Source organism: Mesoplodon mirus (assembly GCF_964341445.2).
Source record: "Mesoplodon mirus genome assembly, chromosome: 7".
Lineage (NCBI taxonomy): Eukaryota > Metazoa > Chordata > Mammalia > Artiodactyla > Ziphiidae > Mesoplodon > Mesoplodon mirus.
Window position 1 is genome coordinate 61,044,871 of NC_138983.1, and position 70,077 is coordinate 61,114,947.

Genomic DNA, 70,077 nt, shown 5'->3' on the forward strand with positions numbered 1-70,077 from the left:
GGGCAACAAAACTCAAGCCAGACCCAATTGGGCCACGTGTTAAGCCACTGGCCTGGCCCAGATGGCCGGGGCATCGAGTGTCAGCCACTGCCATTGGCTGGTCCCTCATTGACGGGTTGTCATTGACGGCAAAAACTTGGCCAATGGCAATCAATCAGGGCTCCCCCACTGCCCCCCGCACTGCCTTAAATACCAGCAGAGCAAACAGCCTCAGACAAAGCTGCACCGTATATCAATTACCAAGAGGCTGTGTGCTCCTCTGGGCGGAGGGAGCCAGAGCGAGCGGCCAGGGCTGCAGCCCCAGCTGATAAGGGCCCGTATTGTTCAGGGACAGCTGGCGGCTCGATAAGGGCCTGCTCGTCCGAGATAATGGCAGTGGGCAGGCGCCTCGCGGCAGTTTAGAATTTCTTGGGTCTCCAAGAAAGGTTCTATTAAGCCCACTGACCCCAATTGAATATTAATTAGCTAATTAACGGATTTATTGTTCCACACCATTTCTGGAGAGGCCATTTTTTTCGAGTGCCATTATTTTTGTAAATGATTTTTTCACATTGTGCATAATTGAATCTTTGCAGCTGCCAGCATCTTCTGCATGATTTGGCAAAAAAAAGGAAGCAGAAGCACTTAGGGTCCCCCCCACCCCCCTCCCGCCTCTCTCTCTCTGAACAAATGTTTTCAGCCCCTCCTGCTAATGCTGCAGCGAGGGGGAAGGGGAGGGGCCTCTGGTTCTGTTTCACAGGTTTGTTTTTTAAGCCGAACTGCAACGTCCGCACTCCTTTCCTCCCTTTTATAGGCAGCTGAGGGCCGAGGCACTCTGCGCGGTCCCGCACCAGGCCTTTGTCTAGCTATCTTCAGACTGGCCAGACTTCGCTTTTTGCAGCCCAGACTCCTTAAGCATTGTGCTTTATATTAGGGGTAGGTAGAGGGGACAAGATCCAAGCTTGTCCCACCCAGAACTCCCAGCAGGGAGGCCAGCTCTGAGGAGCACAGCAGCACCCCTTGTGGGCTCTCCCTCGGCTCCCACCTGCCCTTCCCGGCTGCAGCCCAGCCCTTCCCTAGCCGGAGCCTACCTGGGTCTGGTTGCTCTGAGGGAACAGAAGCCCATCCCAGCATCTCTCTGCTGTTCTTTAATAAGCCTGCTCCAAATTCCACACCAGGGCTGTCTGACTCCCTGGAGCCGGCATCTGCCCATAAGTTGACCCAGGCGGTCCCACAGGCAAATGGTTGATTGAATCAAACCCATTCCTCAGCAGAGGGTCTGGAATGGGGGGCGGGGTATGTGTGCTGTAGTGGGGCTTACATGGAGGGCTCAGCAATATCGTCAGGCAGCACTGCGGAGCCCTGTTGGACATCTCAGCCCGCTTCAGAACCATTAATGAAGCCGGGGGCAGACAGAGGCTCCAGGAATATTAGTCAGGGTCCCCCCGTGGGTGGGCCTAAGGAAGGCTTATACCCAGGACCCCTGGCCACCAGGGGCTGCAGAGTTTTATTGGGATTTTTTATTAAGCCACCTCTTCCTGCCCTCGTCCCTGTCCCTATCCTGCTGCTTGTGTTCAGAAAGAGGAATTCTGAGGGCTTTCTGAGCAGAGAGATGAGTCAGGAAGAAGGTCTTGCATATGCCTGTGCAGACACTGGCTGGGATCATGCCATCTGCCCATTTCCTTTCCTCTGGGCTGGAATAAAGTCACAGCAGACAGCCTGACAGATGTCATGGGCATCCCCACCAAGTGCAAAAGTTGTGGAAGGGACCCCAGAAGTCTGTCTAAGAACTGGAGGTGGCTCTTAGAGTTGGGGAGGGGGGTCATTCAGTCTCTGTTTGAAGACCTCCAGGGAAGGGAAGCTTTAATAATAAGAGTCATGCTTGGGCTTCCCTGGTGGCACAGTGGTTGAGGGTTCGCCTGCTGATGCAGGGGACACGGGTTCGTGCCCTGGTCCGGAAAGATCCCACATGCCACGAAGCGGCTGGGCCCGTGAGCCATGGCCTCTGAGCCTGCGTGTCCGGAGCTTGTACTCCGCAACAGGAGAGTCCACAGCAGTGAGAGGCCCGTGTACCGCAAAAAAAAAAAAAAAAAAAGAGTCATCCTGTATGGAGTCTGCATGCTCCTCCCTCTAACACCCCACCCCGAATCTCCCTGTCCGCATGACAACCATTCAGCTAATAACAGCAATAATCATAATCGTATCTAACGTTAATTGAGGAACTACTATGTGCCACACACAGTACTAGGGACCTATTATGCACCACCTCATTTAGTCTGCCTAATATCCCTGTGATGTAAGTGAGATTTTGAGGCACAGACATGCGACGAAACCTAGGCAAGGTTACTGATGAAAGTAACAGCACCAGACACCAAACCCCACTTTGCCAGACATCACTTTTGACAACTCTACCCTCCAGACAGGAACACCATGGCCTGGAGGCTGTTCTTCTGTGGTTAACAAGCTCAGTTGCTGGGAATTCCCGGGCGGTCCAGTGGTTAGGACTCTGTGCTTCCACCGCAGGGGCTCAGGTTCGATACCTGGTCGGGGAACTGAGATCCTGCAAGCCGTTTGGTGCGGCAAACAAACAAACAAAAAACCCCACAAAAACAAAACAAACAAACAAGCTCAGTTGCTGCAGATGCTCCTCATCTAGCAAGGTTTCCCTTCTCCCTGCCTTCCTGGACCTCCTTTCCGATGTCCAAAGCACAGAGGTGGTCTGGCCGGGAGAGAGCAGTGTGAACCCATCACCTTCCACATTTTAGACACTATACTGTGTTAATGCAGCCTAGCTGGCAATAAGTCCTTAGCAAGGGGTCCCACTCCTCCCAACACCTCCTGTCCTCCAAGGTTCAGATTCATTGTTTTGAAAAGGAGCCAAAAAGAATAAAGACACCAGAAATAGGGTGGGCCCCAAGTAGGTACTTCCAGCAGCTTAATGAAGCCATCAAGGACATAGGGGTTTCTATTCCTCCATTCTGCCTTCCTGAGTGTCAGCTTCATTCTAAGGCTGGGTTCCTTTGCGGTCATAAGATGCTTCCAGTGGCAAACAGAGTTTCCTCAAGACAACTTGTATACCTACTCACTCTGGGCCAATAATAGGGGCCATGTGTACTCTTTTGATTTAGACTGATCATCTGTGGGATGGAGGTTGGGAGTCAACCAAATGTCCACCCTATAGGGTGTCTCAGGGAGCTGCTCCCTTGTTCCTGTGGGAGAGAAAAAGATGTTCAAGCTTTGGCTCTAGTTCAGTCTCTCAACCAGACATACACTGCTTCTTCCCGGATTTACCTAAGAGAAATTCACCACTGCATCAAAGCTGATTCTCACCAGAGGAATGCATCTTCCTCCTAATAACCTGATTTTTATTTCTCTCCAATAATTATGACCTGGAATTATTGTACTAAGGAAGTGTTTGACTCATTTCTAATCCTGCTTTCACAGGCTCCTCCATTCACAGAAAATCCTCCCCCCTGAGTCATTTGGGATATTGGCACCATTCTCAATTCCTTTCTCTGTAAGCCCCAAATGTCTTCCGTGGTAACAGGGGGTTGTACTGAGGAGGTGGCCACAGTCCATCTCAACTCATAAAAAATTGTTTACCCAATATGAACACCGTTCCTTTGGCTATTTTATTCTCTGTGCTTGCAGAAGCCCTAGGAGCAGAACATGGGTAAAAGTCCTTGGGAGGAGATATGGGAGGCTGGGTTTTCTGAAAAGGGGAAAAAGCAGACCTGAGAGGCTATGGCAGGTAGAGCATTTCACCTCTGCATCCCCAGGAGGGTTCTAGTATATGGTTTTTGAATGGGTATAAAAATAAAAAATCCCAGCAGGGGCCCATGAGGAACAAGTTATGCAAAACTCATTTCTCACCTGAGCAATTGAAAGTGCAGGTGTCCCCAACCCCTGGTGTCTGCTCCCTCTGATTCACCCTTTATATCACCCCAGAGTGATCTTTCAAAGAGTACAAATCTGATCATGTCCTTGCTCCATTTACAAAGCTGTGACATTTCCCTGTTGCTTCAAGGATAAAGGCCCATCCCCCCTGCCTGGCATGAGGGCCCCTGCAAGCAGCCTGGCCACTCTCCCCTGGGGCCTCTGTGTTCTGTGTTGCAGGCACACAGAGCTCCTGGACACCCTCCACCCAAGCCCACTCTCTCCCACTTCTGGGCCTTTACCGACTGCCTGCCATGCTCATCCTCCCTTGTCTGATGGTTCAAGTGTCCTTTCCTCAGAAACTCTCCTGTTTCCCAGGCTGAGTTAGTCACCTTCTCTCCCTTCTTTCTGAAGCTCTATCAGGACACCGATAACCCTGAGTTATGACTCTTTCACTGGCTGGCTCCTGACTCCCCTCCCTTCTGTGAGAGTTTCTGAGGGCAGGGACTTTGCTCCATTTCTTTTGTATCTCTCTTGCCTTATCCTATATTAGATGCTCAACATGCATTGGATAGCTAGAAACGTGGATGGAAGGAGGAATGGAAAGAGGGAAGGATGGATGGAGGAGTTAAACCAACCTCACTCTTTTCTGCCTATGTCCCTAGACAGCTATCAGGGATGATTTGCGATGTCTGTACTTCAGATAAATTCTTTCACAACCTCATCCGTGCCTGAGATGGAAAATTGTGTGACATGGTACTACTCAGCTCTTTAAAGAACTGGCCCCAAAGAGCACCAAATAATGGTAGCCTGATAGGAGGTGCCTAGTGACCAGCCACAGAACTCTGTCCTAGGCCATGTCTTGCCCAATTTTTAGCCAAGAGAGTGATCACCTCTGCAGTTAGCATTATTACCCCTCGGAAGAGGCAGTGTTTAAAAATATCACCCCACAGTGCTGAACTCGGCCACCTGTTGGACACTTCTGGTCTATCAGACCTCAGAGTCCTCCCCAGTTAAGGGCACCCCCTGACCCGAATCATGTGCCTTGTTCCCCAAGCCAGAGACCATCCAGTATCTCTGTGAACTGTAGCTCTCTGCTTCTAGCCTACTTCCCTATGTGCCATGTGTCCTGCTCAGGAACCTACTATAGCTCTCTATTGCCTTGTACATAAAGGCTTAAACTCTTCTTAATTTCTTGTCTCCCATGTCAACTCCAAACACATTCTACCTCCCCATGTCCCGTCTTCTGTCTCAACCAGTCAACTTCTCCTGTACCTGTAAGGGCTTCCCTCATATTTCTAGCTATTCTTTCTGTAAGAAGCAACTCTGTATCCACCTCCCCTCAGATATTTTTTACCACACCTCCTCTTCAGAGTTCTCACAACATGATACCCATTCATTCATCCTCACTGTGGATGGCTTATATTGATGATGTATGCCCGAGGAACCACAGAGCAGGTGTCCTGCCCCAGGATACAGAAGAGCTGACTTCTATTCCCTCCTCTGCACCACTGGGCCACATTACAATGTCTTTTATGTCCTCACCTGTAAAATGGGCATATGAACCTGTGCTCTCCCAGGGAGGCTGTGAGACAAATACAGCAATGGAGGGGACATGGATTTAATAAGCAGAGACATTTCCATTATGGGGAGTTGTCATTTGCGCTGTTGGGTGGATAAGTTCCCAGAGGTAGAGGCCTGTGACCTCAGGAATGTAGATAGTCCACAGGGAACAAGGGGCTCTTGATATCCTGCCTCTAAAGTCTCTTCAGGCCTAAGGGCATTATTTTGCTGGACAAAGGGGCTACTGATGAGCAGTGGGGGTAGGTAGAAATGTGAGCATTCCTTTAGGGAATAAAGGCAACCAGAAGTGTAATGGGGATCTGCTCATCACTCAGGTGGGGTCAGGAGCCCGGAATTTACATGTACTGTGGGACTCTGGGATCTGTGCCCCTTCCTCTGTGTGGAGCTTTTATCCTTGCCTGTTTTCCTGCAGAACTCAGAAGGTGAAGCTTGAAGGTGTACAGGACTGGTAGAGGATAGGGGGTTAGGAATACGATGCTTCACTCTACAGAGCGCTGCTGGTGGTGAAGGTCACAAGAGACAAAGCCAGTGGTGGAAGGTAGAGTCTGACCCCTGCTTGGCCTGAGGCAGGGCTTGCACTGTGGAGGCTTGGGGGTCCCCAGCAGCACAGGCCATGCCACTTTTCTTCTTATATTCCCACTCTAACAGGTTATGGGCTAAACATTGGTGGACATCTACTGCTGGTGAGGCTGGGAAGAGAGCATGCAGTAACAGCCTACCACCACATGTCCTTTGACAGGGGACTCAAGGGCTCCCAGAATGTGGGAGGGGAGGGACCTCTAGGATTACGTAGCAAATCCCTCAGTGAACACAGGAGAGCAGAGCCAGATGGAGTTGGGAGCCCAAGTTAGAGGCCCTAAATTAAGGAAACAACGTTAGGGCACCCCCATATGATTTAAAATAAATATAATATCTAAAGTGCAAAAGAAAATTGTATTTTTGAAATGAAACAAACTTACACATAGGACGAAAATTAAGATTGCCCCTTGGGAATTCCCTGGCGGTCCAGTGGTTAGGACTCTGTGTTTCGACTGCAGGGGGCCCGGGTTTAATCCCTGGTTGGGGAACTAATCCTGCAAGCCACGTGGCATGGCCAAAAAAAACCAAGACTGCCTTTTTTTTTTTTGCGGTACGCAGGCCTCTCACTGCTGTGGCCTCTCCCGTTGTGGAGCACAGGCTCCGGATGCGCAGGCTCAGCGGCCATGGCTCACGGGCCCAGCCGCTCCGTGGCATGTGGGATCTTCCCGGACCGGGGCACGAACCCGTGTCCCCTGCATCGGCAGGCGGACTCTCAACCACTGCGCCACCAGGGAAGCCCAGATTGCCCTTTTTTAGTTTGGTTTTTCCACCTTGCAGGTCCCAGACAGGAGGCAGAGGGGAAGAAGACAAGTCAAAATGAAGGGCACTGTTGGCATCATTTCCTGGAGTTAGAGGGGCCTAAACAGGGGCCTCCCTTAGAATCCAGCTACTTCTGGAGGCAGTGAGCTCCTGTCTTCCAGGCGAAGCCCCCATCGTAATACTTGGAGGTGCTTTCCACCACTCCTTCTACTCTGCGGCTGACTGAGGACCAAAGGGGTCGGCCTCAAACAGTTCAGGACCATGGAGAGCCCCAGGGAGCTCCACAGCCCTAATCCCATTCTCCCTTCTACAGGACCTGTTCAAGCCTTGCCTTTAAGCAGGGAAATTCTGAAGCTCCGGAGGGGATGATGGCCACAGTTCAGCACTGGTTTTCCCTTTACCCCTCCACCTCAACACTCTCTCTTCATCCAACCCTACCAGTTCGGGCCCATCCTGCCCAGTCTCCTCCAAGCTCAGCCTTCCTGAACTCACTGGGGCATCTGCCTGGAGGGAGAGGATCCTCTGATGATGTTTCCACTGCGTCCCTGCCCAACAGCCGGAAGGCTTCTGTAAAAAGCCACTGCCTGAGGCTGGGTGGGAGGACGAGGCACAGGATCCCTCTGCAGATGGAAAGTGGTGGTAATTAGCCTTAACAGGCAGGGAAGAGCAGCCCGCTTCATTACAGGGAAATGGGATTTTTAAATCCCATTTTAAGGGCCTCGCGTCAGCTCTAAAATGGCCTGTGGTGGGGCCTCAGAGCGGTTAGTAATTAGCTCTCTTGTTTCTAATGAAAGCAGAGGGGCGGGAGGAGGGGTCACTGAATGAACACAGGGATTAGCTTCCAAACAGGCCCTAAATAAGAAGACAGGTGCAGGGGAGGGCGTGAAGGCCAGGCCAGCTGGGCCCCAGGCTGAGGGGCACCCAGCCTGTGGGAACTTGGAGAAGGGGGTCCAGGGTCTCCTGAGCCTCACGGAGCCAGTGTCCACCCCAGCCCTACTTTATGCCAAGTCCCCCATAGTTCTTCACTGTGAGACGGTATGGGGGGGATGGTCGCCTGGCGTCTCCAGCCTAGAAGCAAGGGGCTCTGGTGTTGGCTGGATTCTGGAAATCCATGGCCCTGCATGAAAGGCCAGGATGAAGCAGGAGGGGTGTCCACAGGAGCCAGACAAAACAACCCTTCCTCCGGGGGGCACCTGAGGGGGTGCACGGTTGGCAGCAGCAGGAGTCCCCAGCCTCAGCTCTGTGATGCACAGCTAAGAGAAACCCACCTGCCTTGGCCCCTCTCTGGGCCAGGACAGTCCATGAGGAACCCTGAGGCTGAGCCTCAACCTGGACCTCTTCCCCCTCAGAACAGACCAGCCAGGCAGAGGGTAGTGAGGTCTGGAGAAGAGGAAAAGGAGGATTGGTCATGCTGGTCCCATTGTCCTGTGGCCCTCTGTGCATTGCCAATTCCTGCTTTTACAGCAAATCTTTTTCCCTGGAAAACTGGTCATGCAGAGTCTGCAGAGAAACCTACTTTCTTGATGCCTCCTCTGTGGAGGGCAGTAATTCCAGGTGTTCAGAACAAGCAGGTTAGAATTCCCCAGAAGCCATGGATCCAGCCGACATGGCCCAAGTTAGTGGTATTATGGGGCAGGGAGACCTGCGATGGCAGCCAAGAACCCAAGCCCAGTTTCTTGGTATTTTAAGGAAAACTATTTCTTGTTAACCTGGAAAACAAAGGGAGAGAAGCAGTGAGCAGGCATCAGGGCTGAGTGATGCTTTCTCTCCTCCATGCACTGTGTGCCCAAGTAGGATCCTTGGCTGGAATGCAGGTCTCAGGATGCAGGAGACAGAGCCCTGGGCCAGGCTGAGGGCCAGGAGGTCAGACTTCCAGACCAGGCTGGCTACAGTGTGCCCTAGCCGTTGCTTCCTCTCTGGTCCTCAATTTCCCCAAAGTGAGCCCTTTGATTAAGATGGTCCATAAGAATGGGACAGAGGGCTTCCCTGGTGGCGCAGTGGTTGTGAGTCTGCCTGCCGATGCAGGGGACACGGGTTCGTGCCCCAGTCCGGGAGGATCCCACATGCCGTGGAGCGGCTGGGCCCGTGAGCCATGGCCGTTGGGCCTGTGCGTCCGGAGCCTGTGCTCCACAATGGGAGAGGCCACAACAGTGAGAGGCCCGCGTACCGCAAAAAAAAAAAAAAAAAAAAAAAAAAAAAAAAAGAATGGGCCAGTAAAGGTCATTCCTTCCCACTCTGTCTAAAGTAGGCCTCCCTCTAGCTACTCAGAACTATATTTAGCTTGTTATTGATCTATTTGTTTATCATCTCTCTCCCCCACTAGGCTGGCTGTAAACTACACACAGAGAAGGACCCTGTCTGCCTTCTCCACTGGCATTTCCATTCCTCTGCGCCCAGCACCATGCCTGGCATGTAGCAGACACGTGATTCACGTCTGCTCACTGGCTGGCAGGCTGGTTCCCTGACTGAATGAATGATGATGCACTGCGGACTGCCTTCCTGAGAAACCTCCAGCTCAGGGATTGGATGACTGAGAAACCTCCAGCTCAGGGATTGGATGACTGAGAAACCTCCAGCTCAGGGATTGGATGACTGAGAAACCTCCAGCTCAGGGATTGGATGACTGAAAAACCTCCAGCTCAGGGATTGGATGACTGAGAAACCTCCAGCCCGGGGACTGGATGAGCTGCCTGGAGTCCCACCACTGCTCCACCCTGCACTGCCTCTGACTCCATCATCTGGAATTGCTCATCCCACGCAGCACCCAGCATAGGCCAGGACCAGTGACAGGCTCAGTTAGGATGTGCAATATGGGACAGAAGTGCCCAAGGGCCCTCCTTACCCAAGAAACAAGTTCTCAGTTGGGGGATGGTTTGTAGTGAGACACAGGGGTAGGGCAGCAGGTCCAGGGGCTCTGTCATGGGTAAAAGCTACTGTGCACTCCTAGATCCTTCCACTGCACAGGGCTGCCTCTAGGTGTCCATTTCACATGAGAATTACCTGTATGGAATCTGGAGTTAGAACAGGTCTGAATTCAGATCGAGGTTCTATTGCTTACTAGAATGGCTCTTTGAGCCTCAGTTTCTTCAACGGTGAAATGGGGATGATGATAATAATAGTACCCATAGCAATGGGGGTGATAAAAATAGCACCTCCCTAACAGAGTTACAGAGTGGCTCAAGTGGGTTAGGCGTGTTTTTACTTATGAAAGCCCACTGAGTCTGTCCCACACTGGTCCCAGGGTGCAGTGCCCTTTCCATAAAGCACACACCGATGCCCAGGAACAGCCTGCGGGGTGCAGTTAGAGGCTGCTGTGGGGAGCCCAGGCCTCCTATGGGAGTGTCCCAGGCCTCAGAACAAGTGGAGCTAGACCTGGATGTATATAGTGAATGTTCCAGCAGTGACTACATGCTCTGGGGTTTACCATGAGCCGGTCACAGTTGTGAGTATGTGCTGTCCACGTGGCGACTCAGCTAATGTTCAAGGCAGCCCTGAGAAGTAGGTACCATCAACACGCCCCTTGTAAGGATGAGAAAACTCCTCATCTGTAAGATGGGAGCTAAGTAAGCTGCCCAAGGCTGTACAGCTGCCAAACAGAGGAGCTATGATCAGAACCCATGTAATCTGGCTCCTAAGCCACATGCCACGACCATGTCACACTGTCCTTTGCCACCACGGTCGCCCTCACCCCACACCTTCCCTGCAGTTAGAAGATTCTTCCCAGACTCTTTGCCCACTCTCTCTCCCTTCTCTCCTGCCCTGTGTCTCATCTCTCCCACGTCCCCTTTCTCCTCCCTTTCCTCCCTCTCTCCTTTCCTCCCTCCCTGCCCCCCCTCTCATTCCCTCCCTCACCTGTCCCTGTCTCTGCGTTCCTCTGTCTCAGGTAAGTGGTCCCTGATCTGTGCTGGAAGATGGGGAGGGAGGCGGGAGAAGGGGAGCCTGGGTCATTTGGGGGAAGCCTTTGGCCCCCTGTGGGGAGAGCCCCCGTGGTCCCCAAGTGCAGCAGGAGACCAGGGAGAACGAGAGGTGTGGCCTGGGAACTGCCTCAGTCCCTTTAGCACCTCAGACTCTGGAAGACAACAGTGTACCTGCCGTCCAGAACTCTGGCCACCACAGGGCTTCCCACTGCTCACAGAGCAGACCCAGGAGGTGTGAGTCTGTAGGTCAAGCTGAGGGAAGAGCCCCTGGCCCAGCTCTCCTCTGGAACCTGGTTGTGCCTGCAAAGAAGGCAGGGGAATGCGGGGATGCAGACCCCCAACCTGGGGGCCACAGGCAGCCAAAGGGCGCCTGAGCCCCCAAGGGACTCACGCTTTCCCTGCAAAGGCCATAATCTCTGCCAAACCCAGTGCCAGTGGGATAGACTTGGGACTGGCCTGCTTGTCTTGGGCTCCGAGCATGAGTTCAGAGAATCGGGGTCTAGGCAGCACCTACCGGAAGCCTTGGGTAGGTGTGCAGCCTGGGGTCTGGAGAGAGGGAGAAACCAGTGTTTTGGGGAACCCAGCCGCACAGAGGGTTTCCATCAGTTCTCAGAAAGACGGATGCTGCCCCAGAATAAAAACCATTTTGTAGGGTCCAGAATATTTGAATCCAGGTCTTTTCCCCCCACTGGAAATAGGTTTTAAAAGCTAATTTCTCTCCCTCCTTTCTGAGGCCTGGCCCAGCTTCTCCCTCTTCCTGCTACAGCAGTTTCATAGTAAAGTGCCTCTCACCTCTGCCCTGCACCGCTGAAGAATGCCCTGAGCAGCAACGGCATTCCCCTTCCTAGGTGCAGCCCTGAGCCCCTAGAGAGGGCCAGGAGGGTCTAACCCAGGTAGAAGGAGCCCCAGCAAGGGACGTCCCCTGATCCAAGAAGGGGGTACAGGTGGTGAAAGGGAGAAACCACATGGTGGAAAGAAGTTTGATGTGAAACTTATTATGTGAGCACTGGACCCAGCCCCGAGGGGAGAGTTGGTGAGTGTGGCCTCACTGGAGCCTTGGGGCTCAACACGGCAGCAGAAACAGAGAGGTGTCGCTAGGTTGCGGGCAGACCCACTGGTTGGAGGGCCTATTGCTGGGTGACGGAAAATGGCCCCAACAGGAGGGAGCTCAGGAACAATCTACTCTGGAGGTACCAAGAGTCTGAAGAGATCTGGACACCCTTCAACCTCGTGCCTGGGGGTAGGAGGTTGCTACCTTTGCTGGGATAAAGCAGTATGAGAGTCTTCCCCAGGGGCCAGGAGCAGAGATGAGGTTTGCTCATGAGGTACTGATGAACCAGCACTCTTTTCTGGATTTTAGCTGTGTGTGCGCGTGTCTGGGTATGTGTTTGGTTCATCTGATCATTTTTTCATGATAAACCAATCTTTTTTTTTTTTTTTTTTTTTTTTTTTTTCAGTACGCAGGCCTCTCACTGCTGTGGCCTCTCCCGTTGCGGAGCACAGGCTCCGGAAGCACAGGCTCAGCGGCCATGGCTCATGGGCCCAGCCGCTCTGCGGCATGTGGGATCCTCCCGGACCGGGGCACGAACCCACGTCCCCTGCATCGGCAGGCGGACTCTCAACCACTGCGCCACCAGGGAAGCCCAACCAATCTTGATCAAGTATTTTTCTGGACCAACTTACCTTCGTATCAGCTCATCTTTATTCATTCATTTTTAGCTAATTATAGTTTGGGAGGTAACATATCGCTAAATATTGACTTGCAGACTGACAGAATTCTCTCACTGGAATTCTCACCAAGAGTGATGCACAGTCACAGCTACAAAGCATCTTTCCTTAACCTGCCCCCACCTGGTGGCAGCATCCGCAGATGGGTGGTGCTGGGGATCACTCAGTGCCAGAGTTAGTCTGGCCTTGCCTACCTCTGACAGCTTTAAGGGCGAGAGCAGTTATCTCCATGTAGACATGAGATTTCCCAGGCAGGAATTTCACGTGGTTTCCACCTGTGGCTCCTACATGTCTCATGATGTGGGGCATGGTTTCTGGGACCAGGCCCAGGAGAAGAGGACCCATATGAGATGCCATGACGGGCCCTGCAGCAGTGTCAAGGTTAGAATCAAACTTCTTTCCAAACACAGACTATGTGGTCCAGCTTCAGACCAAGGAGCGGGGGCATAAGCAGGTGTCATGTTCCATGGGTCCCAGGCCCCTTGTTAGAGTATCTCTGAGACCAGGGCACTAAGGAAAGCAGGTGGGGAGATGGGGTCCCAGGGGCTGGCTGGGGATGGAGGGGCTTTGTGCATAGCTAGTGCAAGGCTTTCCACATCCCCACTACCCACAAGCCCCAGGCTGAGGCTTGAGCTGCTACAGCCTCTAATGGTTCACATTCAGTGCTCCCTGGCTTCCTCATCTTCAATCCTCTGTGGTGAGCTACGGCCTCAAGGAGAACCAGGTCAGGACCATTCATGCCCTACACTTACACAAGTTTCTCATACACAGTGGCTGGGGAGGTGGGGGAGGTCAGGCTTTTCCTGGGTTTCCTCTGGGGGTTGCAAATCCTCTCCAAGTGCATAATCCCTGGCCCCCAGTAGCCATTCCAGCCCCAGCTTGGTTGCCCTGCTACAGAGAGAGATCAGTCTCCTCTCTGGCTGTCTCCCCCACCCCCCACCACTGGCTCTACACCTGCCGAGGCAACGCCTGTGTGGCCTCTTCCTGGGGGCAGCTGTAGACTGCTATGGGTCTTCCTGTACAAAGGGTTTCCTACTCAGGACCTCATGATATCCAGGATGGTGACCCCAGCTCATGTAAGCACAGGACTTCACAGTGTAGATCTCAGCCTTGTGGCTGTCCCAGGAAACAGATCATCCCCATTTCCTGGATGAGGATGGTCAGGCAGCAGTCCGTGGAGCCATGATGCTGAACTTGGAATGTTCCATGCCACGTTAGGCTGAGGAAGCACCCTGTCAAGGTATGGGGCAAGCAGAGTGGGGCTGGGGTCATCTTAGAAGGCCAGCTCTGCTCTTGGGGGCTTTCAAAGCCCGGCTGCCTGACTTTGAGTCGATCTCATTGTGAGTGAATTAATTGTTGTGCAACCTACAGTGTGAGACAAGTTAATTACATAATTACTGCGAAATGACACATTATTTCATGGCTGCAATATGGTAACTCTGTTGGAAACAATTGTAATTGCCCAGAAACTGCATTCGAGTGGCTCCGTTATCTCTCGATAACCATGTAATTAACTTGTTACAACTTTATCTGCAGCAGACTCCCAAGTTAGGACTTGGGTCCTTGGGGTGGGCACAGCCATCCTAGACATAAGGGCCCAGGGAGGGTCTGGCATTGAGGGCTCTGCTACAGTCCAGGGAAATAATGTTCATGTTGAGTGAGAAAAAAATCCCTCATTACAGACTCCAGCCTCAAGCTCATGTGCTCAAACCCATTCACAATCTCACATGGTCACACACAGACGACAGCTCCCTGGTCTCACCAGACCCACTCAAATATACCCACCAGACTCACGCAAATATACCCACTGAAGCCTCTCTTTTCTCTCACGTACACGGGTGCGGCTCCTTCATAGAAGGTGGTAAGCCCCAAAGTAGAGAACTCCTACCCCAAGATCCTTGGCCCTAAAGATCCCTTCCCACGGACTGGGCCACTGGCCACAAAATCATATCTTGGAGATGTAGCCTCCTCCAAGCGCCCGTAAGAGCTCAGCCATCCTCCCGCTTCACTCAAGTGGAGGAGCAGGCCTGGGGGCAGGTGACGTGAGATGGCAGCACATCCCCGCTTTGCCCAGGCAGCCAGTTCCCTGCCCAGGAGCAGGCAGAGGCCGAGGCTGTAGGCTGACTCCATCTGGGCTCTGGTCTGTGGCCAGGATAAAAACCATCCCTGGGGAAGGAGGAGTGAGTGGCCTGATGGTCAGGGGAGCCTGTCCATATAGCCTTCTCTGTTCAGGCTTTGGACCCTAGGAGGCTCTCCTTTTTTTTTTTTTTTTTTTTGCGGTACACGGGCCTCTCACTGCTGTGGCCTCTCCCGTTGCGGAGCACAGGCTCCGGACGCACAGGCTCAGCGGCCACGGCTCACGGGCCCACCCGCTCCACGGCATGTGGGATCCTCCCGGACCGGGGCATGAACCCGCGTCCCCTGCATCGGCAGGTGGACTCCCAACCACTGCGCCACCAGGGAAGCCCAGGAGCCTCTCTTTTTAATACTGTTCAGTGATACCTTTTCAGTTCCAGGCTATGTGCTCGGCACTATGGCTTCAGCCATGACCAAGACAGCATCCCTGCTGCCCTGGGTGAGCCTAGCCCAGCCGCTGGATGTCTGGCTGCCTTCCAGTCTGAGTACCTGCCGGCTTTCTGTCTGTCCCTACCTACCTCTGCCTACACATCCATCTACTTGTGTGTCCACCTCTCCTGCTTGCCAGTACACGTATGTGTCTGACTGTGTGTCCGTTGACTTGTCTGACTCTGCAGTCGTCACAAATGGTCCCATGTCTGCTGGAGGGAACCAGCCTGTCCCAGGCCTCCCCATGGCGTTCATCCTCACCTTGATGTGCTCTGTTTGTTTTCCTGGCTTTCCCCCTTCTCCTCAAGGGCACGGACCATGTCCAGTCCATGATTCATCCTTGTGTCTGGTACTTGCAGCGCGGGGCTGAGACAGACAGATTTGCCGACTGAATGAACGAAAACCTCCCGCCTCCGTGGGCTGAGTTACAGGGAAACAGAATTGTTCTCACTCCTCCAGGGGAGAAGAAAGGCAGGCCCCAGGTTGCGCCCAGGCTGTAAGGAAGAGACAGCAAATGCTGTCCGTCCCCATGAAGGTTAAGAGGGGTTTAAGAATGGTGCTCCCATGGCAGGGAGCTCAGGATTTGGGGTCCTACCATGGAGGTAGACCAGAGCTGGGTCCCTGTCTGGGCAGTCTGGGGGGGTTTCAATGGTGGATGTAACACAGGAGTCCAGGGAAGGGAGGTTTTCATCTTGGGGGCCAGGGTATATGCTCTGCCAGGGGAGGGGGAGGACAGCCTAGCCCCACCTTCTGGCTGAGGGGGTGCTTGGGGTTGTCCCCTCCCCTCCAGCTTGTTCCCGCTAAAGCCCACCTGGAGCCGCCCTGCCGGCAACGGCATACACTAGAGCCCCGTGTCCTGCTCCAGGGCCCCCTCCCCACCAAGGACCAAGGGGAGGGTCTGGTTTTACTCCCAAGCCAAGGGGAGGGGCCCCAGGTCTGTGTCAGTCATGTGATCAATGCAGAATAACCTCCCCGGAAACATTCATAAGTTTAATCCACGCCAGTAATAAAATCGCATTACATTTCTCATAAAATAAATGTTCCCATTTATATACAGAAGACAGACTGTACAGGCCCAGCCTGGCCCCAGGAGGGGTCACACACAGACGGGCGGCGGTGGAGGAAGGGCCATTCCTCCCATCGAGGACAGAGGAGTTGTAATCGGCAGGAGAGCGGCTGGCCAGCCAGGCGGGTGGGCAGGCGGGCAGACGGACGGACGGGCCGGGAGGCCAGGTGCCGGGCGTCACTGAACCTGGGGTTCAAAGGTGCCATTGAGTTGCCCCTCCTCATAGTCCATCTGACACAATATCATGTTGTTCTTCAGGAAGAATTTGTCTCCCACACAAAATCTGGAAAATCCAAGCAGGAGAGAGAGGCCATGGAGGGGTCCCAGTGGATGGCGGAGGCTCCAGACAGGACCCCACCTGGCCCAGGAAGTGGACATGCGGGAAGTGAGGTCCCGGGGAGTCTGCTCCTCGAGCTTTCCAGGGGGATCCCTGAAAGTCCCATGCACACCCCGTCAATCCAGAGGGGATCCCTGAAAGTCTCTCGGCCAGGCCCTGCAGCCTGGGGTGTAAGACAGGCAGATAAGCCCGGGTCACAGCCCTTCCACATAGTCAGAGCTCCTGTGGAGGTGGGAGCAGGGCTGGGGTTGGAGGGGAGGTGTAGAAATAATGTACCTCAGTGCCAGAGCGGGAGAAAGAGAGGAGGAACAAAGAAATAGGAAAAGACCAACCGAGGAGAGGGAAGGAGAGGCAGAGATGGAGCACGAGGAAGGGATAAAATGGCTGACTTTTCCAACCAGCTTAAGGAAATGGCTCAGTGAAGGGCACTCTTCCTCTAAACAGAATCTGGGTTTCCGGGAACATCCTTCCAGGAGGAGGTGACCCTGTCCCACCATCTTCCCTCTAACCCAAAGAAGGCCCTGCTTTACCTCTCTGCCCCTCCCAGTCCTCCTCAAGCACTGGAGGACTCAGCCCTTCCCCCAAAGGCGTGCCCAGGGTGTCTGAGGGCTGTAGTGGGACCCCGGGGTCACAGGCTCAGTCCCAGCAGATCCCACTTCAACCACCAGGTGGCGCTGCAACTTCACCGAGCCCTCCCGGCAGCAGGTCTGGGCAGAGCCCCAGCCAAACCAGCATTCCCTGCAGGTCCCTCTGGACCTCACCCTCTGGGAACACTTGTATGAACTCCTTCCTCACCTGGAGGCTCCTGAGAAAAGGGCCTGCCTTCTGGGGCCCGGCCCCCAGCCAGGGTTGAAGGGCTCTGGCTCCTTAGGTCCCTAGGGTCTCCCATGGGGCTCGGGGCACAAAGTAGGGGCCAAAAGACCAGAAACAAGGCTGGGCTGGAACCAGAATCACAGAAGTGAGTGACGGTTCCCCAAGGGGATTTCACCCTCCAGGTCTGGGAACCCTTTTTCGCTGGAATGTCCATGCGTGCTCCTGCATGTAGCGCACACACACACGGCACAGGACATGCATACAGAACCCTTGTGCACACACATTTAAAACATGCATGCACAGGCATGCTCATTTATTATGCACACACAGACTCACCCCCCGCCACCCCGTACATGGACATTTAAAAATACATGCATGGGACTCCTCTGGTGGCGCAGTGGTTAAGAATCCACCTGCCAATGCAGGGGACACGGGTTCGAGCCCTGGTCCGGGAAGATCCCATATGCCGCGGAGCAACTAAGCCTGTGTGCCACAAGTAATGAGTCTACACTCTAGAGCCCGCAAGCCACAACTACTGGGCCCACATGCCACAACCACTGAAGCCCGTGTGCCTAGAGCCAGTGCTCTGCAACGGAGAGAAGCTAGCACAATGAGAAGCCCGCGCGCCGCAATGAAGAGCCCCACTTGCCACAACTAGAGAAAGGCTGTGTGCAGCAATGAAGACCCAATGCAGCAAAAATAAATAAATAAATATATTTAAAAAAATAAAAATACATGCATGGACACTACACACACTGCACACAGCTCATGCATGGCCCCGTCCATTACATTTGCACAGAGCTGTACTCCACAAACATGTACACGTGGTATTGGAGGGCACACATTTGGCTACAGGGCTCAGGTGTACATAAAACACAGGCATGAACATACATGCTCACAACATGCACACACAGAACCCGCATTTGCATGCATGCCTCCATGGCACTCCTGGTCTGTGGCAGTAGGTGTCAGCTGGGGTCTGCTGAGTGTGTTGGGTCTGTTACAGGCCAGCACTCACCTCTGGTTGCAGAGCTGGCAGGCGAAGCAATCGAGGTGATATACATTGTCTCGGGCCCGCATCACCATCTCGAAGGCTGGAATCAGCTTGCTGCAGGCGGCGCAGTTTCCTGTGGTGCCGAAGAGCCTGCAGAGGGAAGGGTGCAGAGGTTTCAGGCACCTGTTGGGGTGGTGTGGGGGGCAGGGGAGTTGCTTCCACCCAGGGCCCCACCTGCCCTCCCCCTGGTTCAGCAGGTGGGCCTGGGCAAGAGGGAAGGAGCACAGATGACAGTGTCTAGATTCTGCTAAGAGAGAAGGCTTCAGGGAAATTGGCGCATTCACACCTGGGGACCCAGGTGTTGGCTGACGCTGCCCGTCCCCCCGCTTCACTGACAATGCCTCCTCCCAGGCTTCCACTGGGGTCCCTCAAGCACCTGAGGTCACCAGAAGAACACTGGGCTGGGCCCTGAGCAAGGACTCCAGACTCACACAAGCCTGAATTTAGAGACATCCTGTTGATCATGGGCTGTGTGTCCTCAGGCAAGTTACCGAGTCTCTCTGAGCCTCATTTATTTCAACGGTAAAATGGGGACCATAATACATTCTTCACAAGCTCGTTGTGAAAACTGTAACCTCTCAGTCACAGCTCCTTTAGTAAATGCCTATGTAGCGTTTGCTATGTGCCAGGCACTGTTCTAAGGGCTCTCCAAAGACCAACTCATTTAATCTTGACAACAACCCTATGGGATGGTCTTTTTCTGCTACCAGCTCATGGTGTGACTTGCCTAACTCCCTTTTCTTGAACCTCAGTTTATCCTTCTTTAAAATGGGAAGGCTGGACTAGATGATCCTGTTCAAAGGTGCTTCTAAAACAGGACTGATGCCAAAAGGAAGTTCCAAGGCCATCTGGCACAACGCCTCTTTGGGGCAGGTACCCCTCCTCTTAGCTGCTGGTTGCAAAGCTCTAAGGACAGGGAACTCACTCCTTCCCCCATGTAGGCCAATCCTTGGCTGAATGTTCCAGGGGTCTGAGCCAGCCAGGCCTCTGCTCTGCAGACTGGCAGAGCAAGCCCCAAGTGAGGCAAGGGGGCTGAGAGGCGGGCGGGAGGCCCTCTAATCCCTGATTTGTCCAGCTCAAGCTCGGGTGCCTGCAGATGAGCTTGGCTCCATTATTCATCAGGCTGAGCTGCCTGGTGGCTCAGATTAAGGCAGACAAAGGCCGGGCCAACAGCATCTGCTTGCCAAGAGGGGCCTTTCTGGCCACCAGTCCAGTGAGAAGTGACTGCAGAGAGGCAGGCTCTGGACAGCCATTCTCTGGGGCTGAGCAGCTCAAGGAAGCCCCATACCCACACCCACCCTGCCCCACTGGCCCACCAGGCCTCGAAGTCATTCCTGAGCCTCTGCCAGAGTCCAGGAGAATACCTTCAGGCTCCAGTAGCTGGCAGGGCCCAGGATGCTTGTGGGCGCATCAGCTCTGTAGATGAGCCCATCCTGTACTGTGGTCGTCCCTCTCCAGGTCCTGTGGACTTGTCAAATGGTCTGCCACCTCCCCTCAACCTGGTAGGTTCAGCCCCCAGGTGATGTCTTAAACCTCCAGACTTGGAGACCCCTTCCAGGCTGTCAAGGGGTGAGTCCCCAGAAGCATCCTTAACCCCTCCTCCTGGCCTCAGCATCTCTCCTCCAGCCCCAGTCAGGAGCACTGAGTCACACATCCTGGTTTATAGCACCACTTAAAAAAAAAAATACTCCTGCAAAGGCAGAAGTTAAAAGAGAAGGTGCAGGCAGGTAAATCTTAGGCTCTTCGGGGAAATAGGGGAGACTCTGCTGATAACCCCGCCTTCCCCCCGCAGACATGCCCAGTCCTGAGCAGAGGGAGCCCCAAGAAGCCTGGCCATGACCTACTAATTAATGCGATGGGCCTTCCTTCCCCGCAAGGCCCTGCCGCCACCCAGCAGCCTGCATGGGAGCCAAATGCAGATGCTGGGTGTCAGCCAAGGCCCCTGCTTTGTGGCCTCCTTCCAGCCTTGCTGATGTCATAGATGGCCTAAGGGAGGGTTAACTGGGGAGGAGGAGCCCCGGGGAATAGGATCCAGGTTGTGGAGGAGGGTGGGTTAGAGCTCTGAGGAATGCCAGGAGGGGAAGCGATAGTCTTTTCACCATTCACAGAGGGGTAACCTGAGGTGGGGGAAGAGGTTCAGGACTAGTTCAAACCCAGGTCTTTAAGTTCCAGCATCAGCAGCTCTTCTTCTAGGGTCTGGCTACCTACCAGGCTCCCCAGGCATGGGGGTGTTTAATCCCAGGGCCCACCTGGAAGATGGGGAGCTGGTCCCTGGGGAGATTGAGAAGGAGACCGTCAGGCCAGAGGGGCCCAGGGAAGTCAGAGCTTCCCCACCCGCTCCTGGAAGCCCCTCCAGGGCGTCCCTTCCCAGATTTCAGGGACGGGGTGGGTCAAAAGCACCTGGCAAAGGCAGGGCCAGAGCCAGACTGGTACCCTCGGGAAGCTTCTCTTGAGTGCCCAATGGTAACAGATGTGCCCGCCCAGGACCCGTGCTGGGCACTGAGTCCAAGGGGCAGGGCAGGGGTGGGGATGAGTGCAGGCAGGATGCTGGGGCTAGAGCAGGGCAGAGCGGTGCCAGCCTTGGAGGATGGGACTTTCTGAGCAGAAGGGCTTGGGGGGCAGATGGGGTGGGAGGCCGCCCACCTCAGGTAGTCGCGCCGGCACAGGATGAGGTTGGCCTTGGTGTAGAGCGTGGAGCCCACCTCGCCCAGGCGGCAGTCACAGCAGGCGCACTTGAGGCAGTCCTCGTGCCAGTACTTGTCCAGTGCCTTCAGCAGGTAGCGGTCCTTGATCTTGCGGTTGCAGCCTGCGCAGCCCTTCTGCTTCCCTTTGGGCTGGACGGAGAGCATCGGCATACCTGCGGATGGACAGACAGATGGACACGGTGGGCCCTGCGGCTCCCACCTCAGGGTACATCCCTCTGCTTCTCTCTGCTGCCCCCTTCCAGGAGCCCTCCCTGTCTCCCCAGCAGCTACCTCCCCTGGGCCTGGGTCCCGCCCTCTGTGGGCTGCATGGCACAGCCTCCTCCCCTGCCCCGTGAAGGTCCTCCAGAAGCTGCGGGAGCCCCGCGTCTGCTCTGCTGCAGCTGCTCTACACAGCTAGTCCTCACGCCCGCTTCCCTGAGTTGTTCCTCTCCATCCAGCCACTGCCCCCTGTGCCGTGTGATCCACGGTAGGCCTGGGGCCTCCTTATGCAGACACCATCCATTGGCTCTTTCGGCCGTCCTGAGAATGGAATCTCAGGCTTGGGGTCCACTAGAACTCCCAGATCTTTTTGCCACCTCAAGGCTTCCTCACACTGCTGTGTGCTTGACCATTTTAACCTAACACGTCAGGCTACAGACTCTTGATTGTGGAGGCGTCAAGAAGAAAGTGAGGGCTTCCCTGGTGGCGCAGTGGTTAAGAATCCGCCTGCCAATGCAGGGGACATGGGTTCGTGCCCTGGTCCGGGAAGATCCCACATGCCGTGGAGCAACTGAGCCCATGCGCCACAACTGCTGAGCCCGCGAGCCTAGAGCCGGTGCTCCGCAACAAGAGAAGCCACCACAATGAGAAGCCCGCGCACCGCAACGAAGAGTAGCCCCCGCTCCCGGCAACTAGAGAAAGCCTGCGCGCAGCAACGAAGACCCAACACAGCCAAAAATAAATAAATTTAAAAAAAAAAAAAAAAAAAAAGAAGAAAGTGAGATGCCCCTGTGATACTCCCAGGGGGCAGCAGGAGCTCTGGAGCTCCTCGTCAGTGCTTGGGGAGGTAGCTGGGCCTGGCCTAGTTGAAGCTTTCCTCAGGAATGTTTCTAGCTAGATCCAAACTTCCTACCTGCCCTAGCCAGTACTTGTCCATCAGTGCCCCAGCATCCTTGCTCATCCTACCAGGATAAGAATCTTGGAGACACCGGCCCTCTCCCAGGGCCCATGTGAGCTTCCCGACATGCAAGGAAGTGGTAAGTACAGAAGACAGGAATCGCAGCGTGGCCTTGACCGGAGGGAGGGGCAGACCTCCCACCAGGCAAGCATGTACACCCACGCATGCCCCGTGCACACAGGCAAGGTGTGCAGGCGTGGGCATGTGTGTGCACAGAGGCACAGGCTTCTAGCCCCCGGCCCTGAGGCCATAGGGAGGGGCAGTTGAGAAGGAGGTGGGGACAGATGTTGTCTGGGAACCTGGACATCCACGTGGAGTCCTGAGGCTCGAGGGTGGTGAAGACTAGGCTTGGAGGGAAGTGCGGAGAGTCTCAGAGCCCAGCTGGATGATGGGGTTGCCTTGCACTTGTCTAAGTCTAAGTGACCCTCACAAGGGCTCAGATGGGTTGAGGGGTCACCGCTGGGGGGAACAGCCCACGCCCTCCTGCCTCCTCAGTTTTCCAGCAAGCCCCCGAACACTCCCTCCCCCTGGGCCCAAGGTCTCCACAGGACCCCTGCATTCTCCAGGGCTCTGGGTTCAGCTCCCATTCCCTGGCATCCCTCCTCTCCCTCCCTCCCCCTCACTGCCCCCAGCCCGGAGTCCGAGCTGCTTCCTTTCCCTTCCCTCTTCTGGGTTGTGACCCTTCCTCAGGCTCCAGGAGAGAACCAGCTTCCAAAGGACCTCAGTCTCAGAATCCACAGATGTCAGGTGAGAGGGGCCCCCAGGGTTCGTACAGGCAAATGCTCTCATTCTACAAATGGGGGAACTGAGGCCCAGACAGTCCAAAGAGCTAGTGTAAGCCACTGCTGAAGCTGGCCTCCGGGGTTCTTCCTCCCTCCTATGCTCTTTCTCAGCCTCGCTGCTTCCTCAGACTTCTCTTGGAGAGGGGGCGGCCCCCCAGCCCCCAGGAGCAGCAGGACAGGTGAGGGCAGGAAGGAGGCAGCGCATCCTCCCTCCTCCAGCGCCCGCGGGGCCCATCTGTTAGCTGGGAAGTTTGCTGCCTAATGCAGCTCTACAGGTTAATTGGTCTGAGAGTGTGATGGGGCTCAGGATGACTGTGTCCTCAGGCCCGCCTGTGTCTCCTCTGACAGGGGCCAGCCCGGCGGTCACAGAGCTCAGGGGAGCCCAGAGAAGCCGCTGGGGAGCAGGCCCACCCGAGAGCTAAGGGGGGCCTAAGAGGCTCCTTCCTAGGCCTGGCCTACAGGGATCAAATGGGGGAGGGGTTCAAAGAGCTGAATATGGAAAGGTCTGGGGGCTCCCAGGGTAAAACTACTGTCCCTAGGGCCTGTGGAAGGAGCACCCAGCCAGCATAGCTATGCATATACATTCCAGATTGGAAAATGCCAGACCAAGTCTCTCTCTAGTCCCCCCAGGGCTGATTTGCCCCTTGCTCCCCAGGGCTAGCAGCAGGCCTGGCTCCCTTCCCAGCAGCCCTGAGCCCTCCCAGGGCTCTATACTTGTGCTGTCACTGGGACGGGGGGTGAGTGGCTGGAACATCATTACTCAGGGGATACACCTGGCCCACTAAGTTATGCCCCCAAATGAAGGGGGGTCCCAGCACTAGGAGCGTCTGTCCTGCTCCATCTTCCATCTGGCCTGGCTCCTAGAGAGGCTGAGCCTGTAGGGCTGTGGACCACATGGTAACCGGTAATTCCATCACCAGTGGGACCGAGCACCTAGAGGATGCAGGGAGGATATGGGGAGCAAAGCCACACGCTGCCCCAGGTCCCCCTCCTGGCATACAGCAAGTGCTCTGTGAGGCCTGAATACCCTGCTTTAGGGTGCTGGACTCTGCTTCCTGGGTCCTGGAGAACTCTTTAAGAAGTCACATGGCTTCTGCCAGTGTCTGATGTCCACTGAGACACGGAACACCAGGCCCAGCCTGGCTGAGGAGGTCCCAGAGCATCTGGGGACCTCGAGCTTTCTTCGCCTGGGAAGGCTGAGGTCCTGGGAGAAGTCTGACTCACCCCTCCCTTCTTTACTGAGCACCCACACCGTTTGCTCTCATTGGGCTAGTCCAGGAGACTTGAAAACACTCCTGGAAAGGTGAAGGGCCTTTAAGGGGGGCATCTGTAGTCTCCTTCTCCCAAATAGAGCAAGATGTTCCCCAGAGGGTCTGGGTTCTCCCTTCCTGTCCTGCCTCCCCAGCTCCCACCCAGCCTGCCTGTCGGCCCTGCAGACACCTCTTCCCTCCCTCCCTCCCCTGCCCGGCTCTGGGAGCTGAGCCTCGGGCCATGCACTTTCCATTAAGGAGATAGCATCCCTTTGCTGAAGTCCATTTGGGATCCATTTTAGTGTTATCTAAAAATCAAATCTACATGGTAATCCTTTTAATGTACTCCTGACTTTAGAAAAAAACAGCTTTGAGCTCCTTCAGGAAAGGTTTTAAAGCATTACCCAGTAATTACTACTCACCCATGAAAACACTGATATTTTACAATGGATGATGTTTGCCTCTGCATGGCGTGTGGACTCACGCTCAGAAGCACACACGAGACCCAGCAAAATAAACCAATTCACTCAGCCCATGTGTTCCCCCAAACTCGGGGTGTGAGGGGGACCACATTTGCTAGGAGATGGGCCAGACTCCTACCCCGTCTCTACCCTGGGCGGGCTGATGGTGGAAGGAGGCAGCCTCCCAGTCTGACTCATCCGGCTGCCAGACACTTACCCTCAGCTCTTTAATCTGGGGAAAAGCCAGACAGTCCCGGTGACCGGGAGGCACTGCCAGAGGTCATTCAGCTCTTCCTGCATCCTCGAGAGTGGTCTGCCAGGCCAGACCCAAGTCCTCAGCAACTCCTGCCCACCTATCCCAGGACAGCATGTCCCTCGGATGGGACTTCTCTAAGGTGCCAAGGCCACCGGCTCCCGGTCCCACCCACGCCTCCAGTTTGGACAGCACACTGAGCCCGGCTGTGGAGCACTTCCTCTGCTCACAGTGAGCTCCTCTGAAGCAGGTCCTCCTCCCCAGAATGCCCACCCCACCCAGCCCCGTGTCACTCCAGGTCATGCCCTGTGGCTCCCCTGCTGGAAGCCACTGTGGCCACCACTAGGAACTCCACCTGGCACTTGAGGCCCCCTCCCACATGCCAGCACCTCCTGCCTGGCACTGCTGGCTCTGCTCCCTGTAGAATCCCAGGAATAATGTCCCTTTCCACCCTGCAAATGGATCTCATTTGCTTCTGCCCTAGAGCCTTCCCTCCGCCATTGCTCCAGGAAGAAATGCCTTGTCCTGCCTGCCCCACTCGTCCCCAAAGGTCAGAGTCAACAGTGCAGTTGAGGCTAAGAGCACAGACTTTGAACTCAGAGAACCTACTTTCCAATCTGGGAACTGTCCCAAGTAGCTGGAGGGCTTGGCACAAACCCCTTTACCTTTCCAACTGTCCTCTGTGAAATGGGGCCATACTAGTCTCCTTCCAGACTATAGTGAGGGTAGAATAAGGTTCTGCAGAGGAAGCCACAGCACAGGGCCTGGCAGCCAGCTGGGACCAACAAACAGGAACTGGTATACTGTTAACATGCACCCTGGGATGCCTTTCCTGTTCTGACACTTGTTTTTTGGCTCTTTTAATTTTTTATCTTGACATTTCAAACTTCCAGATTTTGCAAGAATAGGAAGAATTCCTGTATACCCTTTACCCTGATTCTCTAAATATGAACATTTTGCCATATTTGCTTTATCCTTCTCTGTTTATCTGTCCATCTACCTCCCTCCCTCCCTTCCTATATAATTCTTTTCCTGACTCATCTGTTTCAGACATGAAGCCCCTATACCCCGAAATACTTTGATTTCCTGAGAGCAAGGACATTCTCTCATGTAACTCCAGTACAATGATCCAAACCAAGAAATTATCATTGATCTAATACTATTATCTATCCATTCAGATTTAATCAGTTCCCCCAATATCTTTTACGGCAAAATAAAAGTCTGGATCATGCATTTCATTCAGCTGTCAAGTTCCGTCTACTTGAATCTGGAAGAATTCCCAAGCCTTTCTTTGTGTTTCAAGACACTAGCATTTTTGAAGAGTACGGGCCAGTTATTATGAAGTTTCCTTCAAGTTGGGTTTATCTGACCCCTTTGACTATATGACCTTAACTCCTATGTACCTCTTGGTTATAAAATGAATATGAGAATGGCCCTCATGGAGTTTCCGTGAGGAATCCAGGAGCTAGTACGTGTGAAGTGCTCAGGACGAACTGAACGTGGCAGCCAAAAGTTAGCTCTGATTGGTGTCACCCCATTCAGCACATGGGGAAGGATGACCTTAGTCACAGCTCCATCTCAGGCCGCTACAACAGTGATGGGCACATTTGGAGGAGAATTACCTGATTTGAACGTGCAACCATGGTTCAAGTCATGCAGGCACTGGTTAGAGTCCAGCCTTAGCCAAAGGATAGTCTAGTGGCCACTGCAAATGTGTGCGGGAGGTCAGCCCCATCTGTCCCACAGGCTGCTTCAGGGACCAGTCAGAGGAGAAGGGGGCTGTGGCAGCTCAGGGGGCCACAGTTCAGGGCAGGTCCCTCTGTGTGCCCTGGGAGGCCTGGGGCATAGGCAGGTGTAGGCTTGGGGTTTCTCATCATCTCTCCATATGCCTCAGTACTGTTCCAAATCCGTGTCCACATAGCAAAACACAGCTGCCCAGAACAGTGCTGGGGCTTCCTTTTCTCACACTGGGGGACAGGCAGGGAGCCTGGGCTGGACTCTCCTGGGGGCTAAGGGCATTCTGCAGGGAGATATCGCTGACTGAACACTGAGAAGTGCTCAGCTCACAACTGCTTTATGAGACGGGTACCATGCAGGCCCCATTCCTGTCTACTGTCGACACGTTTTCCCCCCTGAGCCTGTCCTAGGCTCCGCTGGTGGTGTGGGGCACCTGCCCTAAAGGCTCCATGGATCAGCTCCTGTCTGGCCTCCTGTGTGGAGCCCTGTTCTTGATCCTGGATAAATCACTGTGGCTCTCAAGGTCTGTCTGTCTCCCCACCTGCACAGTGGGAATGATTCTAGCCTGTACTTCTAAGGATGTCCTCAGGCGTATGTAGGATAAGACCTTGCATTGAATGCACCTCTTTCATCACAGAAACCAGCAAATACCCTTCCAGATGAAACCTATTCCCATTTTAACGATGGGAAAACTAAGGCACAAGAAAGGCTGTGACTTGTCATGGGTCACACAGAATGAGACAGAGCTGGGATTTGAACCCTGGCAGCCTGTCTTCAGGGCCCGAGCACTGGACTCAACTGCTCTGATGCCAGGCGGGGCGCTGCTTACCTTGAGGTGCTAGTAGACCGGGAAGGGAGACATCACAGAGATTAGGAGACACGGAAGGTACGCACATGCAGGTCATATGTGCAAACATACACAGCTGCACACATACTTTCACACATACGTGTAATCACACACATGCGTACAAGGTCCACGAGAGGCAGGACTGTGTCTGCTTATTCTCCCCAGAACAGCTTTATTCCAGGCTCCAGCACAGTGCTAGCATACAGTAGGTGCTCAGTAAGTTGCATGAAGAGACACACCCCTGCATCCAAGGACACGCACGCATGGGTGTCACATAAAAATACACACACATATGCCTGAGCAGTCACATGCACATTTACTGCCTTTTAAAACACTACACTTCCAAAAAGTGGATCGTAGCTATAAATCAAGCTCTGATTTGAACAAAACCCACGAATGAGAGGCCCGGTGCTCTGTTTTTAATTCCACTTTCCTCAGGAAATGGAGGAGCACAAGCCCTGAGGTTTCACCCACACGGACCCAGGCAAAACAGGGGAAATGATCCAGAAGTGATCAGTCCCACAAGCGTCACACCCATGTCAGCTGCTGGAGGGGTAGGGTCTGGGTCCCTGCCACCTGCAAGGTGCTTGTACCCAGCAGGGCCCACACCCGGGCCTGGAACTGCAGAGTAGGATCCCAAACAGAGCCAGCCAGCAGCCCCTCCTTGGCATCAATCCTGTTTAATAAGGAAATTTGAGAGTGTAATCTAATTTTGCAGAATCTCTTTAAATCTCGTTTTCTCAGAAGTAACTTCATTTCGCACGGACACATCCAGCCTCGTGCGAAGGCCTCCATTTCACACCAGTTTTATCTCCACAATTTCTCGTCTCACTGCACTCCTATCCCAGGGCCCTGCCACGCGCCAGGCGAGGCCTGAACTGATAGCATTTCCTACTCATTTGGAATCAAAAGCCAACGAGAACAACTGTTGAAGAGCACGGCTACAGCCACCTAGAGCGTGCTCATTCCTGCCCCTGTGCACAGCCCCTCGCCGGTAGCTGCGCATTGGATTTGATGAGGGAGGGAAGTGGGGTTCCTGTGGCCTCCAACTCCCCTAGGGGTTGGGGGGCTCGGCGCCCGGGATGGCGGTCAGCGCGGCGCGGGGACGGGCCCCTTTGACTCTAGCAGTGCCCCTCAAGGGGCCCCGAGAGAAGAGGCAGGCAGGTACACACTGACGGTGGTCCTTGCAGACAAGGTGGCCTCAGCTGGAATTCTGACTCCATCACTGCCCAATATACTCACCTGCTAAATGAGAACAGACTACTTTAAAGGATTATTTGGAAGACTGAATTAGATAATGGACATGAAATACTTATAACAATGTTGGATACAGTAGCTTAAAAACAATCAACTAAGAAAATTTATGCACATCCGATGATCCCCCAATTCTCTTCCTAGGTATGCGCCCAACAGAAATGAGAGCTTATATCCACCAAAAGAGATGTACAACGATATTCGTAGCAGTTTTCTTCATAATAGCCCCAAACTGAAAACTACACAGATGTCCATCAACAGTAAAATGGATAATAAATTATGCTATGGTCATACAACAGAATAGTACACAGCAATGATAAAGAAGGAATCACCAGTACACACCACAATATGCATTAATCAGACAGTATAATGTGGAACAAAAGAAGCCAGACACAGAAAGGTAAATACTGTATCATTCTATTTATATGTAATTCCCAAACAGAAAACCAATCCATGGTGATCAATGTCAGAATAATGGGGTGTATCATCACCTGGCAGGAGGTGTGAGGAAGCCTGCTGAGGTCCTGGAAATGTCCTTTATCTTGATCTGGGTGGTGTTTAAATGGGTGCATACCTACAGAAAACTTCACTGAACTGAACATTTGAGACTTGTGCCTTTTACTGCATATATATGATACCTCAGCAACAACAAAAAAACTAAGAAGGAGACTCCTCAGTCTCCGTCAAGACTTTATATGCCTCTTAATAAAACCCACCATTTACCCACTGTTCGTTCACTACATCTGTTGTCTCAGTGAATCCTCATTTTAACCCTGAGGCACTAAATGATGACCCCACTCAACAGAGGCCCAGAGAGGTTCAGGCCATTACCCGAGGTCACACAGCTGACAGGCAGGGGGAGGATTGCGGCCCTGGCCTGCCGGAATCCAGAGTTCCATTTCTCACCCAGAACACACCTCGTGGCCTCCCTGAACAGCCCAGGTGAAGAAGGTTTGCTGGGGCAGCCTCTGTGCAGCCTGGACACAGGTGATGCTAGGGCAGGACCCTGGGGGGCAAACTTAGAGCAGGGCCCGGACTAAGACCAGGAGGGATGACAGGCAGTGCACTGTCTCCAGGTTCTGGTGGGTCACAGGCTATTGCTTCTCACCTGTTGTTCCTCAGAAGCTATTGCTGCTGTAGGATCTTGAAAGGGCTTCTGGCAGGGCCAGAAAGGGGACACAGACCAGAATCTAAGGACAAAGACAGCACAGGGGCTGGGAAGGGAGCAGGAAGGCCGTGTAGAGGCAGAGCAGAGATGTTTGCATCGCAGCCTTGAGAGATACGAAGAAGCCTCACTGGGGAGAGCCGAGCTGTGAGGGGGGAGCTGGTGGCCCCAGACCCAGAGCCACAAGAGCCGGGGAGCCTCAGTCAACAGCCAGGGGCTCTGTGTGAATGAGGGGAGAGGGGAGGGTGTGGGGGGAGCTGGAGAGGGGCCCAGCTGAAGGTAAGAAATTTAAAGGGGGTGCAGCAAACGCTGGCCGTCTCTGAAGTGCCAAGTTCCTCCTGGTCTCCACAGATCACCACAGTAGAGGCCGAAGAGAAGCACTGTCCAGCCCCATCCAAACAACTGCGGCGTTTGACCACATGACACCACCTCGCACCAAATGCCTACTATGGGCCAAATGCTTTATATTCGTTAAGGCTCATTCTCATCATGACCCTGAGGTCAGGGAAATCACACAACCGGCCCGGGGGCATCCTGTGAGTGGCCAAGCAGGGCTTTGGACCGAGGCTGCTGGCCAGGAAGTGCCCCACCCCCTTCCTGCTCTCTCTAGAGGCAGCATCGTGTCATGTTTTCCCAAGCAATGGGGTAAGTGAACTTCTGCTTGGACCCAAACTGGGCCCTGCCCAAAGAAGGCAGCTCTGAAACACACCGTACAGGGACAAATCAGGGAAGGATGGGCCTCTGGTCCCCAGTATCACCCCAGAGGACCCATTTCTTATGCAGCAGTCCGAAGCAGCAGGTATTTCTGCAGCAGGTTCTGGCAGAGACAAACATCCTGAGGAATGGTGGGTCCAGAAGCCTAAGCCCGCGGGGACCTTCCCGTGTGGAGAGAGGGAGGGGCTGAGGAGTTTCCACACATACCTCACGGGTCTTCCTTGCTGAGGGAAGCCGAACCCAGCACAGCCTGCTGCTGGGCAACGGCTTTAGGGGACCCAGTCGATAACTTGAAGGGGACCTGGACAATGCACCGAGAGACGTGGGAGCAGCTGCAAACAGAATCTGAGGGGCACTTTGAAACATCAGAAGCTGCGTGTGCTCTTTGGAGTTTGTCACAGGGAATGATGCCTACGTTAACTGCATAGTTATCTGCAACGTGTGCTCCTCCGGCACGGGTGTAGGTCTTCTCTTCTCATCCTCAGGTTGTCTCTGTAAAGCCCCAGACACGTCTAGAAAGCAACAGACCCAAAATAGGACTCTAGATCTCCTTCCCCAAAACCTGTACCCTTACCCAGGCTTCCCTCACAGTCCTGACACCATCACCCAGCCAGGTGCTCAGGCCAGAAACTCAGAGTCATCTTCAGATCTTCCATCATCCTCATCCCCTCTTCCCTGCTTGGTCCCCACCCCGTCCCACCTGCTTCTTTCCATTTCCAGAGCCACCACTATCTTTCCCTGCACTATCAGCTAAGCACCCCACCAGCTTCTTGTTTAGTATCTACAATCCAGCTTCAAACAGCAGCTGGAGAAATCTTTCAGAACAAAGTAGGTCAGGTCACTGCTCAGCTTGAAACCCTTCCTTAATGTCCAGTGGGCTGGGAATATCGTCCACACTCTTCATTAAGCCCATGGTATCCTTATGTGCTCTGGCCTCTGCTCCTCCACCCCCAATGTGCTTCAGCTACACTCCAGATCTCCCTTCTGCCTCAGGGCCTTTGCACCTGCTGTTTCCCTCTTCCCAGAACACCCTTCCTTGTCTCTTCATGTGCTTGGCTCCTTCTCATTTGGGGGCTTCAGTTTAAATATCATCTCAGAGAGGCCAGCCTTGATCTCTTTATTTCCCTATTTAAATGACTCCCTGGTCATTTCCTTCTCAGTTTTTTTTACCACAATCTGTAATTGTTTTACTTTCTTGCGATTTTACCTAAGAAAATGTTTAAGAATTTTATTATAAGAATGTAAGCCCCATGAAGGTCTATTTTGGGGGCTCTGTCTTGTTCACCACTGTGTCCCCAGGGTTGAACCCCATAGCGGTCACTTTTTAACCAGTTTTTTAATCAGTTCAATTAATGAATGAAGAGACCGAACGGAATCTATCCAGATATTACTGGCAAGAGTCTGCTGGGCAGAGTGGGCCGACGCAGATAGGCAGGCTCCCCAGAGATGGGAGCCTTAATCTGGCTTGCTGCTGACCTGTAGCTATGCAGCTCTAAGGAACAAATGCAGATTCAACTGTGGCAGTGCCTAGGTCCCGCCTGCCACTATCTGGAATTTGAATAGGCCCACCCCAGGGCTCCAGCTGAGAAATGACTGCTCCTGTGCAAATATAAACCCTCTACTCCTTAGATAAAGGGGCAGCAATCCTGTCCTTCAGCCCTGCAGATCCATGAGGAATGAAGCCCCCCTTGGTGCCTCTCCTCATGCGTAAATACTACATCCCAACTCTCGGGTTGCAGTGGAGTCCTGGAGCTCAGGCATCTGTGTAACCTTGGCAGTTCAGTCTTTCCCTTTGTACCTGTGGCCAGGGCACCACTCCTCCCTGGCACAGACCTAGCCCCTGCAACTCTCCACTTGAGGGACCTTTTGGCTTAATGATGTAACCCACTCCCCGCCTAGTCTGAGCCTCTGAGGACCAGTAGGAGGAAAAAGCCCATGAAGTTTGCTACAGAAAATCCCCAGGTCCCAAGTCTTACTCTATCTGTAGCCTCCTCCAAGCCCCATCCCATCCTGGGCTGCTGGAGCCAGCCCCCAGAGCCCTTGGCAGGATGCTGCTTGGAGCTGCACAGCTATGGGAACTAGCGGGAAGCGTCTGGAAGCTGCATTCCCCAGACAGCAACTCAACTGCTCCCTGGGCACCCGGAAAGCCCACGTCACCCATCTAATGAAACATGGCTCCCAAGGGGCCTGCAGTCTCCACAGAGGAGGAGGAGGGCACCGACTCTCAGACGAGTCTCAATTTCACAGCAACAGAGACGCGAGCACCAATGCGCTGAACCAGAAAACGAGAGTCTGGCAGGAGCTGCAGACACACCACGAGCGCCAGGGGATCGGAGATTAGGGCCCTTCAAAATCAATTTTGAATTCAAACTTTTAAATGTGTTCTCTAGACACAAGGAGGGGACCCTCCAGGCAGGCTTGGTCTAGCCAGCTGCTGGGTCCTGCTTGCTTCTCAAAGCAGCCAGGGCCCATCTGCTAGCCACTGGGCTGCCTGAGGGAGGGGAGGGCGAGGGAGCTGGGAGAAAGACCCCGGGAGCCACAGGGACAGGAGTGCCTTCGGCTCTTGTGGACCCAGCACGACCTTGGGGTACTTGCCTGAGGTGCCATCCTGGGGCTTCCTGTTGAGGCCTTGGGGGCTGCTCCCCCCTGCTTTGCAGACCCGGATGAAAAGAGCCGAAGGCAAGGCCCACGTGAGCTAGATCCCCATGCACCCCCAACCTGGCTGAGGAGGCTCATGGAGCCCCAGTGGATGAAGCTGTTAAGAACATGAGCTTTGGAGTCAGGCAGGCAGGGATTTGTATCCTAGAGCAGCCATGGGCTCCTAGGGAGAAGGTATTGGTTCAGAAGTGAATTTCCCTTCAAGAAACCTGGTGGGAGAAAGCCTGCTGGGAGGGTCTTGGAGTGCAGGCCCTGGGAAATGACAGTGGTCTGAAGCCCCCAGTGCAAAGGGAGAGAAAGCATCACAGGGTAGCCAGGCTGCTGGGAAGGCTGCTGTGGCCACAGGCTGCATGATCTGAGGCATGGTATCTGTAGCCAGGGAGCTGACAATCCTGCTGCCTGTCACCTGTCAGACCATGTATGGCATACTGAGCACCATCCTGGCCCTGCCCTGTGAGGTGGATGGGGACACACGGGGCAGTGGGCCTCAGCAGGAAGCTGAGCAGAAGAAACGTATGGACACCAAAGGGGGAAAGCGGTGGGGGTCGTGGTGGTATGATGAATTGGGAGATTGGGATTGACATACATATACTAATATGTATAAAATGGATAACTAATAAGCACCTGCTGTATAAAAAAATAAAATAAAATTCAAAAAAATAAAAATAATTTTAAAAAGAAGGAAAAAAAAAAAAAAAAAACCAGAACAGACTGCTCCAGCCAAACCTAGGAGGAGGTCCCAGGGCCCGCAGGAGGAGGGCCTTGGGACGCCTGCAGGCAGAGGATGCTCCTGGCAGCCCCTGCTCCTGCCGGGGTTCCTGCTCAGCCACGTTGGTTCCTCTAAGTGTACGATCAGCCTACCGCTGATGCCTTCCCATCTCTGGGTGGGGAAGCTGGTCCACAACAAGCCTGTATGACCTCAGTGACTCACAGCCCCTGCCCCTCAGTTCTCCAAACCCGAGGCTAAACCCCCAACTGTAAGCCACACTCCCGAGACAGAAACACGATCGACTGTGAACCACTCTTCCTCTGAGAGGCACCAGGACGATAGCCAAAGCCTTGGGCCTGCAGAGACCTCAAGGGGCCCCTTCTGGAATGAGCAGCCCTGGGAAAGGGCTGGGGTCACCAGACCACTTATGGGCGAGGGGGCAGGGACTCCCCATCCCCTCCCACCCCCTGGCTTGGGAGTGGGCTGCCAGCTCTGTAAGGAAATTACAACTTGAGCCTGGGTAATGCTCTTTTAGTTACAGCGTAAACTGCGGCAATAAAGCGTACCTGGGGAATGTTTAGAGGAAGCGCTAATGATTTCTTCCCCAGTGGTTAATAAATTCACTTCCAGATCAATTTGTTCGCGACAGAGCCCGGAGAGCGGAACCTGCGTGGCGGGCACAGCCGACTGTGTCTTTTTCAGTATAAATGATTTATTACGATGATTAGCGGCACATAAACAATTTAAAATACAACGCTAATTAGTTTGAGGAAGAAAGGAGGGGGAAAGCCACCCTGCCTCTCTCCCCATTATGTTCTACTTCCCTAAGTGTGTACTTTTTAATTAAATCCAAATGTCACAATAAATTTAAAGTGTTTTCTTACCATTTGGGTTAACTTAGGCAGTCATGCAAGCCCCCCTCTCAGGCAGCTGTGGGCTAGGCTGGGGGTGAGGACTGCTGGTGCCAGCAGGGCCTGTCTACAAGCTCTCCTGGAGACGGGAGGTTTTTGTGAGACCCCCTGGAAACCCCTCCTGGTTTCTGGCAGCCCCAGGCTGGAGAACACTGGCACAGCCCACTTTCTCTCACCTTCCCTCCCTAACACCGGCTCTGACCAGCCCAGAATCCAGCCGCTTCTCCTCAAAGGTCCCGCAGCACTCTTCACCCTCTTCCAGCGCTCCTCGGGTGTTCTATAACCTAACACCTTCTCCCTGCCTGGCATCGTGCTTGGCATTTCCTATATAACATCTTACCATGTTCCCCTTCCAGTGCTTTGAGTAATAATTACTGTTTCAATTTTGAGGATGGGGAAATTGAGGCTCAGAGAGGTGGAGCAACTTATCCAAAGTCACACAGGTAAAAGGGGACTTTTGCAAAGTCCTGATTCCTAGAGCACCATTCTGCCTCAGAGCCCACACCTTGCCACGTCTGGGACCTGACTTCCCAGCACCCAGGATGGAGAATAGAACGTGATGGTTGCTCAGACAGGGATCTCCCTTGCATAATGCCCTGCTTTGCCCAGAGACACAGGTGAGACAGGAGTTCAGGCCAGGGACCTGAACTCTGATGAGTCTGGGTCCAAGTGCAGGTTCTGCCATTAACCCACAATGTAAACTCAGTCAAGTTCTTTAGCCTCTCTGAGCTTCAGCTTCCCCATCAGCAAAACTCGAGTAATAATACCCAAATTGTGGGGCCAAAGAAGCAAAGCAGCTAAAATAAGCGGAGGGCTTTGCAATCCTCGACACGCTATGTAAGTAGTAATTACTAACAAAAGCCCTTGAGGCGACCAGGGATCTGTAAGAATCCCATTTCACTGATCAGAAAACTGAAGCCAGCAGGGGAAAGGACTTACCCAAGGTTCCACTGACCCTTAGGAGCCCGGGGGACCAGGCTGCAGGCAACCTCCTTTCCCAAAGCTCAGACAGCCAAGGATGGTTTCTCTCCTAAACACTCTTGTACTGTTTATTTAAAGTGAGAAACAAATATCCCTAAACATAGAATTACCATGACTCAGCAATTCCACTCCTAAACATATACCCAAGAAAAATGAAAACATATGTCCACACAAAAACTTGTATATGAATGTTCATAGCAGCATTATTCACAATAGCTAAAAAGGAGAAACAACTCAAATGCCCATAAACTGATGAATGGATAAATAAAATGTAGTATACACATATAATGGAATATTATTGGGCAATGAAAAGAAATGAAGTATTGAGACATGCTACAACATGGATGAACCTTGGAAACATTATGATAGGAAAGAAGTCAGCCACAAAGGACCACATATTGTGTGATTCCATTTATATGAAATATCCAGAACAGGCAAATCCATAGAGACAGAAAGTAAACTAGTGGTTGCCAGGGAGGAGGGGAATGGGGAGTGACTGCTAATGAATATGGAGTCTCTTTTTAGGGTGATGAAAATGTTCTTGAATTATATAACGGTGATGGTCACACAACTCTAAATATACTAAAAACCACTGAAATGCACATTTTTAAAAGGCTAATTTGGTGGCATGCAAATTATTCTCAATAAAGTTGTTATAAAGAAAGGCAAAACAAACAAACAACAAAACAAATATTCCTTTGAGAACAGGAGAAACCAGTTCATGAAAAATTAAGTCCTGGGGTCAGGAGAGGGGTCCTGGGAGGTCCAGCAGCCAGCCCTCAGAGAGGCCGGGCCCTGGTCACCCTACCTCACCCCAGCTACTTCATAGGGAAGGGCTCCAGAGCACCCTCTTGCTTCCCTCCCCAGCCCCTCCCATCCAGAAATCTGACTGTGCCCGCTCTTCCAGCCCTGCTCCTAGGCAACGCAGACCCTACTGGATCCATCACTCTTCTCTGACCCATTTGCTTCCACTACTACATTCGTGTTTTGTCTTCCTAGATCTCTCTTTGTTGAAATTTCTGCATCCTCCGAGGCCTATGCCCCACCTGCAAACTGGGCACACTCTTGGGGAGGGTCCCTGTTTTAGACCCCAAGCTTGTCCTACATTGGGTACCACAAGGTGCAGTAAAGAGTGATATCCTTTCCCAGGGCCTGAGAGCCCCGCTCAAGACAGGGTGTGCAAGCTAAGATCCAGGCCACATAGGCCAGGAAGGAAGGCAACAAGGCTGCCTTTGGGTCTAATGAAAACTGCTGGAGGGAGAGAGTTCAGTGCCCAGGCTAGAGCAGCACCCTTTGTGGCTAATCTGAGAGGGTGACTCAAGATGAAGCATGTGGCCAGCAGAGGGAGTCAGGCCTACGCTGTGGCAGGGTGCACCCAGCTGCCCCTGAATCTGGGGTCTGGACGGACGCTATTGGGGTTTCTCTCCTCTTGAGGGAAAGAATCCAAAGCCTTCACCCTGGAAGGGAAGGCAGAGCACCTGGGAATGTGGGCCATGGGGAGAAGAGTGTGGCCAGTGTGGACTGGGCTGGGTGGCTCTCTAGGCCCTGGGCAGCCAGGCAGGAGCGGTGCTGTACAAAGATGCCCCGAGGGACAGTTCACTGCAGAAGCAGGGCTTTAGACTCAGCTCCCCACGGAAGTGCTCTTAGACACAGGTTCTGCTCTTCTCAGGCCAGTCCTACTCACATATACAATCAGGGGGCGGACTGTATTAGACACACACAAGGGTAGGGAGACTTAGCTCTTTCCCAGAATCAGGAGCTTTCGTGGAAGCCAGTCTGAGAAAGAAAAGCGGCCCGGAGCTGGGAAGGCCGCGAAACATTTTACAGACAGATCACATGAGATCACAGGAGTTCGGAAGTGGGTAGCTGGGCAGGTCTGGACTTGCTGTTTCCCTGCCCTGGTGTGCTCCCGCCTGCCTCAGGCCTACAGGCTTTGGCTCACTCCTTTGGAGTCTGGAAAGCCAGATCTTGGTCCAGTCACAGGGCAGCCACAGAAGAGGACGTGTAGGGGCCGCGGAAGCCTCAGGCCAAAGCTGGGCAGGGCCAGCAGGGGCCTCCGGGACAAGAGTGGGTGAGGACAGGCTTGCAGTCAGAGTCCGCCTTCCCTGGGGCTCAACTCCAGAAACTCAGGCCCTGCTGCCGGTAGCTGAGATGCTCTAGCCAAGATCTTGACCACCAGGAGACCTCAGAGGAGCCCCCCACATTCCCAAGGCCACAGCTCTAGTCATGCCCTCCACCATTTCTTTCCCAGACTTCAACTGCCTCCTCTCTGACCATCTGGACCCCCATCTGCATCCCCCCGCCGCTGCCCCAGGCCCAGACTGCAAGCTTGGAAGGAAGGAAACTGCAGGAAGGAGCAGGGGGCAGTCTGAGGCTGGAGGTCACACTACAGTGGTCACACTATAAAGCTCCAAAGGAAGAACAATTCCCTTCTACATCATGGCTGTTTTTTATTTTTATTTTCTGCCCCTAGTTTTATCCCCTCTAATTATTCTCCACAGAGTAGAAGTAGTATAATAATATATCTGGTCTTTGTTCCAGGTTCCTGGCACAGAGCTCCTAAAAACCTTGGAATTTCAGGAGTCCCTTTTTTTTTTTTTTTTTTTTTTTTTTTGCGGTATGCGGGCCTCTCACTGTTGTGGCCTCTCCTGTTGCGGAGCACAGGCTCCGGACGCACAGGCTCAGCGGCCATGGCTCACGGGCCCACCCGCTCCGCGGCATGTGGGATCCTCCCAGACCGGGGCACGAACCCGTGTCCCGTGCATCGGCAGGCGGACTCTCAACCGCCGCGCCACCAGGGAAGCCCAGGAGTCCCTTTTGAGCACCTCTGAGTTTATGCTAATGAGGTGACTTAGGGTGAGGGCCCTAGGTAGCCTCAGGATGGGGCTGGTCACCAGAAAGACCAAATGATTAGAGGGTTAGAACTTTCTGCCTCACCCGCTCACTTCCAGGAAAGGCTGGGAAGTGGCCAGTGATGAAGTTCTATACAAAGTCTTGAACAAGATTTGATAAGGTCTGGGTTGGTGAACGTGTCCACAAGTACCCCAACTCCACAGGAACAGATGCTGCTGCTGTGCTCGGGACCCTTCCAGACCTCACCCTATGTACCTCTTCATCTACCTGTTCATTTGTATCCTTTATCATTTCCTTAGAGTAAACTGGTAAAAGTAAGGCAATGTTTCCCTGAGCTTTGTGAGCCATTCTAGGAAAACTATCTCACCTGAGGAGGGGGTGAACCCCGATTTACAGTGTGTTGGCCAGAAGTACAGGTGACAACCTGGACTTGCGAATGGCCTCTGAAGTGGAAACAGTCTGGTGGGACTGAGTCCTTAACCTGTCATCTCTAGGTAGATAGTGTCAGAATCGAGTTAAATTTGTAGGACACACAGTAGGTGACCATTGAGAATTGGAGAATAGCTTGGTGGTGTCGAAAAACATTCCAGAGTAGCCCAAATGATCTTAATAAAATGGAAATGTGCCCTCTCTCTGGGATAAAGAAACTCTTATGATTCTCTCTGCTCTCCTCCCACCCTCCTTCACCTGTTACCTCATTCACTCACAGGTCACTCAACAAATATTTACTAAACATCTACTAGGGGCTAGCCCCTAACACCTATATGTTAATAAGAATTATATCAACATTGATGATTTTTCATCAAGAAAGTAGTTCTTAGGGAGCTTCATTAAGTCAGTTCAATGCCTTGATCAATTTTTTATTCACTAGAGTTAAAGTAGTTCTTAGGGAGCTTCATTAAGTCAGTTCAATGCCTTGATCAATTTTCTATTCACTAGAGTTAAACCATTTCTTCCTCTTTCTCCATTTTCATTTTATTGAAATTATTTTCATTGGGATAAATTATTTTTAAATTTTTAAGTGACTATTTGGTTTATGATCAGCTTTGGGCTCAAATCAAATCTTACAAATTAGAACTTCCATTGTTGCTGAGACTTCTTTTGTAGTAATTATTTCTACCAGAAAATATTTCCTGAGCCAACTTCAGCAGATAAATTTTATCAGGAAGATTTGATTCCTCTGTCAATTTTTAGTCAATAACATATTTTGCCAGGTGCAGTCTTAGCTGTTGCCAGTTTTGCTTTGTGTTAATTATTTCAACCAACTTAAGTTTTTTCCTGGATCATTTTGTTCCTTTACATTTTCAGTAATACTAATGAGATGTTATTTTCGTTATATAAGGCATATTTTAGCACCGCTCTGATAAAGCATTCTGAGGATCAAAGAGTAGCGTGAACACATCCTTGGGGCAAAAAGGCAGGTCAGGGCCTCCCTGGTGGCGCAGTGGTTGAGAGTCCGCCTGCCGATGCAGGGGATACGGGTTCGTGCCCCGGTCTGGGAGGATCCCATATGCCGCGGAGCGGCTGGGCCCGTGAGCCATGGCCGCTGGGCCTGCGCATCCGGAGCCTGTGCTCCGCAATGGGAGAGGCCACAACAGTGAGAGGCCCGCATACCACAAAAAAAAAAAAAAAAAAAAAAAAAAAAGGCAGGTCAAAACATCACACTCTGAACTTGGGCTGAGTACCAGGTCAGGATCTGGTGCCCGAGGTAGCCCTGCCCACTGCCCTCTGTTCCTCCGGAGCCCTAGCCCCGCCAAGATGCCTGGCAGTTGGGAAACAGCTTCTGGCTGGGGTGAGAGCAGCCACCTGCAAGAGACAGCCTCTGATTGACAGGCAAAGAGATGGGGTTCAGCCCTGATGTCCCATCCCAGGTTGGATGCAGCCTCTGCTGGGCCCCAGACTTTTCTACTCAGAAAGTATCTCAGCTGAGATTTCAGCTGAGTATCTCAACGTCAGCTGAGAGAGGAAATAGATGCTTCTTGGTGCCTCAGTCCCCCCACCCCCCAACCATTGATAAAAGGAGATATTTGAGGGCTTCCCTGGTGGCGCAGTGGTTGAGAATCTGCCTGCCAATGCAGGGGACACGGGTTCGAGCCCTGGTCTGGGAAGATCCCACATGCCGCGGAGCAACTAGCCCCATGAGCCACAATTACTGAGCCTGCGCGTCTAGAGCCCGTGCTCCGCAACAGGAGAGGCCGCGATAGTGAGAGGCCCGTGCACTGCGATGAGGAGTGGCCCTCACTTGCCGCAACTAGAGAAAGCCCTCGCACAGAAACGAAGAGCCAACACAGCCATAAATAAATAAATTAATTAATTTAAAAAAAAAGGAGATAATTGACCAGGGTCCTCTCAGTTCTGAGGCTGTGACTTGCTCACTGGCCTCCAGACTTTGGGCCTACTCCAAGGGTCCCCTCTGCCTCCTAGTTGAGGCTCTGCCTGGGAACAGCCAGGGATGGGACCGTCCACCTGGATTCAAATATGGCAAGACCAAGTATGGAGGGCAGGAGGCCACAAATGCTCTCACCTGAGATCTCTACTTCTCCTGACCCCAGGAGACCAAAGAAAGACACAGAAACGTCAACGGGGTGGGTTCTTTCTCCTGGCCTTGGCCTTACCCCACCCGTTCCCCACCCGTGGTCACTGTCTCCATGCACAGTACCACTAGGCATCAAGCAGCCAGCGACCCTTGAAACATCAGTGGGAAAATGTAAACCCAGAGAGGAAAAGAGGCCTGCCCAGGGGCGTACTGGGACATTCCCAAGGAACGTGAGTTGGTGACAGAGCCAGGCTGAGGGTGCGTGAGTTCTGGTCCCAGCCCAAAGGAGAGCCTCCTTCAGCCCTGTTCCCATGTGAGGAACTGCTGAAGTGGCCTCTTCCCAGGCCACCTCAAAGACGCCGTCTCCACCTGGCTCGGCAACAGCCAGTGAGGGGTTGAGGCCCCCAGTCCAACAGCTGTGGGGAGGCTGGCTTAGGAAGGAAGCACCCTCACCTCCTCTGAGTCAGAAGAGAGGCCCTGGAGTAATGGATGGCCACTTTGCAAGCTTGCCCTCTCTGGGCATAACCTACTCCTCTGCAAAATGGGGCTAGTGTTTGATCTCCAGCCTCCCAAAGGTGCTGTGAAGATGAAATGAAAGGCTTTGAGACATCTGTGGCCTTCCCTGGGGTGAGGTGATGCAGGAAACAGAGGTACCAGGCCTCCCGATACCTTGGACACCTTGGGGCCTAAGATGCTGTTCCAGAGGCTGACCTCTCACAGTAGGCCAGTTCCTAAAATGGTCCTAATGATCCTCTGTTACACAGGGTCTTCATACCCTGTGTAACCCCCCTCCTCCCCCGCCACTTCCTTTAGTATGAGCTGGACCTAGAGACTTGCTCCCAAGGAAGAAAATACAGCAAAACTGATGGAATGTCACATCTGTGATTACATGTGTCACATCTTATAAAAGACTGTGACTTCTTGCTTGCTAGCAGACACTCTCTCTTGATGGCTTTAGGAAGCAAGCTGCCCTAATGCGGAAGCCCACGAGGTATGGAACCGAGGGTAGCCTCTGATCAGCCATCAGTGAGGAATGGAGGCCCTCAGTCCAGCAGCCCGTGAGGAACAGAATCCCACCAACAACCACATGAGTGAGTTTGAAAGCTCACTCCCCCAGATGAAACTTCAGACGAGCCCCGGCCAGCGTGTTGATCATCGTCTGTGAGAGACCCTGAGCAGAGGACCCAGCTAAGCTGTACCTGGACTCCTGACCCACGGATGCTGTGAGATTAAAAAATGGGTGTTGCTTTAAGCTGCTAAATTGTGAAATAATGTTACACAGCAAGACATAACTAATACACCACCACACTGGCGTACACACACAGGACAGTAGGGACCTCTCTTCAGGCCAGAGAGACAGAGCCTGTGGACAGATCTCTGCCCTACGACCCCCGCTGCTGTGAGCTTCCTTCTGGAGACCCATCCTTGCTGTGCAGTGTTGTAAGGAGAGGACAGGCTCCCTGCTCTCCACTGGGCAGACCCGGAAAGTGGGTGGAGCTGACCCACTTCCTCGTGGAGCCATCACCCTGGGTACTCTCCAAAGAACAGTCCTGCCAGAGCTCTGAACCCCAGGCATGTCTGGAGCAAACGTTCCAAAGCACACCCGCATCCGCTTTCTCCCTTGCTCCTCCTAAAACCCTAGGAAGGGTGGGGAGACCGCACCAACCATCTCTAAGACCAACAAGAGATGTGCTGGGTGAAGGCTCAACAGACCTGAAAGGTGTTCGTGATCATACCCATTTTACCAGTAAGATTTACTGTTCAGCTCGCTATCTAGAATTATTCAGTGGCCGAGGAGGGATGTGAACCCAGGCTGTCTGACTCAAAGCCCGAGCCGGTTCCACTTGTTTTACAAATGGGAAAACTGAGAAACAGAGAGTTTAAGAATTCATGATGGCACCCACAGGCAGCACCCCCCCCCCACCTCGCCCCGCCCCAAATCCTTCCTGGACAATCTGTCACCAAGGGATCAGGAATTGGAGTTTTTAAAGATTCAAGGGGGAGGAAAGACAGGATGGAGCAGGTGCTCGTGGGAGCCATCGGAGCCCAGACCGGAGCTGCTCCCACTAACCCGAGAAGAACCGGCCTCCCTCCCCTTCTCTATCAAGTCATTGTGCCAACCAGCAAAGTTGAATTATTAAAACTCCCTTCTGGGGTACCACATGGATTTTTCTCCACTGAGACTCAGAGCAGAGGGGTGGCCCCTCCTACCACACAATATTAAAATGTCAGGAGTTTAAGGCTTGTGTTGGTTGAGTCATAAGTTATCAGCACCCAGTGAGGGCCGACAGAATGCCTCCCTTAAATTATTAAGCAGAAAGCGTCAGACTGTAATATTTTGCTAAACCAAAGTACAGACACAGACAAAGATGTCATTTCAATATTTGAAACCAGCAAGTTTAATTTAAAATAAGAGCAAACCAATAAGCTCAGAACATAGCGGCGTATGAGAGGAAAATTATACTGAGAGAGGGAAAAAAGTGGAAGGACTTAAGAAATTTATAAAAGTAATCTCCAAGTGGAAATTAGAAATCAAGGCCTAGAAACAGAATAACACAAAAGAAATATTACTGTCCACTTTCTAAATCAATATAACACTGCTCCACGCTGGAATTACCATGGTAACTCAAGTAAAAAGAATCAAGCAATTCTTATTATTTCAAAATAAAATCACAGCCTGAAGCCTGGGTTTTATTACAACCACTGATAGATCGCTGGCTTGTATTTATCTGAAATATTGCTTTTCAATCAGCTGGTTTATGAATGTACACGGGCCTCTCACCAGCCCACCTACTGCCCTGCTTTGAGGCAAGGGGCTAACCAATGAATTGATTCTCGCCTGGCTGCATCTGCATGTATGTCCAGGTTTCAATCAGCTCTGGGAACCACGGAGCTTCACGCCCCTTCTAACCGATGGGTGGCTTTGCAGGACAGAGGAAAAGCCAGAGAAGGCAGCAGGGACTGACCTCACTGTGGTCCCCCTCCAGGCTCGCCCATGGAGGAATGGGCCAGGGCTCTGATGTCAGCCCCCAGCAAGTGCCCCAACAGCAAGCCTCCCTCACCCCCACCCCAAGTCATCCTCTTGCTGGCTCCACCCCTCTCCCATGAGCTCCCCCTACCCCGAGTGTCCTTCTCCCCCATCCCCAAGGCTGCCAGCCACAACGGGGGAGCTGGGAGCCGGCAGAGCACAGAGGAGAGCAGATGGCCTGGGTTCCCAGCCCAGCCCTGGACTTGCGAGTTGTGAGACCTGCACACGGCACCACATCTCTACCTCTTCCCCTATCCACTCCCTTTGCAATGTGACTTTTCACCTCCTTCCTTCAAGGATAGAATCTGTTTCCCCAACCCTTGAACTTGGGCTGGGCTTGTGATTTATTTTGGCCAACAGAATGTAAAGTGACAACATCCCAGAGCCAAGCCTAGGTCTCAAGAAGACTTGCGTCCATTCTCTCTCCTGGACCTGCCTCCAGCCTGAGAACAATCTGGAAAAGCCTGCTGGATGATGAGGGACAGTCTCGTTACCCCCAGCATCCAGTTTGATCAGCCATCTCCCAGGTATGAGTGAGTCTAGTCGAGACCCGAAAAACCGCTTAGCCAAGCCCAGCCTACATCACTGACCCACAGGTTCGAAAGCTCAATAGATGCTTGTTGTTTTGAGCCTCTGAGTTTTGGGGTGGTTATGTAGCAATAACTAACTGATACACATGCACAGTACAATGCTCACTTTTAACTAAGGGTTCACTGAAACAAGAATTGTTGTGTAAAGACTGAGAGGCCGAAGCCAAAGAGATCATCCGGTAGCTGTGTAGAGAGCACTGTCACTTCACATAGGCATGAGGCTTCCAGGCCTATCAAGTGTGTACATGGACATGAGGTGTCAGTTAGGTGTTGCTCCCATTGTAGGGATGTGAAAACTGAGGCTCAGGAAGTTGTCTGAAGTCACATAGTAGTCAGCTGGGACTAGAAGCCAGGTCTCCTGACTCATGCTAGCAGGCTACACCTGAAGACAGTAGGCCATTCAAGAAAGCCCACTTAGGAAGGGGCCGGAGGTAGAGCTAGGGGCCCAATCTGACCCGGTAGGCCTGCACTCTGGGGCATCTGCCTCGGCTTCCTGGACCAGCCTGCTTACTCTTCTCTACCATCTGCTTTTAATTTGCCCCCAGTTATGTCAGCCACTGTAGGCTCCTGCCTTAGCCAGAACACAAAATAAACATACTCCAACCACTGAGAGATGAGCTTCTTGCTACGTTGGGTGGATGTGACTCTGAGCAGGACCTGGAATGATCTGTAAGAGGCTTTGACCGCCTGTAGGCTCCTACGAGGCCAATCAAAGGGGAGAGGATGTGGCAAGGGGACAACATGAGCAATGGTATAGAGGCAAATGCCAGGTCTGCATGGGACACAAAACTAGAGTGGACATATCAGACCTGCCCAGCTTAGTGTGGCAGCAGGTCTCAGGCAGAATGTCAGGGTAGCAGAGGCTGGGTCCTCTGAGAGGAGGTAGATGGGATGGGAGAAGGGTGGTGGCAGATCAGAAAGAGCTGGGTGCAGAGTCCCGGATGAATGCAATCCAGCGGTGTGCGGACAGATCGCTCACAACTGATTCTCTGGGGAAAAAACCCTTGATCTGTAGTGTGTGCCAATTTCCGTGGTGTTCATACTTCCACCATGGCTGATGTCAAGCTACCCATGTGATATCACTGAACTCAGAGCTGGGAAGAGATGTGCAAAATCAGCTCTTGCAAGCCAGTGCAAGTTGACTCCCCTGGTGTAGTCCTATCTTGAGTACAGACCTACCAGGAAAACTCACTCTAGCAGCACCACGAAAAGTTCAGCCTGAGGGGGGAAGGATGCCCTGTGTGCCTCAATGTCTTTCAACTTCAGGTAGGGCAGGCAGGCAGCAAGGGCTACAGGCCACATGCACCTCTGGGGCTTCTCCAGTCTGTGAAGGCTCAGGCCACGTTAGCAACCATCAACGCCTGCCAGGAGGACCTACATCTGAGGACAGAACCATGTGCCCTGGGCTGTCCGTAGGGCCATGAGTAGGATGCCCAGACACATGGCCTTGGTCCAACTGACATTTCTCCTCATCGGAGATTTCTACCATTCAGCCTTATCATGTTTTGGGTACAGGCAGAGGGCATGGAAGCCGGGCATGGAACACTGAAAGATGCAGAAGCTCTGGGCTCTAACTCCCTACATAACCCTGGGCAACTCTCTTGCCCACTTTGAGCCTCAACCATGCCCATATAAATGGAAGGGCTTGCAAAGAGTGATTTTGGAGCCCTCTTCCCATGGTGCTACCCGCCTTGGAAATCTGGAGAGTGGTTGAGTAGTGATTCTACCCTGCTTCCTGGACAGTGATGACTGATGGCCATGATGGATAAACTAGAAGAAGGAGGGTTAGGACCCAGTGCCTGGCAGTGAGCAAGGCACTGAACTGGGCACAGGACTATTTCAGATCATACTGTGGCTGTGTAGAGAGCACTGTCACTTCACACACACATGGGGCTTCCTGGTTTATCAAGGGTGTACATGGACATTATCTCATTTAGTCCTGTCGACAATCATGCCGGTTAGATGTGGTTGTTCTCACTGTAGAGAGGAGAAGGTACGGAGGCAAAGCACTCTCAGCACTGGGTGGGCACAGAACACAGGACTACAGTGGATGTGCTGGACCCGCACAGTTTAGCACTGCAGTAGCTAAACCAGTCCCAGTCCCATGGTACTTGCCACACTGGGGTACCCAGGTCCTTTGTTCTACTTTGCTCCCCAACTCCTTCCAAACTTCCTCATGTGTCTGATCGGGGTTCCTGGGAGGCCCTCTGGCCCCTGGAGATGGACCCCAACTACAGCTTTGGCCTCCTGGCTACATGCGGGCAGCTCTGCCCCGTGTCGATGCAGCTCTGGAGGGGGCCTGCACCTGCTGAGAACCCCAGCCTGGCTTGGGTCACTCCCCCATCAGCCTCTCCACCTCTGTCTTCTGCTCAGAAGGCCCAGCCAGGACTACTTCCCAGGTCCAGCAGCCTTGCTTGCCCCAGCAGCGCAGCTGCACTGAGGCTAAACCTCGTGTCTCCTTCGGCCACAGAAGGTCGGCCGCCAATGCTTGCTGGCAATCATCCATCTGTTCCAAGGGGGAGAGACCAAAATAGACCTCCCCTCGGTCCTACTCTCAGATAGGGCCTGCTGAGTGGTTCCTTAAATGGAAGTGGGTGGGGCAGCCGCCCCATCTGACTCTGGGACCTGGAGTTGGGTAGGAAATCAATTCTCAGGAGGGATGAGAGGCAGGCCCCGGCTCTAGAAAAATGAACATTTCCATGTGCTAAAAGCATCATTGTGGGACGAGAGAGAGAGAGAGAGAGAGAGAGAGAGAGAGAGAGAGAGAGGCAGTTCAAGTGAGTGGCCAGGCCAGCACTGAGCCCCGGCATGGAAAGGGTGAAGCTTTTAGGCGAGCAGCGGCCAGTGATCTCAGCTTCCCCCAGTCCTAATGCTCCCAAAAGGCTCTCTCCCACTCCCTGTAATTGGGCATCAGTAGTTAATGCAGTATTGACTGCATTACACGCTCCCGTGCCTCCCCTTGCTAATGCCAATTGCATCACCTTGTACAGTCACTGGCTTGCTTAGCCAATAGCCGTTAAAAGCAATCCAAATCATGAATCATCTGGGAAACTTTTAGCAAGACACTGCCACCCGAGGAGACAATTTACAGTTGAGTTAATCTGGGTACATTAGCGAGACACGGATTCTGGACGACAGACCAATTTATGTTGTTTCCCTGGCCCCCCCCCCCCGCCTTAGTTCTCTGCGTGGGCAGATGAATGGAAGAGCAGGGAACAGACAGAAGCACCTCCTTTTTCACCCCAGGCTCTGGGAGCGGGTTGGGGAGACCCATCTTTACAGGCTCCCTGCCTGGCTGAGTTTAGGCAGGAAGGGGACATGGCTATACGTGCTGCTCAGGTTTTGTGATGCCTTGTTTCCCTGTAGTGAGGAGGTGGCTGCCGCCCGGGCTGTCCTGGTAGGTGCAGATGGAGACCTTCCTCTTCTAGGCATACAGTGGGTGCCAGGCCTGGTCCCTACCCTGCCAGCCTCACAAGGCCTTTACCAGTCCTCAGCAGGCAGCAGTGTCCACTGGGCTCTGCCGTCCTGCTGATGGGCTGGGATCTGTAGTGTGGAACAGCATCAGGGCCCACTCCCTGCCTTCCCCCCAGGGCTGCGGAGGTCCTGGCCACAGGAGAGGCCGCCAGTACCCTCTGTGGTCCAGAGCATGACGGGACATTCTGGGAGGTCCTGCTGGTCAGGACCCAAGCACAGCTGAGAGCCTGCCCTCGTGGATGAAACGAGTCAGCTGTGGACGCTGCACTCATGGTAGTCACTAACTACTGAAGATGCACTGTCTGGTCCTCCTCAGCCCAACTCCAATATCTTTAGGTGTTTTTAACTTATTAAAAATGCCCTAGGAATTATGTCTGATGTTTAGTTCCACAGCCTGCCTGCTGCTTCCTGTGGTCACTCCAGCCCTCCTGCTGGGCCTCTGCAGAGGCAGCTTACACCCGGACCTGTCCTTCTGCAGCATGCACATGGGGACACCCCTTGGGGGTGCCCTTGGCATCCTCCCCTGTCCCTCACAACCCAAGGCTCTCACAGTTCTTGGGGCTGCTCAGACCCTCTGCTGCCTGCCCCTGCTCAAGGGCCTTTTCTCCTACAGCCTGAGGGCTAATTTGACTCTCAGGACGCAAGGCTGTACTCCCCTTGCACCCCTGGGGCTGTAAGCCTCCTCGGAAAGCCCACAGCCTGGTGCCAGCCCAAGAGCAGGTGCCAGGGGAAGAAGGGCTGTTTCTCCAGGAAAGTTGGAGCTGGGCTTCCGTTGCTGACAGGCAGGCCCGACGACATGTAGAAAGGCAGGACCCTGAGTTCCAGTAAAGTGGAGCTGCCTAGGCCAAGAGCAAGCATCCAAATGAAAGCAATTAATCTTAAAACCTGAAGTTTAACCGTTTGCAAAACAGATCTCTCCTCTCCTCTGTGGTGGCCCTTCACTGCTCGACCTAATGGATTACTTTATTAATAATGCACTGTGCTTAAAAGCAAAAAAAAAAAAAATTTTTTTTTCTGACGATTCAATACTTCAGAAAGTCTCTTAAACCCGTTGCTACGGCAAAGCGATTGATATTTTATTATCTTTCAGAAGTGCAACATGAAAGCCCTGCAGCCCAGCAGAGCAAGAGCTTTGGTCCTCAGCAGCTGGCGGACCTGACTTCAACCAGAGGAGCCCCGGCCTCTTCCGACAAGATGCTGTCAGGTGGAGAAAAGGCATTGGGGGTGGTTAATAGGAGCCTGAGTTCACGCTGCAGCCAGACAAAGGGTGCAGTCCGCAGCCCTGAGGAACACACCCCTTGGGGGCCCTGGGGACCAGTGCTGACTCCAGCCCAGACGGCCACCTGCTGGGAGGGCATAAGTGCAAGGAAGGATTTAGGCAGAAGGTGTGGGGGGAGGGGGAGTATATCCAGAGCCTTTCTCCCTCCCCCAACTGAAGGTACCACCTTCAAGGTTTCCTGGAACCAGGAGATGCTAGACTCCAATGGGGAGCGGAGGGTGGATTTTATGAGCAGAAAGGTTGCTTTTGGAAGACAGCTCTAGGCTGAGCAGGACAAGAATCAAATGGCTCCTCAGGACCTAAGCCAGCCTTCTTCCTTGTGCTGTGATGTGTCCCAGAGCTCAGTGACATCAACAGTACAAAGCACCATATGGTTTGGACTGGACAGGGTGGGGGACTTGCGGGGCAGTGCGAGCTCTCCTCTACAGGTCTGGTGAAGACTAGGGAAAATACATATGCCCAGGGTGTAGGCAGGAGATGGGCTAAAATGACCTCCAGAGAGCCATTCCCATTCAGTGCTCATCTGGAAACCTTTAGTATCACAAAGCCCGGGGCACTCTGGGTGCCTGCACAGAGTGCAAGACCCGAGGTGGTGCTGGTGGCGGCGTCTTATTGGCGGGAGACCAGTCTCCCTGCCTGAGGCCGCCCACGTATAGGGCCTGGGTCTTCTGGATTTCTGGCTTGGGCCTGGGGAGCCAAGCATGCTAAACAATCTCGGCTAAAGACATACCCTGATTTCCACAGTGGGAATTCCTCCAAACACCAAGGAAGGACCCTCTGCACTGGCTCCTCATTCTACCAAGAGGGAAAGTGAAGAGATGGGCATGACTGGTCCGAGATTACACAGGGAGTTAGTGGAGAAAGGAGCTAAATCAAGGTCTCCTCCCTACTTATCTGGCCTGACCCCAGACCCCTTCTTCTCTTTTTCAATCTGTACACAACTGCACCAGCCCAGCCCTCTGATGGCCCACATGGGGCTCCAGGGGAGGGGTCCATGAAGAGAGAAAAGCATGCAGGAGATGAATGTCACACCCCAGCCAGACCCTGGACAATGGATTCTTTTGGCCAGAGCATTTAGTTCCCCCTCCCTCTCTTTCCACACTCACACTGAGAAATGGCCTTGCGGGCCACAGGGCTCCGGCACATGCCACCCCCAGGCCAGATATTTTAAATGTCCCTCCCTGCTGGAGGTCTCAGAAGGTGGGAGCAGAGGTTAGGGGCATCAGCACATGGTGGCAGCAAAGTGAACATCCTGTGTGAACTTAAGTCACTTAACTGCAGATTTTCACCAAGTGACCATGTCAGTAACACCACTGACCTGGAGGGCAAGAGGGCACAGACCTCTACTACTCACTAGTAGAGGTCAGAAGATGTCACTCTAAGAGGATTTCCGCTGACTCACAGAAAACCCACTTTCTCAGTTCCTTACCAGTAGAACCCAGGTGATGGCGTGGGTGCTAACAATTACATTCACATCTTCCTCCCGACAACACTAACAAACTTAACAAACCAGGTAACCCTCACCTACAGGGCAGGAGGGCCTGGGACAGCCAGGGAACGGCCACTCTTGACCCTGAGGGCTGCCCTTGGGTCACAGGGCACCCCTGGTTTTACCCTCAAGGGGACTGGGTTCTCCAACCTCTCCTGCACATACCAGGACAATTACTGCAGGGCACTCCCAGTCAGGAAGGCTTTGGGGTGTGTGGGACCACCATGGGTCCCTCTGTTCTGACCTCTCGGGCGCAGCGAGGCTCCTGACCAGGACAAGTCCATGCCGCTCCGGCACTCGTGCTACTGGCCACGAGCGGGACACTTTCTTCCTCTGGGCCAAACTCCTGCCTCCGATTTCCAGAGACAGGGAGACAGTGGGAATCACAGGAGGCAACCCTTTTTCTCACCGAGCTTTCGGGCAGCTGTCTCCCCGAGGGTCTGGCCGGCCTTTCCCCTCGCCTGCCGGGCACCCGGCGGCCACCGTCTTTCCGCGCGCCCGCTCGCTGCAAGCTCTGGAGTCCGATTTCCCGAAGCCACTGATTTGCTCGGCGCTCAGCGCCTCTCGGGTTACGCGGGCGGCGCGAGGCTGATGGCTGCGGTGAGAGGAGCAGCCGCAAAGACGAAAACGCTCTACGTGAACCGCCGCTGCGCCGAGATCGGAGGGCAGCCGGAGCCTCCACGCGGCCCCGCAGAGCATCACACGGCCGGCGCACAGCTCGCCCTCCCGCGGTTCGGTCCGGCCTGTCCCGGCCCTGGGGCCGCGCAGCCCGGGGCTCCCTCATCTCCCCACGCCAGTCCCACTCGGTCCTCCCCCCGCCCCAGGCTCCAGCCCCAGCCCCCTGCGGACCGCCAGCCCGGCAAGCCCGGCACAGCCCGGCGTGCGCGCGCCGGTGTTCTGGCGTGTGTGTTCCCGCGCGCCGCGGCGGGGGGCGCGGGTGTGCGGGGTGTCGGGACCCCCGCCCGCCACCTACCGTCCTCCTTGTCCAGCACCATCATCTCGGGCGCTCCGTGTCCAGCCGCAGCTCGGCTCGGCCGGGAGAAGGGCGCCGGCTCCGGGCGCGCTTCGGCGGGGCGGCCGGTCCTCGGGCAGCGAGCGGGCTCTAATTACCCGCTTGCCCGGCTCTTAACCTAGATTGCACTCAGCTAGAATTACATTCAGGAGTGAAGCACTTCGCAGATACAAAAGCAGTCTCACCTACTTTTGTGCCTCAGAATTGCAAGGAACTATGAACTGCAATTTAGAGAGAGAGAGGGAGAGGGAGAGAGAAGGGGGAAGAGAGGATCAGAGCCGTTTCTTTGATTCTCACCTTCTAAATGGCTCAATTTGCCCAGTATAATCTGTCTTAATGTAATTGCATTTGATAGCTCATAACCCTGGCTCTGGCAACGACACAGCTTTCAGCCTCATAAAGTGTTTTCCCCTCGGATTTAATCTGAATCTCAATCTAAAATTATATTCAAAGAGATGGGGGAATCTCGGCGGCCGTCTCCCGCTGCCTTTCTCCCTCAATGTATGAGGTTTGCACTCCTGCTACTGAATAAATGCACACATTTCCCGAGGCCCCCCTCCCTCCCGGGTTAATGGGGAGTGGAGACGCGCGTCTGCCCGGCTCCGCAGCGCCGCCTGGAGGCCTGTCGGCCCCTACTCGGCGTGTGGCTCTGCTCAGGACCCAGGGTCCTCATCCCCAGTAAACTGCCTGGTGGACCACACCTGTCTGTCACTCCCACCCCTCAGCCTTGATTTTGCCCCCCTCCCACGGGGCAATCTTTCTCTGACCTTGTGCCCTCCCTTCCTACTTCCTCTGCTCGAGGTTTCTGGTTGCTTCCTGGATTGTTTGGCAAAATTAACCCTCTGCAGGGCACAAAGTTTCCCACTGTGTGTCCTACAGCACCACCTTTACCCCAGAAGCCCCTCCCAAGAGCATCCTGATTCCATAGAGAATGGGATCCTGTCTCAACTTCTCTCTGAGCAAGCACAGCATGGTCTTAAAGGTTTTTTTCATTCCACAACTATTTATTGAGCATATACTATGCACCAAGCACTATTTTAACGCCCTGGGGATATAGCAGTGAAAACAAAGATGCCTGCTATTGCAGAGTTGACAATTCTTGCTCTGTAACTCAGGAGGCAGGAAGGGAGACAGTGTTCATCTCCTCTCCCTCTGAACCCTGCTTCTTTCCCAGAGCCCTGGGTCTGGTGCCCAGGCTGCCTACTCCAGGAAGGCCACTCTTCAATATCGAGCATTATTTTCTTGACAGTACAGAGTTCCAGGATGGCATGAAAATCTTAATGGCTTTTCTCCAGACAGATGTGTCAGAGGCTCATCCCCGCAGTCACTTCTGAGGACTAGACCCAGGCAAGGAGAAGGAAGCTAGAGTCCCTGGAGGGGCAAAGGGCCACCAGTTGAGACTTCATCCCATCTCTGCCTATTACCAACAGTGGACCTTAGCAAGTCATTTTCTCTCCCCAGGCCTCAGTTTCCCTGTTTGTGAAGTGGGAGACCTGTTCTGCTACTCCAAGGTTGCTGTGGGGATCAGAGGAGATAATGCATGTGAATGTGCTTTGTGAACTGTGGCACCCCAGACAATGGAAGGGGACATAGTTGGTACAAAGGAGACTTGGAGGCCAGGTCATGCCCCTTAAGCCGTGGGAGGCCCCAGTGCAGGGTGCCTGACTGGGGAGGGGGATGGGGGAGTGGTGCTGCAGCCTATGGTCCTCTATTGTAGGCAGGAAAGTCAAGCTTTGAGAAAACAGAACAGAGGCTGCTTCTAATGAGCTGCTTCATCCGCAGCTCAGAGAGTTTCGCTTTCCCCTTCATCTTGAATACTTAATCCTAATAGTCCTTGAGTATATTTGATGTTAAATATATCATTTTGCTCAGACTCACCATCCCTCAGGACTGTGAGCTTGATCTCTCCCCTGTCACTGCAGTTGAACAGTACCCTGAGGGTCTGAGGGAGGCTTTGGCACTGCTGCCGCCGGCACATTTAGTGCCAGCCCCTCACCCCAGCCTGAGTGAGGGGGCCAGACAGTGTAGCAAGCACAGGGCCTGACAGGCTGGCAAGGGGTAGCTTCTTGCTGTAGACACCTCTGTGCTACCTGGAGGTATTCACTCCACAAGGGCTGCAGCCCTACTCCTGACCTCCAGGGCTGCTTCTCCTGACTTTCAGGGTCTGGCCCTGACCCACAAACCTGGACTCCATTATCTGGGGCCACTTGCTCACTCTTTCATCCATGTGTTGTGCTCAGGACTCCGTCCCAACACCAGCTCTCCCCAGCCCCCAGGGTGCCCAGTTAGCAGCCACACAGCCAGCCTCCCTCTAGGGAGTCAGGCGCCTTGCATGCCACCCCAGGGACTGGTGCAGCCTTGGGGTACTGAGCAGGGGATCGGTGCCGTGTGTGAAGGGCTGGCTGCTTGTGCCCACAGACAGCTCTCTCTGCAGCCCCAGTGGTGAGCACTGAGTTCCCACACTCATCTGGAGAAGTGCCTCTGCAGAGGCCTTCTGCTTCACAGAGCTACCCAGCAAGCCTTGGACAGTTTGGGTGGCTTGAGCTCCCAGCCAGGAAGAGGCGTGCTGGGTTTACAAACCCAGACATGAGCCTGGTTCGTCCAGTGGCCTCCCTCTCAGCTTATGGGTAATTGCTGTGCAGGCAGGTAACTCCCGCGCCCATGCTCACTCCAAGCCTCCAGGTCCAGGGGCACGCCCACAACACCAGGGTGCAGTCCTTGGATCCCCTGGGGCTGGGGGAGGTTGTCTGCACCTGACACATTCCACAGGTGATGAGCATGTACTCTCACTTCCATACTGCCAAGAGTGCTCCAAAATGCCCTTGAAATGCCTCTGGGGACGGCAGGGGGAGGCCAGTTGATCAGTCCCCTAGATTACAGTGAGGGAAGAGGGGGTGTTCCTGGCTGCTTTACAAAGTTCTGGGCAGGTCCTAGCAGTTTGTCGTTGTACCTGACAGTAAAGTCCTGAGGAAGGATTCCTGCATCGGGGTTGGGGGTTGGGGGGGAGGTTGGAGACTTGGTGCCCGAGGGCCCAGGCAGACCAGATATTCCAGAACTCTTCAGTAGAGCCTGTCAGATGTGCCTCAGCCTGAGGGCCCTGCTCTCAACACAGTGCAGCTGTCTCCAAGATGGGGTTACAAGCTGGCCTCACAGGTGACACTCAAAGGGGTATTTGGAGTGACAAAGGCCATTTCCCTGTGACCGCCACAGTTGACAGGACAGGGTGAATCTACAGACTTTGCAGAACAATCAGGATGCCTGCTGGCCAAGTTCAGATGCCCTGCCCTGCCCTGTCCCCTACTCACACAAAAGCAGCCCACGCACAGAGATTTGCAACCAGCTAGAGTGGAGAAGTACATCGTTGGCAAACTTTTCCTCTTTTGGTTTCTGGAAGCCCTGGACAGGCTTTCTAGGAAGCTGCAGTTATAACTTATTAGGCTTTGTGGGTGCCTAGGCAGAATCTGCACTCCAGAAAACAAGTCTCCTCACTCACTTGATGAAGTCCAATCCACCCCTGCACAACAGCACAGAGAAGGTTGTCGATATAGGCTGTCGACCAAATGTCCTAGTTTGCCCTGGGACTGAGGGGTTTCCAGGATCCAGGACTGTCAGTGATAAAACAGGGATGGTCCTGGGCAAACCAGGACAGTTAATCACCCTAGTGGGATGTGGTAGGGTGGGACAAGGGACTAGTGGGGCCGGAGAGAAAGGCCAGGCAGCCAGACCCTTCCCTGCAGACCAGCAGCTGCCTCCCAACCCCAAATTTCCCAGCCTCCTGCCTCAGGGCTCCATCTCCTGGGCACCAAAGAACTGCCCTAGCAACTGGCAATGCTCCTTGGGCCAGCAGCACTGTGAGTCCTCCTGAGAGACTGGCAGTTAGAATGGGAAGGGTGTGAGTTGGATCCAGGGGTGGTCCAGATTTTGGGAGAGCCAAGCTTCCTTATGCAACTGGGGAGGGGGGGTGGTTAAGAAAGGAACAGTAGATCACTAATACAAATTACAACAGAAGGACTCTGAAGCTTAACATTCATTAGCTTCAAGGTGAATCCGGCCCTGATATCTTGGATATATGGCTCATCCACGGGCCCTAGCCAGCGGAGCACCTCCCACTGGACTGGGGGAGCTGATGGTGAGCGTCCTCCCCAGCCCTGCCAGGGGTGAAGCAATGTCACCCATCCCGCAGCTATGAAGTTCCAGACCTGAGGGACCCCAGGACAGTGCCGGGTTCTCTGGGCATCCCCCTGGGGGAGCCGTTCCGCAGTTGGTGCAGAAGGGGTCGGGCGTGCAGATACCCAAGTGGAAGGTGGGGAGACTGGGGCCAGCGGGCACTGCGGGGAAGCCCGCGGCGCGGATCGGAGAGGCGCTCCTGTGTCTGCGAGGCGACAAGAGCCAGTGAGAAAGTTCCCGGCCCGAGCGTGCGGGGCTGGCGGGCTCGTGGTGGCCCGTGTGACTTCCTAATCCCCCGAGAAGCCTCGGGGGCTGAGCCCGGCACCCCGACACACACCCGCGCGCACCTCCACCGCCCGGCTTCCGGGAAGCAGCCCAGCGGCCCGAGGCAGCCGGGAGCCGGGGACGCTGCCGCCGCGCCGGGTGGCCTCGGCCGGGCCCGCGCCGCCGCCCCCACCCTGCGGCCCGCGGGTCCCCGGGTACCTACCGTCCTCCTGGTCCAACACCATGGTTCCCCCCCCGGGCCGAGGACGCGGAGGGGCGGGCGGCTCGGACTCCGCCGCCGCCCGCCTGCGCTGCTCCAGTCGGCCCCGCGCGGGCTCCGCGCCCGGCTAGCGCTGCCGCGGACGGGGGCGGACGGACGGGGGCGGACGGACGGGCGCCGGGAGCTGAGTCCAGCGGACAGGGAGCTCGCGCGGGCGGGCGCAACCCGGGGGCGGGGCGGGGCGGGGCTGGGGCGCGTCCGCCGGGCCGGGATCGCCGAGCCGATCCGGCAGCCGCTGCCCGAGCCGGGCCACCGCCGCCGCCGCCGCCGCGCGCCCTTCTCTGCGCGCTGACAGCGCTCGCGCAGCCGAGTGAAGCCTGCGTTTCCCAGGGCCCCTCAGATTCCCCTGTTAATTAAATCAATTCATTATGCTCAGATCTGATTAGCGGCCCTTCCCCCCTTTGAATCAATTATTCAATACACAAACATAATTGCTTGGGCCAGAGGTGCACGCCATTAGCTTATTTAACTCCAAGGACACTAATTACCCGCAGGGCACGGGAACTTTTCTCATTAATTCTGACAAAACACAAAAGCACAGCCAGAGTGTGTGCGTGTGAGGGACTCTGTGTGTGTGTGTGTGTGTGTGTGTGTGTGTGTGATCACATGCCGGAGTGTGGGCTGTGTGGGGTGGTGAGCCACTGTGTGAGCTTCAGCTGGGACTTGGGGGTGGCGGAATGTGTGTGATTTCGGGTGGGAGTGTGTGGGGTGTCGTTTTGAGTCTGTGACCCTGTCCTTGTGAGTGTGGGACTCCACGTGTGCGACTGTGAGTGCATCGGGCTGGGTGTGGCTCTGAGTCTGGGGACTGAGGGCGAGAGTCCCTGCTCCAGCGCAGGAATGTATGAGATTGTGCGGGTGCTTCTGTGTGTGGCTGTGAATGTGACTCCCTGGATACTGTGGTAGACACCCATCCCCTTTCCTTTTCGCCTAATTGCCTGGCCATTGCCCACTGCACGCTCAAACACACAAGGGCAAGTGCAGACCACACAAGAGAAACCGGAAGAATCAGGAGGCGGTGCCCAGGCTGGGGCAGTGTCCCCCTCTCTCCATCACCGGTTTGTGCACCGACTGGACTATGCTCCCCCTCCCCCCAGTTATAAACCTCAGGTTCCCATCATCCCCTTCCCTTGCCCACTCACTGCACATCCCTATACTTCCCCCATTCTCCAGCGTTTATTCCAAAGCCCTCCTGAGTCCCAGCTCGCCCCCTCCCATTTCCACAAGTGCTTGATATCTAGGCACACCCCCCACCCAACTCCACAGACCTTACTTCTTTGCCTCCTGTTTGTAAGGCTGAACGGAGGGTGTGCCTATGGTCGACCAACTTCTCCACATTTTACCTCCCAGGAAATCTCTATTGAGAGAGAGCCAGTGAGAGAGCCCACAGAGGCAGGGACACAGAGGGTAATTGATTCCCCCAAATTAGGTTTCTGCTTTCTAAAGACCCGTATTGTTCCTGTTCTCAATGTGCACAGAGGTATTGAAGATTTCCTTTTTGTTTCCTCGGGCAATGAATGAGCTTAATCCATTTGGCTTTATAAATCAGGAAACTAATATTCGCTCCTTCCAGAGCCGCTTTTTAAAAAATTTAATTGGTGGGGGAGGCACAGCTTGTCACCCTTATGCTGTCCCCAAGCCCCCACTTATCAAAACACATTCTGATTGAGGGGTGGAGAGAGGCCTGGGGGGAAGGGAGGGCTCACCCCGATTCCTCCTGCCCTCCTCCATCCTTGCCCATGGACCCACACAGTTCATATTGGGAAAAGTTTGTGAAATGATTGAGTTAATTATATTCAATTCAGTAAAGAAAAGCGGACTGTTCAGAGGTGCTCTTCAGGACGATCTCCCGCAACTGCTGTTCTCAGTCTCCCATGAGCACTGAACACAGCCAGGCCATGACGAGGTCTGGCAAATCCTCCTCCTCACCATCCGGCACAAGCTGCTAGAGTCATCTTCCTGGTGCCAAGACCTGACCCTGCTACTCTCCTGCTCAAAAAGCTTCGATGGCTCCCCTTTGTCCATAAGACAAAGCCCTAACTACTTATCATATCATTTCAGGCCCTTCGGGAGATCTGGGGAAGCCTCTGTAACAACCACGGCCCTTCACTTCAATTCAATTGCTATCTATTGATCTCCAACAACAATCTCACACTCCGGCCCCTCTGGACTGCTTTACTGTAATTGAACACACCCTGCAGGTTCTTGCTCTAGTGATTCTTCTCATGGCATCCCTCTGCTTAGAAAGCCCTTGCCCACCTCTCAAAGCCCTCTAAGGAAATATCTCCCCTACGTTTCTCTAAGTGTCTCTATGTGAAGTCTGGATTACTGAGTGCTATGTGGATTATTCCATTGAGCCCTGGAGTATAAGGTCAGCCCTTGAGGGCATAGTTTCAGCTCTCCTCTGGAGTGGAAGGACAGATATCATATGAAGAGTCTACACTGGGTCACTGGAGAAGATGGGAGCTGCAGAAGCAGGGGAGGGATTCAGATATAAGCATGGAGGCTCAGAAGGAGAGAACCTTGGGTACCATCTTTCCTCCCTCCCCAGGATCTCAGATGGCATGGGACCAGAGCCCAGGTGCATGCTTCCTCTGGATCTAATATTTGGATCTCCATGCTTCTCTGTGTTGCTGGGCATGGCCACTGCCTGGATTGGTGCCGGCTGTTCCTGGCACTAGGGCATCTGGCCAACAGGACAAGAGGGGGCTGAAATTCTGCCCTCTCTCTGCTCTCCAAGCCATGTGCCTGACATGGGCTGCACCCACCAAAAGAGGGCACTTTTTGCTAATTTGCACAGAAGCACCATGTGGACTAGCGTAGCCCTGCAACTGAGTGATCTGCTTGGCCAGATCTGACACTCAAGGAGGCCGGCCTGAAGGCTTGAGCACCCAGCCTCCTCTGCCCCCACCCTCACTCACACCAAGGGCCTGTGTGAGCTCTTAGAAGACCAGCCTCCTGGTTTTCATAGAGGAAGAGAAAATTCAGAGAGTTTCACCATGATGGGTGGTCAGGGATACTGAAACAGATGCCCAGCCCATCTTTGAATTTATATGGGCCCCAAGCACTGGTGAAGGACACTGAACTCAGTCCATCCCCTGAGATTCAGACATGGACAGACCTACTGTAAGGATCAAGGTTCCCAGAGGAAACCACGCTGGAGGAGAGACAGTGAGCTTCCTGAAAGGAGATCCTCATAGGCATCTAGACTGAGTAGAAAGGCCTGGAGTTTGGAGGGGCAACAATTCCAGGTATGGCGCAAAGCTAGGCCTGACCCACTTCCACCCGGCACTCCCATAGGAAGAGGGCAGTGGTGCAGATGAGGAAGCAAGTCACTAACGGCTTTACTATTGAAGCCTCCTCTGAAAGAGCTGGTCACTAGGAACAAAAGGTAACTGTAGAGAGGGACAAGAGCAACTGGGTCAGCAGCTCAGTGGCATTGGTGGCAGCACGTGCATGCAGTGGACGACAAGATGGCAAAAGTATTGGGAAGCAGCTCTAGTTATATGGGAGGCATCTGTATCCCTAGCCCATCAACCCTACCTCCCAACCCTGGGACTGTTAGAGAGAAAGTGGCGTTATCCAGAACTCCAAATCTGATAGTATCCAGAGGGCACTTGGATAACACATGTAAGCATTCCTAGAAGGTCTTACAACTTTTTGGAGAGGAGGATCCAGAAGAAGAGAATCGGAGCATGAGGATTTAGGGCTAATTGTTGTAAATGTGTAAGATCTGGTACCTGGCATATGTATGGGCTCCATATTCCAACCTGCTTTAGCTATGTGACTGGCACGAAGGGAGAGGCTGTGGGAGCAGGAGTGGGCCAGAACAGCCCCCACTGCCAGCTTTGCCTGATGGCAGTGGAGATCAGCAGGGCACGCAAAGGGCATCATTAACATTGGGCCAACCAAAGGCTTTGTTCCCACTGCCCCTCGCTGCCCGGAAGGTCTCCTGAAGCCACACATGCTCTCCCATGCTCCTGAACTTCTGTTTCATTTCTCTTCTTGTCTCCCCAACTGTCTGATTCATCCCCCTGCTCCTCTGAAGTCTCAGCAGATAATGTCACCTCCGACCTTATGAGATGAGAGGTGTTAGACAGAAAGGCCCACCTCCCCCTGCCAAACACCTTCCCCTGGGGTGATGTCCACGGCTGTTGGGGTGTGTAGCCCTTACTCGGGATTTCTCCTTTGAGTTCTACTCCAGTATTTCCAAATGCCCCCTTGATATTTCCACTTGGCTGTTTCAAAGGTATCTTAAAATTTAAAATCCAAATTGAGCTCATGACTTTCTTCCCAAATCTTTCTTCATCTTGTTCCAGTAAACCTGCCACTCAGTTCTTAATACCAGAAATCTAGAAGTAAAGCAGAATTTCAACCAAGCCAGCAAAAGTAACCAAAAAGAAGTGTGTGTGTGTGTGTATGTGTAAGAAACAGCAAATATACGGAATAAGATGGAATAAGTAAAGTATATCAGTATATTACACTAAATGTGAAGAGACTGAACTTCCCTATCAAAAAACAGTTTGTCTAAGTTAAAACACAAAATATAGCCAAATGCTGTTTACAAGAAATATTCCCAAAACAAGGTGACAAAGAAGACTGAAAATAAAGCAATGGGCAAAGATACACCTAGTAAATGCAGTCAGAGAGGGAGAAGGGACAGCAATATTAATGTCAAATAAGACTAATTTCAGGGCCAAAAGTATATACTGCTTGGCAATTAAGAAACACTCCCTTCACTTACTACTGGATCAAAAATAAGATCAGGGCTTCCCTGGTGGCGCAGTGGTTGGGAGTCCGCCTGCCGATGCAGGGGACACGGGTTCGTGCCCCGGTCCGGGAAGATCCCACATGCCGCGGAGCGGCTGGGCCCGTGAGCCATGGCCGCTGGGCCTGCGCGTCTGGAGCCTGTGCTCCACAACGGGGGAGGCCACAACAGTGAGAGGCCCGCGTACCGCAAAAAAAAAAAAAAAAAAAAGATCAAAACTGAAATTATAAATCATCTAGTATAACAGCATACCATACAGAGCTTATGAGACACAGCTGGACTCAGAGGAAAAAATATAGCTTTAAATGCTTTTTTATTTTTTCTATATATTTATTACAGTTATAACAAAGATCTTTTAAAATAGTTGCATCTTAAATGCTTTTAACGTTTAAAAAAAGACTAAAAGAAAATTTAATTAAGTATTTAATCTAAGAAATCAGAAAGAGAACAAACAAAGCCAAAAGAAAATAAATGAAATAACAAAGTTAAAAATCAGAAATTAATTTAATAGAAAATAAACAAATAATAGAAAAATAATTAAAAGAAAAAATGAAAGTCCAACCCTGGTTTTTTGAAAAGACCAACAAAATAGATAATTTTTTTCAGGCAAACCTGCTTAAGAAAAAAAAGAAAGCAAAAACATACAATATTAGATATAAGAAAAGAGGTATATCACAGGTACAGAAAAGGTTAAAGAATTATAACAATAATATATGTAAGCCTATGAAAATAAATGTGAAAATCTAGATGAAATAGATGATTTCCAACCAAAGTAGAAAACTGTGAAAAATTGAGCACAGAAGTTGATATCTTGAATAGGCCAATAAACAGAAGATGTTTTTTTTTAATGAAAATTCTGCTATTAAAACATTACAAGATACCATATGATCCAGCAATTCCACTCCTGGGCATATACTCAAAAGAATTGAAAGCAAAGTCTTGAAGAGATATTTGTACACCCCTGTTCATAGCAGCATTATTCACAATAGCCCAAAGGTGGAAGCAACTCAAGTGTTCATCAATGGACGAATAGATAGACAAAATGCCATATATATATGATGGAATATTACTCAGCCTTAAAAAGGAAGGAAATTTTGACACATGCTACAACATGGATGAAACTTGAGGACATTATGCTAAGTAAAGTAAGACCATCACAGGAAAAACAAATACTACATGACTTCACTTATATTGAGGTATCTAGAATAGTCGAATTCATAGAGACAGAAAGTAGAATTGTGGCTGCCAGGGGCTGAGGGAAGGGAGAAATGGGGAGTTTTTGTTTAATGGATATAAAGATTTAGTTTTGCAAGGTGAAAAGAGTTCTGGAGATTGATTACATAAATGTGAATGTACTGAACCCTACTGACCTGTACACTTAAAAATGGTTGAGATGGTGGATTTTATGTTTGTGAATTTTACCATAATTAAGAATAAAATTAAAAATGTCTCAAAACACAGATTATAGTAAATATGAGTTCTATATAACCTTTAGAAACAGGTGATTTTTAATGTTACCTAAACTACTTCCAGACAAGAGAAAAAGTTGGAAAGTTTCTTGGTTTGTTTTATTAGCTAGCATTTTCTTAATTCCCAAAACTTATAAAGATTGAACTAAAAAAGGAAGAAAAAAATCACAGACCAGTTTGAATGAGTGCAAAATCTGAAATAAGATATTAGCTACTAGATATGCGAAAAGTATCAAAAGTTTACACCATACAAAGAAGGGTTTATTTTAACACCAAAAACATAATTCAGCATCAGGAAATCTATCAATATAAGTCAGTACATCAACAAATGAAAGGAACAAAATATGATTATAGTAATAGATGCCAAAAATCATTTGATAAAATTCAGCAAATATTGCTAATAAAATACAAAATAAAGAAAAATAGAAGAAAATTCCTTCAATTTGATAAAGACTGTTTACCAAAACCCAACAGCAAATATATGACATGCCCAGAAATTGGGAACAAGACAAGATGCTCATTATCATCACTAATATTCAACATTTTTTGGAGATTTTAACTAATTCAATAAGACAAGAAGATAAACTAATCAGAATAAATAGCTGATTTTTTAAAAAAGGCAAGAACATGTCTGCTTACAAATGATGTGATTGTATATCAAGAAAATCCAATAAAATTTAGTTTAAAAGCTACCAGAATTAGTTAGATAATTGGGAAGGTGGCTAAATACAAGGTAAATAGAAATCTACAGGTTTTTTTCTCAATGCAATGATATGATAGAAATGGAAATGACAAAAAAGATCATCTGCAATAGTGACAAAACTGTAAAATACCAAGGAATAATTTTAAAACAACAACCATTACAAAGGTAAAGTTCTTTGAAGAAAGTTATGAAATCATATTGAAGGACATATAACAAGATCTGAACTTGTAGAAAGATAGCCATGTTTCAAAGAAAAGACTTATTCTCATAAAAAGTGAATCCTTTCAAAAATAGATTTAATGCAGTTTCTATTAGAATCCCCAATTAAAAGTACTTTAGAAGTGTAAAAAATTAATTTGAAGTATATTTGAAAAATAAATATCTGAGGCTAGTTAGGAAAACATGAAAAGAAAGATTAGTCGAAGGGAAATTGCATTATTAGATAATAAAACATACTGCAAAGCCACCGTGATCTGAACAGTACAGGATTAAGCTAGGAAGAGACAAATAGATCAGAGGAACAAAGAGCCAATACATAGATCCAAATTAGAAAGGAATTTAATATATGATAAAAGTTTCAATTCATCAGAGAAAATAAATAATAGATGGTATTACTATCTGAATAGCCAGTTCTCTAAGGAAGATATACAAATAAGACAATAGGCACCTGAAAAGATGCTCAACACCATTGGAAATGCACACCAAACCACAATAAGATACCACTTCACACCCACTAAGAAGCTAAAATCAAAAAGTCAGATAATAACAAATGTTGCTGAAGATGTGGAAAAATTGGAACTCATAACTGCTGGTGGGAATGTGAAATGGTGCAGCCACTTTGGAAAACAGCCTGGTAATTCCTCAAAAGCTAAACATGGAATCACCATATGACCCATTAATTCCACTTCTAGGTATATAGACAAGAGAACTGAAAACATGTCCACACAAAAATTTGTACAGTGATGTTTATAGTAGCATTATTTATAATAGCCAAAAGGTGGGAAAAAAACAAATGTCCATCAACTGACAAATGGACATTACTGGGCCATAAAAAGGAATGAAGTACTGATACACGCCACAAAATGGATGAGCCTTTAAAATGTTATGCTGTGTGAAAGAAGGCAGTCACAAAAGTCTACATGTTATATGAGTCCATTCATTCAAAATGTCAAGAGTAGGCAAGTCAGTAGAGACAGAAAGCAGATGAGTGGGGGTAATAGTGGGGTGACAGCTAAAAGGTACAGGCTTTCTTTTTGAGGTAATGAAAAGTTCTAAAGTTGACTGTGGTGAGTCACCCATCTATAAATATACTAACATGCATTATACTGTACACTTTAAATGGGTAAATTGTATGGTATGTAAATTATATCTCAATAAAGCTATTTTTTAAAATGATGCTACCATAATTGGTTATCCATCTGGAAGAAACAAATGGGATCCCTACCCACTCCCATAAAGATTATGTTCCAAATGGGTTAGAGATTTTAATACAAAAATGAAACAATGAAAATATTAGAAGAAATTTAAAGGAAAAATGGAATAGATTTGGATAATGAAAACATGAGTAAATTTGGTGGGGGATATCTGCAAGAGTAGCAAAAGAAAGGATAGACATTATACTAAGTTAATTTTTCAAACTTTGATAGCAAAAGATACCATAAACAAAGAAAAAAGACAAATGATTTACCAGAAAAATATATGCAAAATATAAAACAGTAAAGGGGAAAATGTTGTATATACAAAGAGTTTCTATAAATTGTAAAGAAAAAGACAAATACCCAAAAGAAAAGTGGAAATAGGGTATGAACAGGCTGTTGTGAGAGGAGGAAATCTAAATGGCCAATAAAATGCTTACCCTCATTATTGTTTAGGAAAATGCAAATTAAAGCAAAATAAGTTTTCATTACTTTAATTCATCAGATTGGAAAAAAAATTAAGAGTAAATTTAAGGTCTGTTAGAAATGTGAGAAAATGGGTGTTCTCATTTGCTGAGCAAGTAATCGGGCACTATCTGTTACAATTTGGGGCAAGTAACCAGGTGCTATTGATTAAAATTAGAAATGCACATACCTTTTTTTTTTTTAACTTCTTTATTGGAGTACAACTGCTTTACAATGGTGCGTTAGTTTCTGCTTTACAACAAAGTGAATCAGTTATACTATACATCTGTTCCCATATCTCTTCCCTCTTGTGTCTCCCTCCCTCCCACCCTCCCTATCCCACCCGCACATACCTTTTGACCCAGAAATTCTCCTTCTGGGAATACATCTTATGGAGGAAAATCACCTATATTTAAGGATAGCCTTATAATTTCAGCACTGTTTGTGGTGGCAGGAAACTGGAAACTATCTGATATCAATGTCACTCAATGATCAAATAAACTGTCGTACAGCCCAGCTGTAGAACATCATGCAGCTGTTAAAACGGGAGTTAGACCTACAGCTATGGAATTGCGAAGGGTGTCTGTGATGTACTGTTAAGCGAGAAAAGTAGGTTGCAGAGTAAGTAGCAAGTAATATCCCATTTAAAAGAAAACCTCTCTCTGCTTAGATGAACACAAAGGCAAGATGTGCAAGGCTGCTCCTGTTCAGGCTGTCAGCAGGGTGGCCTTAGCAGGTGAGAGTGGAAGGCGGGAGTTAAGGGCAAAGTACCAACTTTCTTCATTGTGTACCTTTAGAATCTTTTCATTACTTATAATGAAGAAGTAGCTTGTAATTTAAAAAAATTTAGAAATAAATTGGGGTCATTTTTGACACTCCCTCCAATCACATAGTCACCACGACTGCACTAGTCTGAGGGGCCATTATCTTTTGCATGCTGCTGCAAGAGCTTCCTGCTAGCCTCCCTGCTTCCATCCTGAGGCCCACTAATACAGCCTCCATACCCCGTATGCAGCCAGGAGATGTCTTCAAAATGCAGATCAGATTTTGTCGACCAACCGTCAGGGCTGTAATGGCTCCCCGTTGCTCTCCGCAGGAAGCCCCCATCCCAAGCCTGTCCCTCGGCTCTGCACAAGTAGGGTCTCCTGAAGCATCTCCCATCATGGGCACCCAGCACTTGCTCCCACCTTCAGTCGTTGCCCTTGTTATTGTCTGAACCACTGCTTGCCTCAGGGCCTGCAGGCTCGCTGTTTCGTCTACATGGAACGTTCTTCATTTGGACCACCTCTTGCTCACCCCGTGGGTCTGGGATTGAATGTCACTCTCTTCGTCAGGGTGGCCTCTCCCCTCCAGACTAGGTTAGATCTCCCTCTTACAGGCTGGCGGGGCCCTCTGCTTTTCCTCCATAGTTCTTATCACAACGATCTAGTCAATTACATAGTTATTTGTATACTTATTTGTGTGACGGGGATCAAAGAAAAACTGTTAAGTTGTAAGTGTTTGCATCTTCTCTTCCAACCCCCTGCTTTGGGGGAGAAATGGGTCAGATGAGAAGGCCCAGGGGTCTAACCCAACTCTGAGATTCTGAACTTGTCCTTGCCCTTCTCACAGCCACCACCCTAACCACAGTTGGGAGAATTTGTCTCCTCAAATATTTCCCTCCACTCTTTTATTTATCTAGTCATCTAGCTTGTTCTGAGAACTGGTGATGACAGGGCCCTCCGCGGTGCTGGTGAGCTTGCAGGCTTCCCCGGCAGTTCGAGTGCGGCACACTCAGTCTCCAAATGGCTTTCTTCTGCACCTCCCACCCATCAGAGACCCTCACCATGGGGGCGTCCTGGGGCCCCACTGTCCCCTCTGAGGCCACAGCCACCCCAGCAACCAAGCTCCAGCCTGATCGGCAGCTTCAGAATCCCAATCCCATGGGCTTCCCTGCTGGCGCAATAGTTGAGAATCCGCCTGCCAATGGAGGGGACACGTGTTCGAGCCCTGGTCCGGGAAGATCCCACATGCCGTGGAGCAACTAAGCCCGTGTGCCACAACTACTGAGCCTGTGCTCTAGAGCCCGCGAGCCACAACTACAGAGCCCGAGTGCCACAACTACTGAAGCCCGCACGCCTAGAGCCTGTGCTCTGCAACAAGAGAAGCCACCGCGATGAGAAGCCCGTGCACTGCAACAATGAGCAGCTCCCGCTCGCCGCAACTAGAGAAAGCCCACGCACAGCAACGAAGACCCAACACAGCCAAAAATAAATAAATTATTAAAAAAAAAAAAAAAGGATCCCAATCCCAATCCCGATCCGAATCCCGAATAATCATCCTGCATGAGTAGGGTCCTCTGCTCCCTTTCCCGTCCTCCTAATCACCTGTCCGCCGAGGACTGAAGACCTGGAGTGATCCTGGGCTGGGTCTCTGAAGCCGGGCATTCCCACGTACTCGTGGGGCTGGGGCTGGTCCCAGAGCTTCATGGACTCCTGCCGACCAGCCCGTGGGCTGAGCACTTTGACTCAGTCCCAGAGAACAGACAGATTCCTGACAAGCTTACCAGGGTGAACACACCCACGTGCAGGTGGTCCCCTTGGAGCTACAGCCGCATGTCCCAACAGCACATGCATCCCAGAAGCCGTCCTCCCGATGCTGCAGGCAGGGGCCAAGGTACGTGAGGCTGATGGGGAAGCGCTCCTGGTCTGCTTCCTCCAGGCTCTATCTAGTGGGGTCCTTCTGTCCTACCCCTGCCCCCAAATCGAAGAGGCCCAAGGGGTTCTTTGTCATGCCCAGCCTGTCTGAGAGGCCCCACCAGCTCCCACATGATACAAGTTTGGAGAAAAACCCATCACCCTGGAAGCACATAGTCCTCTATGGCTGCTGCTACCCAGGACCTGCCTGGGTGTCTCCAAGCCAGGCATTGAGCCCTCACACTTGGGCCCCTTCTGTGGTCAGTCATAGAAATATCTGAGTCCTGTCCTGTCAGGGCTGGAGGTCACAGTCAGCCACTACTCAGGGCCTGCACTAAATATGCCCCAGCCCAGCAGACTGAGTCACCCACAGCCTGGAGACCGGCTGCTAACTCAGACCCTCAAAGAGCCTGTGGTGCTGCCCTGAGGCCTCTCAGACTTGGTGGTGACTGCTCAGGCCTGGATCCTGACTCAGCTTCGAACACTACTTCATGCAGATCTCAGGCAACTTCCCCTTCCTGAGCATGGCCGACTGCTGTTGGTGTCCCCAGCCTCCGTTCTCCCCTTCCTCCAGGGCAGCTTGCCAAGTGGAGACTATCTTTCCCAGCTTCCCTTGCAAATAGGTGTAGACAACTTACTATTCTCATCTGTAGGCAGGAGAGATATGAGCTACTTTTCCCTCTCTAGTGTACAAGGACATTGCTTATCCAGGGCTTCCTGTCTTCCCCTCTTCCCATAAGCTAGAATACAGACATTCCAATACCCAGATTTGACTATGCAGGTGGCAACACCGGAAAGGATGCAGGGAAACAAAGTGGAAGGAAGCTGGGTCCCTGAGTGACCTTGTAGAGCAGCCCTGACAACCTGAGCTTCTTACCTCGTGTTATGAGAGAGAGAAATAAAGTTCCATCTTATTCAAGCCATCGCAGTTTGGGGTCTATTACAGCAGCTTCGCCTTTCCCCTAATGAATATATTGAGCCTGATTCCCCAGCAATAAAATGGTTTCTTCAAGTTCCAAGTTTCCAATTCCAGGCTTTGCTTTGCCAGGACTTTGGTTTCTAGGAAGCTGCCCAGAATGCTCCCTTGGCCTGGAGCAGACCCTTGCTATATGCCCTGCTTCATCCTTCCTTCAAGGAGTTCCCTGATGGTCACATAGGGCCTGACCCTGGGACAGATGGAGGAAAGGATATGCAGAAGTATATCTTTTTAGCTGAGGGCGCAGCTGGAACAGAAGTCAAGGCCAGCAGGATTAGTTTCTGTCTTAGGCTGCCTAGACATCCCTGGTTGGAGCCTAGTTAGTTGTTCATCCTGACCCTACCCTTGGCTGTTTTAGCCCAACTGCTCCAGCTGTGGGGCCTCTTGCAGTCCCCACCCCTCACTCACCTTTTCTGCTGATTCTAAGCCAGATTCTCTGAACCTGAAGACGTGACCCAGGTCTGTGAACACAAAAAGATCAGGGGGCTGCCTTTCCTAAAACTCCACTTCGTAGGACCCAGGTGGGTCCCTGGCTAAGGTGGCACCCTCCTACTTCATGCCTTGCCTGAGGGCCCCAGCAAGTTGGCTCAGCAACTCTTAGAGCAGCGTGATCACACACAAACCTGTGTCCCAGAGGGGAGCCGCCTAGGCTAGTCAGACCTAATCTGACCTTGAGCATTTGTCTGGGGGTGACCCTAACAGGAGTTCAGGAGCTGGAAGCTACTGATCTAGACTGAATGGCCTAAAATAAGCCCAGATCTGCTAAGGCCAGCAGAACCATGCCAAGGAGTGGAGGT

At 52.1% G+C, this 70,077-nt stretch overlaps 1 protein-coding gene across 2 annotated transcripts; it reads right to left on the reverse strand.

The window, feature by feature from the left end:
* Positions 1–15,988: 15,988 nt before the first annotated feature.
* On the reverse strand, positions 15,989–56,865 carry LMO1 (LIM domain only 1). 2 transcript variants are annotated; one of them, XM_082627786.1, is made up of 5 exons: positions 56,756–56,863; positions 52,063–52,322; positions 20,901–21,114; positions 18,222–18,347; positions 15,989–16,336 (listed from the first exon to the last, which is right to left on the reverse strand). In XM_082627786.1, the coding sequence occupies exons 2-5, from the start codon at positions 52,085–52,087 to the stop codon at positions 16,231–16,233; spliced, it is 471 nt and encodes a 156-aa protein (XP_082483912.1). In that variant the 5' UTR covers positions 52,088–52,322; positions 56,756–56,863; the 3' UTR covers positions 15,989–16,230. The 2 variants fall into 2 exon arrangements, with proteins under 2 accessions (XP_082483912.1, XP_082483913.1); XM_082627787.1 differs by lacking the exon at positions 52,063–52,322 and having other exon boundaries at positions 56,756–56,865.
* Between the last annotated feature and the right edge of the window lie 13,212 nt (positions 56,866–70,077).

Bases quoted from the DNA above. Each gene is read 5' to 3' on its own strand.
- LMO1 (XM_082627786.1), bottom strand. From the start codon at position 52,087: ATGATGGTGCTGGACAAGGAGGACG. The intron at 21,115-52,062 runs GTAGGTGGCGGG...GTCCATCCGCAG, and splicing joins GGTGCTGGACAAGGAGGACG to GTATGCCGATGCTCTCCGTC. The intron at 16,337-18,221 runs GTGAGTGCTGGC...TGGATTTTCCAG, and splicing joins TGCCAGCTCTGCAACCAGAG to ATTTTGTGTGGGAGACAAAT.